Below are 67,076 nucleotides of genomic sequence, written 5' to 3' on the forward strand. Positions count from 1 at the left end.
CAACTGGTAACGCTCTCGTCCGTTTGCTGCTTTGCACTTGGATTTCTGAAGATGGAAATAATTCCCAAACGCATCATTCATACTTTGTTATTCATAAGTTCACTGGCTTTATGCGCGATCCTACCCAGCTTAAGTACAGACCTACGCGTATTTACATTGCAGTCATTTTTAAGACTAGAAAAGACCGACTCGCCTGGTGTGACATCTACTGGCAGTTCTAGGCACTGTGAGGCGTGACGAGCCGCGACTCCAGAAATCTCAGGACTTATCGTCGAGTATGGGGACAGCCCGATCCATAATCATAGCTGGAGGCCTAATGTACCTTGAAAGGTAACTAATGGTTATGAGCTGACAAAACTAACGAATACGTTGTCATGATAGTAACTATAATGTTTCCTACGCTTAGTATTTTACTCATATTAGATTTCGATAAGTGTTTCTTGTCAGAGCAGACGGGTATTATCTGTAGATTCAGTAAGTCCCAACACTGTACAAAATCTGCATACAACAGGCAAAGGAAATGTTTCCAAAACGAACGTCGTACTGTTCTGCCACATCCTCTCTAAAACCAAAACTGTAATTACTGAAAATTTAATTGCTCACCGGCAGCGGCATTTTTCTGTTTGCAGCATAATGGGCGCATGAAAATTTGAATATTTGTAATGTGATGAGCGCCTGATACGCCAGGAATCTGTGATTGCTGAGCAACCTTGAAAGATATGAGTACAAGAGCTGACCTTCGTGTCGTGGTATCAGTGAGATTCCCCGATACGTACGTAAAAACGCCAGTGATACTGACTGCGAGGTCGCTGGGAAGCAGTATCTGATTCCTAGTTGTCGACGTCCTAGTGGTGAGTACAAACCTACGTCTCTGCTGACGGCTGCTTCTGGCAGTCAGTTTAGACTACTTTTGTTGATGTCATAAAAAGCGAAGTTAAGAATTCTCCTGCTTTCCTTCACATGATGCCTATTCTAATCGCTTTACAATATTGTTTACGTCTCATTAACTGTCTGAAATTTTTTGTTAGACTGTCGATGGAGCAGTGGTGAGAGTGAACATCCATTTTCAGACCCAATTATGTTATTCAGTTCGCAGCTCGTGGTCTTGCGGTAGCGTTCTCGCTTCTCGCGCATGGGGTCCTGGGTTCGATTCCCGACGGGGTCAGGGATTTTTCCTGCCTCGAGATGACTGGGTGTTGTGGCGTCTTCATCATCATTCATCCCCATTATGGTCGGAGGAAGGCAATGGCAAACCACCTCTATTAGGACCTTACCTAGTTCGGCGGTGCGGATCTCCCGCATCGTCCCCTACGCTCCTCGGAGTGTGCGACCTCATCACCATCATGTTATTCAAACGATAGGAGAAAATCTACTAATCCTACTGCTTGCATTTCTGCAGAAAAAAATGTTTTGTGAATACTGAAAGTGGGATGTAGGAGGTCTGACAAAAGAGGAACGAACCTCCTCGCATTATTATGGAACTAATTCAAGTGCCGCATTTGTATGCGAAATTTTTTTCGATCATGAACAGTTTCGTTAGGCTGCGGCAAGATTAATCAAAATCGACTAACAGAGAGTTTACTGAATATGATTTGTTGCTCCAGGTACAAAGCGTAGTTGAGCTCATGTAGTGCCTCACGGGAAACGAATGTTCCGAGCAATGGAAGAGACCAAAGCAATCGCGTGAGGACTTAGAGGGCTCCTGCTCTGAAGGCTACAACCAATAGTTGAACATACTCAGTCAGTAAACAGTAGTGACAGCAGAATAGTTCGCTCAGGGGAACTCGGTGACAACGTGAACTGGTAGTCATTGGATGTCACCTGAGCAACAGGTCCATCAGGGATATTTCAACCCTTCTAAAGCTGCCCGTGTCGATTGTAGATGATATGATTATAGAGTGGAATGCTAGGAAACAACCATAGCTAACCCAAGACCAGGCAGACCTGATCACAAAGACCGTCGACCATTGAGGAGGCTGGTTGAGAAAAAAAAATAAATGAAATCAGCAGAAGGAATAAATGTGCGTTCGAAAGTGTTACCGGCAGTCTATTTTCCTGTCACTGTATATAGGGGGTTAAAAAGAATGTGTGCCGGTCGTTGTGGCCGAGCGCTTCAGTCTGAAACCGCGCGGCTGCTATGGTCGCAGGTTCGAAACATGCCTCGGCATGGATTGTGTGATGCCCTTAGGCTAGTTAGGTTTAAGTAGTTCTAAGTTCTAGGGGACTGGTGACCTCAGATGTTAAGTCCCATAGTGCTTCGATCCATTTGATTTGAAAAACAATGTGTACATTTATCGAGCATCTCATGAGCCAGGCGTTTCTGTAGTGAGTGCTAAGCGACGCTTGGGGTGCGTGACTGGACACCACTGATTTAAAGTGAATCACGCTAAAGTTTGCGGGTTCCGATGGAAGGATTTGGGTTTGACGGATGCCCGGAGAACGTTACCCGCCGTTACTCCGAACAGTTCTTTTACTGTTCACAGTTCTGTAAAATACACTGAAGCGCCAAACAATCTGGTGTAGGCATGCGTATTCAAATACAGAGATATGTAAACAGGCAGAGTACGACGCTGCGGTCGGCAATGGCTATATATGACAACAAGCGTCTGGCGCAGTTGCTAGATCGGATACTGCTGCTACAATGGCAGGCTATCAAGATTTGAGTGAGTTTCACGTGGTGTTATAGTCGGCGCGCTAGCGATGGGACACAGCATCTCCGAGGTAGCAATCAAGTGGCGATTCACCTGTACAACAATTTCACGCGTGTGCCGTAAGTATAAGGAATCCGGTAAAACATCAAATTTCCGACATCGCTGCGGCCGGAAATACATCCAACGGGACCAAAGACGACTGAAGAGAATCGTTCAACGTGACAGAAGTGCAACCCTTCCGCAAACTGTTGCAGATTCAGTGCTGGGCATCTAACAAGTGTCAGCGTGCGAAATATTGAACGAGACATCGTCGATATGAGCTTTCGGCGCCGAAGGCCGGTACCCTTGATGACTGCACTACACAAAGCTTTACGCCTGGCCTGAGCCCGTCAACACTGATATTCGACTGTTGATGACTGCAAACATGTTGCCAGTCTCGTTTCAAATTGTATCGAGCGGACGGACGTGTACGAGTATGGTGACAACCTCATGAATCCATGGACCGTGCATATCAGTAGGGGACTGTTCAAGCTGGTGGACGCTCTGTAAAGGTGTGGGGCGTGTGCAGTTGGAGTGACATGGGACGCCTGATACGTCTATGACAGGTGACACGTACGTAAGCACCCTGTCTGATCACATGAATCCATTCATATCGATTGTGCATTCCGACGGACTTGGGAAATTCCAGCAGGACAATGCGACGCCACACACCCAGCAATGCTACAGAGTGGCTTCAGGCACACTCCTCTTCTGAGTTTAAACACTTCCGCTGGCCACCAGACTCCCTAGGCATGAACATTATCGTGCATGTCTACGATGTCTTGCAACGTGCTGTTCAGAAGAGATCTCCACTTCTCGTACTCTTAGGTATTAATGGACAGACCCGCAGGATTCACGGTGTCAGTTCCCTCCAGCACTATTCAGACATTAGTCGAGCCCATGCCACGTCGTGTTGCGGCTCTTCTGCGTGCTCGCGGAGTCCTTACACGGTATTAGCCAGGCGTACCAGTTTCTTTGGCTCTTCGGTGTATGTTTATATCCTTCTGCATCCCTAACCACGAAAAGTGCCTCCCTACGTAACACCACCTCCTCCATACTTTACTGTTGGCACTACACATAAGGCAGCCAACGTTCTCCCGGCATTCGTCAAACCCAATGCGTTTCATCGAAATGCCACAGGGTACAAGGTAATTCAAACTCGAAATTACACATCTACATCTACTGTCGAATGCGTCGCTGTTTACACACATCAAACGTCGCTTAAGATTGACTACAGAAATGTGTGGTTCCTGAGGAGCTGCTCGATTATTGTAACACATTCCTTTTTACTCTCCCATGACGGGCTGACACAAATGAATTGGTTACAAACAGGGATAAATGACATTATTACTGCATGCCTAAAATGTAAGAACTGATTATATCTACATTCAAAATGAACAGTTATCTTCTGTTGTACAACTTCCGCTTTGCTGAGACGTGGTCAGAGCGTGGGAACATTTAAAAGGATAGGGAGAACCGGTCTAACACTTGTGCTGAAACGGACTGTCGTTGGTAGTATAACACAGCACTGTTCGACAACGTAGTTCACAAACACATGTAAGGACTGGCAGATTAACTTGAAGAGTATAACTTATTGTCTTTAACTGTATCGTTGCGAGACATGGTACTCTCCTCACTGCTTGCTGCGGACTAGGCGTTGACTGGAACTTAGTCTGGCGTAGAACTGAGCTCTTGTCCGTGAGTCGGTCAGTTTCAAGACAGGCCGCCGACGATGGCGCGGAAAACTGCTTTTGGATTGGTGCACAAGTTCGGAGCGTTCATCCATAAGTTTAACAAACACAGCAGATACACGTACAAGAGACTTTAGTCATCAGTAATACATTCTTCTTCAGTATTTACAACAGTTTGCGAACGCTGGGGTAACTTTCCGATTCCTCAACTATAGAAATCGCGTACACTACTGGCCATTAAAATTGCTACACCATGAAGATGACGTGCTACAGACGCGAAATTTAACCGACAGGAAGAAGATGCTGCGATATGCAAATCATTAGCTTTTCAGGGCATTCACACGAGGTTAGCGTCGGTGGCGACACCTACAACGTGCTGACATGAGGAAAGTTTACAACCGATTTCTCATACGCAAACAGCAGTTGACCGGCGTTGCCTGGAGAAACGTTGTTGTGATGCCTCGTGTAAGGAGCAGAAATGCGTACCATCACGTTTCCAACTTTGATAAAGGTCGGATAGTAGCCTATTGCGATTGCGGTTGATCGTATCACGATATTGCTGCTCGCGTTGGTCGAGATCCAATGACTGTTAGCAGAATACGGAATCGGTGGGTTCAGGAGGGTAATACGGAACGCCGTGCTGGATCCCAACGGCCTCGTATCACTAGCAGTCGAGATGATAGGCATCTTATCCGCATGGCTGTAACGGATCCTGCAGCCACGTCTCGATCCCTGAGTCAAAAGATGGAGACGTTTGCAAGAGAACAACCATCAGCACGAACAGTTCGACAACTTTTGCAGCAGCATGGACTATCAGCTTGGAGACCATGGCTGCGGTTATCCTTGACGCTGCATCACAGACGGGAGCACTTGCGATGGTGTACTCAACGACGAACCTGGGTGCACGAATGGCAAAAAGTCATTTTTTTCGGATGAATGCAGGTTGTGTTTACAGCATTATGATGGTCGCATCCGTGTTTGCCGACATCGCGGTGAACGCTCATTGGAAGCGTGTATTCGTGATCGTCATACTGGCGTATCTCCCGGCGTGATGGTATGGGGTGCCATTGGTTACACGTCTCGGCCACCTCTCGTTCGCATTGACGGCACTTTGAACAGTGGACGTTACATTTCAGATGTGTTACGACCCGTGGCTCTACCCTTCACTCGATCCCTGCGAAACCCTACATATCAGCAGGATAATGCACGACCGCATGTTTCAGGTCCTGTACGGGCCTTTGTGGATACAGAAAATGTTCGACTGCTGCCCTGGCCAGCACATTCTCCAGATCTCTCACCAATTGAAAACGTCTGGGCAATGGTGGCCGAGCAACTGGCTTGTCACAATACGCCAGTAACTACTCTTGATGAACTGTGGTATCGTGTTGAAGCTGCATGGGCAGCTGTACCTGTACACGCCATACCGTTTGACTCAATTACCAGGCGTATCATGGCCGTTATTACGGCCAGAGATGGTTGTCCTGGGTACTGATTTCTCAGGATCTATGCACCCAAATTGCGTGAAAATGTAATCACATCTGAGTTCCAGTATAATATATTTGTCCAATGAATACCCTTTTATCATCTGCATTTCTTCTTGGTGTAGCAATTTTAATGGCCGGTAGTGTATATTCTCCTTCAGTATTTACAACAGTTGGCCAAAGCTGGCATAACTTTTCGATCCCGCAGTTGTAGAAATCACGTAATTTTGAGGCGAAGAATACGTTGAGCCATGTTCGGAGCGCATTTTAATCCGGAAAGGAAGTTCCTTGAAGGTTGGTGGTCAGAGAGCGAAAAAGGTGAAAATCTGAGGGCGCAAGACCAGGTGAATAAGGTGGGTGCAGAATGACTTTCCAACCCAAATCCTGTATGGTGTTTTTTGTCAGTTTAGCAGAATGCGGGCGGGCGTTATCGTAGAGTAGCCTCACTGCACGCAATCTTCCTGGTCGTTGTTCTTGGGTTGCGTCTGCAAGACGTCTCTGTTGTCGTTAATAAATGTCAGCATTGACGATTATACGTCGGGGAAAGTGTTCATAGTACACCACGAAGTCGCTGTTCCATGAGATACGCAACATTATCTTTTCTGGATGCACGGGGAGTTGCTGCTTTGTTTGTGCTCAACCATTCCTATCTTCTTCCGATGTTAGCATAAAATCACCATTTCAGGTCTCTGTTAACGATACGGGATAAGAATGGACAGTGTCGTTCAGGTGCCAATTGATGACGAAAAAGCAGGGATGCACATGTGCCCACACGCCGATTCTTGTAATTTTGGCTTAGAGTATGCGGCACCCATATATCCGATTTTTGAATCTTCCATATTACATGCAAAAGTCGCACGATGTTGTAATGACAACTGTTCATCACATTGGCCAGTTGTCGACGTGGATCAATGTGGATTCAGTATTCATCAAATCCCGAACGTTTTCCTGAACGTGGAGAGCCACTACTGTCAAAACGATCCTCCTTAAAACGAGAAAACCATTTACTTGCAGTGCTCTGTCCAATGCATTATTCCCATACACGGTGCAAGTGTTTTTGGCTACGTCTGCTGCTGTTCACCGCTCTATTGAATTCAGACAGAAGAATATGTCGGTTCAATTGGTTTAAATGGCTCTTAACACTATGGGACTTAACATCTGAGTTCATCAGTCCCCTAGACTTAGAACTACTTAAACCTAACTAACCTAAGTCTAGTACCTTCCGCCGCGGAAGTCGAACACGCGCCAGAACAAATGGACGTGGTCAGCCCATAGAGGGCTCCGCCTCCGCGGCGGCTATTCCGCGCAGCGGAGCTAAGCCACGTGCAGACAGCGGCCAATAGCCGCTCCCTCCGGTTTCGTATATAGGGACCCGCTCTGCCCTAGTCCAGTAAGTCGGGTACTCGCTCTGGATTTCGTTTCTATCTCGGCAGTATCGCGTTCTGGTCGTTGTTCGTTGTTGACCTTTGCCTGGCTCTGGTTCTGAGTGGATTTACTGTTGGTGTTTGCCGGCCAGAGTGGCCGTGCGGTTCTAGGCGCTGCAGTCTGGAGCCGAGCGACCGCTACGGTCGCAGGTTCGAATCCTGCCTCGGGCATGGACGTGTGTGATGTCCTTAGGTTGGTTACGTTTAATTAGTTCTAAGTTCTAGGCGACTGATGACCTCAGAAGTTAGGTCGCATAGTGCTCAGAGCCATTTGAACCATTTTGAACTGTTGGTGTTTGGTGTTGTGGTTTCCACAAGCCTCCGTTGTTTATCTCTTCCTTGTTGTGTCGGTCATAGTCGGTCGTGGTCGGTTGTTGTCAGTTGTCGTTGGTCTGTCGCCCGACTCGTCCTGTGTTTACCCGGTGGTGCGTGCTCCACCGCCGGCGGCTTCCCCGCCTGGCGGCTCCGATCCGCAGCCCAAGGCGTTCCCGCAGTTGGTTTTGCTTACTACATTGGCGACGAGGTAAGTGGAACATAGGAGTATGGAAGAGAAATTGCTCACTCTCTTAGAGCAACAGCAACAGCTCATGCGACAGCAGCAGCAGATCTTACAGACGTCACTGCCGTTGCTCTCAGACAGGGTCAATAAGCGGGATTCCCTCCCACCTCTTCTCCCAGGTGCCCCGCTTTCAGACACGTTCCCACGTCCGCTGCCGTTCCCACCGTTCAACCACGCAAAAGAGGATTGGGAAACGTACCTGCATCGTCTGAAGCAACATTTCACGGCCTTTCAGGTGTCGGATGACTCTCTGCAGCGGTCGTTATTCTTGTCTTGGGCCTCACCGGACACGTTTTTCTTGCTCCGCAAGTTGGCACCGTTGTCCGACCCTGTGGCTCTTTCCTCTCACGAGATCTGTGTGTTGCTAACTAACTATTATTCCCAGCGATACCACGTGGTTGCGTCTCGCTTGGAATCCCATCAATACCACAAGCAGCCGGGTCAGTCCTACCGTTCCTGGGTGACGGATTTGTAAGGCCTCAGCCGCATATGCAACTTCACGTGCACCAATCAGCAGTGCAAGGCGTCATATGCAGATTCGTTAATTCGGGATGTGGTCGTTCAACTGGCGCCCGATCCAGAGGTCCGCACTGCGGCGTTAAAGTAGGACAACCCCTCGTTGGAAGACATTCTGCATATTGCCGATTCCTTCGAAATTGCTCAGGCGACGAACGAACTTCTCGTGGCGCGGCCCCAGGTGGCAGGGGTCGAGTCCACTTCCCGATCCACTCCTTCCCGCCGTCGACGGGGCGCAGTCTCCAGAGGGCACCGCCGTCGAGATTCCTCGCTGTCTGACGTCTCTATGGCGTCCGAACCGCCGGTCGCCCCTCGACGTCGGCCGCGTGGCCGCCTCCCGTCGTGCCCCCAGTGCTTCTCGGCCCACACTCGAGCTGACTGTCTCCATCGCTGGAAGACCTGTTCGCTCTGCGAGAAAGAGGGCCACCTTCGATCTGTCTGTCGTAGCCGCTCGACCCGCCCCCGTCCCGCCCCTGCGGGCCAACAGGAAGCCGTTTATGCTTTACACGCAGTCGTCCCTCGGACCGACACATTGGCTCAAAAGTTATTCCTCACCCTACGCATCTTTAACGAGGACGTCCGTTTCCAGGTCGATCCGGGGACCACAGTTTCTTTGGTCAATCTGACAACGTATGCACGTCTCGGATCTCCAGAATTGTCCCCACCCTCTCGGAGGTTGGTCGCCTACAGCGACGGTTCCATCCCTCTCCGTGGGCAGTTTTCTGTTATGGCCATCTATAAAAACGTTCCCCGGCCCCTTACCCTATTTGTGGTGGACCACCCGTCGGCTTCGGACATTTTTGGACTAGATGCGTTTACACGGTTTGGCTTTTCCATTCAAGACGAAGTGCAGTTCGTTTCAACTACGGTTCCATTTCAGGACCTAGACGATCTGTGCGCGTCCTTTTCTTCCCTGTTTTCGGCAGACCTGGGTTGCGCTTCCAATTTCCAGGCACACATCACTTTACTGCCGAACGCACGGCCTCGCTTTTGTCGGGCTCGGCCTATTCCGGTAGCTTTGCGTGCGGCCGTCAAGCAGGAACTCGATCGGCTCCAGGCTGCAGGGGTTATCGAGCCAGTGCAATTGAGTGCCTGGGCAACGCCCTTGGTGGTCATCAAGAAACCCAATGGATCGCTTCGTCTTTGTGGGGATTTTGGGGCTATAGTCAACGCTCAGTCTTTGGTCGAAACTTATCCCATTCCTCGACAGGAAGACCTTCTCGCTAAACGAAGCCTATCACCAATTGCCGTTGGATGAGGAATCGCAGGCCATCGTCGTCATCAACACGCCTTTCGGTCTCTATGAATACAAGCGTCTTCCGTTTGGCATTTCCTCTGCCCCTGCGATTTTCCAGCGGTATCTCGAGCGACTTACGCAGCCAATACCGGCTTGTGTCAATTACCTCGATGATATCTTAGTCACTCGGCGCACGCGCCAGGAACATCTGGGCAACCTCAGTACCTTATTTCACGCCCTGCAGGCTGCGGGTTTACGTTGTCGGCTGGAGAAGTGCAGTTCTTTTCAACCGGAAGTGGAGTATTTAGGACATTGGCTCAGTAAAGATGTCATTCGCCCTTCGGACCGCAATGTCGCAGCCATCGATGCCCTTCCACGTCCACAAAACTTATCCGAACTCCAGGTATTTTTGGGGAAAGTCAATTATTACTTAAAGTTCTTACCCCAAGCTGCCCACGTCGCGCATCCCCTAAATCGCCTGCGTCGCAAAGGGGTACCTTACACGTGGACTCCTGCTTGCGATCAGGCCTTCACCCACCTGAAGACAATGCTGAAATCTGCCACTTGCCTTACACCTTTCTCTCCAGATCGTCCCTTGGTGGTGGCGGCCGATGCCTCAGCGTACGGGATTGGGGCAGTCCTGGCACACAGGGATGATGATGCATGCATCCAAGACGTTAACCACTGCGCAAAGGAATTATTCTCAGATCGAAAAGAAGGCTCTTGCCATTATTTTTGCGGTTCAGAAATTTCACATTTACCTGTTTGGAGCGCAGTTCACCCTCCTCACGGATCACAAGCCCTTAGTGTCGCTTTTCGGGCCCCATTCGCACCTCCCCGAACGGACGGTTCAGCGTCTTCAGCGCTGGGCGTTGTTCTTGCGTAATTACACCATCCGCTATAAGCCCACCAGTCAACACACTAATGCAGATGCCTTATCACGTCTCCCAGCAGGACCCGATCCGGCCTTCGACCAGCAGGAAGTCCTGTGCTTCCACATCGACTCTGCCCGCCGAGAGACTCTCGATGGATTTCCTCTGACGGCTACGCAAATCGCCGCTTCCACGCGCAGGGACCCCATTCTGCGGCAAGTCCTCCGCTATGTGACCCATGGTTGGCCTCTCTACCTTACCCGACGTTTGAAAACTGACTTCAGCCCGTGGCGTCACGTCTCACACAGACTTTCGGTGATGGAGGACGTCCTCCTGTTGTCCACGGACTCGGACGCCCATCGGGTGCCCATCCCTCCGGACTTACGCCATCGTGTCCTGTACTTATTACACCGCGGAAACTGGGGGATGTCTCGCATGAAGGCGTTGGCTCGACGACATGTCTATTGGCCAGGGATCGATGGAGACATTGAGCACTTGGTCCCTGGTTGCACAGTGTGTGCGCATCATCAGGCTAGTCCTCCACAATCTTTCGCGCCCTGGCCAACACCCAGCCAACCCTGGGATAGGATCCATCTCGATTTTGCAGGCCCCTTCTTAGGCTCCATGTGGCTCCTCATCATTGATGCCTATTCCAAATACCCATATGTGGTCCACATGGCGTCCACCACCGCTGACGCCACCCTCACCGCCTTGGCCCAGGTGTTGGTCATTGAAGGCCTTCCTCCGACGTTGGTCACAGATAACGGGCAACAATTCACGGTGTCCTCATTCCAGACCTTCTGCTCCGCTAACAGTATCAAACACATTCGCTCTCCCTCTTCCATCCTTCATCCAATGGCGCGGCGGAACGCCTCGTCCGCACTTTCAAACAGCAGCTGATGAAATCAGTGGAGCCGTCGGCCACCACCTCGGCCCTCACCTTGTTTCTCAGCACCTACCGCATTACGCCGGTGGCCGGTCGTAGTCTTGCCGGACCCTCCTCCACCTCTTGACACCATCCACTTCTGGGCCCCGCTCTTGCCCCTCCCGGCGCTACGCCCCGGGCATGGCCGTGTGGGCCCACTCCTATGGCAGCACTCCTGCATGGATGCCCGCTACGGTGACTGCAGCTCATGGGCGGCGAGTGACGACCGTACAGACACACAGAGGGCTCGAGCGTCGCCACCATAACCAACTCCGCCCTCGGGCCCCCGCCTCGATTCCTCCCCCACCGCCTTCCCTGCTTCCTGGTGCAGACACGTCCCTCGAGGTGGAGCCCTTCCATTCAACCTCCATCTCCTCGCCGGCTCTGCAGACACCCCTTCCGCCTCGCCGGGTATAGAGACGCCCTCTGACCCCCTGTCCTCTGGTGACACCTTGATGGATGCCGCAGACAGCCTACCCTACCCTCCCCCAGTGGTCCTTCCGGACGTCTCACAACCCCTGCCCTCGTTCCGCCCGCCTCAGCATCGTCCGGGGCATTTCCGCCCCTATGCACCAATTTCGGGGGGGGGGGGGGGAGGGATCTAGTACCTTCCCCCGCGGAAGTCGAACACGCGCCAGAACAAATGGACGTGGTCAGCCCATAGAGGGCTCCGCCTTCGCGGCGGCTATTCCGCGCAGCAGCTCTCGTGCAGCGAGGGCGCCACCGCTACGCCACGTGCAGACAGCGGCCAATAGCCGCTCCCTCCGGTTTCGTATATAGGGACCCGCTCTGCCCTAGTCCTGTCAGTCTGGTACTCGCTCTGGATTTCGTTTCTATCTCGGCAGTACTGCGTTCTTGTCGTTGCTCGTTGTTGACATTTGCCTGGCTCTGGTTCTGAGTGGATTTACTGTTGGTGTTTGGTGGTGTGGTTTCCACAAACCTCCGTTGTTTATCTCTTCCTTGTTGTGTCAGTCATAGTCGGTCGTAGTCGGCTGTTGTCAGTTGTCGGTGGCCTGTCGTCCGACTCGTCCTGTGTTTACCCGGTGGTGCGTGCTCCACCGCCGGCGGCTTCCCCGCCTGGCGGCTCCGATCCGCAGCCCAAGGCGTTCCCGCAGTTGGTTTTGGTTACTACACTAAGGACATCACACACATCCATGCCCGAGGCATGATGCGAACCTGCGTCCGTAGCAGCAGCGCGGTCCCAGACTGAAGCCCCTAGAACTGCTCGGCCGCAGCGGCAGGCGATTATGTCGCAAATGGTCCAATTTCTCCACTTGGCACTCCATGTTCTAGCGTCCATAGCTCCATTCACTATTTCCAAATGACCAGACGACAACACGTAAACTCACATAGCACAGGTAACTAGAAATAAAAATGACAGTATCTAAATAGATCCATAGCAACCGGTATAGGAACATGCAAAATAAAAACGCTACGAACTTGTGCGCCAACCTAATACTTTCAGATCATCAGAGTGACCCGCGATGCTCAGATAGCAAGGAGCATCTTCGTGGTGTCGATAGCAGGCGCCAGCGCTACGCCTATCGACTACACCAGAGACTCCCTACGCACCGTCATTGTGCTAGCTGAACCGATGGTAGCACTTTGCAACTCACGACTTCCTTTTTCGTGGCTTCATGTAACTTTTTACAACCACCCTCCGCAATGTTCAACGGTCCCTGTCCATCTGTACTTCAGGTATGCCTGCTTTTGCCTTAGCTGTGGTTGTATCTTAGCGTTTCCACTTGATGAACACATTTCGAACCGTCGACTATGGCAGTTTTAGAAGGGTGGAAATGTCGCTGCTGGTTTTGTTACCCAGGTAACTTCCAATGACTAGTCCACGTTCTAAGTGACTGGGCTCACCCTTACGGACCATTGTACTGTTGGTGCTGCCGTACTACCAACATAGCACAATATTCTACGTCTCCTTTTATACCGGAGGGATGAGTACCCAGAACAACCACCTCTGTGCCGTAATAACGGCCCTGATACGCCTGGGCATTGAGTCAAACAGAACTTGCACGACGTGTACAGGTACAGCTGCCCATGCAGCTTCAACACGATACCACAGTTCGTCAAGAGTAGTGACTGGCGTATTGTGACGAGCCAGTTCCTCGGCCACCATTGACCATATGTTTTCAATTGGTGAGAGATCTGGAGAAAGTGCTAGTCAGGGCAGCAGTCAAACATTTTCTGTATCCAGAAAGACCCGTACAGGACCTGCAACATGGGGTCATGCATTATCCTGCACAAATATAGGGTTTCGCAGGGATCGAATGAAGGGTAGAGCCACGGGTCGTAACACATCTGAAATGTAACGTCAACTGTTCAAAGTGCCGTCAATGCCAACAAGAGGTGACCGAGACGTGTAACCAATGGCACCCCATACCATCAAGCCGGGTGATACGCCAGTATGGCGATGACGAATACACGCTTCCAATGTGCGTTCACCGCGATATCGCGAAACACGGATGCGACCGTCATGATGCTGTAAACAGAACCTGGATTCATCCGAAGAAATGACGTTTTGCCATTCGTTCACTCAGGTTCGTCGTTGAGTACACCATCGCAGGCGCTCCTGTCTGTGATGTAGAGTCAAGGGTAACCGCCATGGTCTCCGAGCTGATAGTCCATGCTGTTGCAAACGTCGTCGAACTGTTCGTGCAGATGGTTGTTCTCTTGCAAACATCCACATCTGTTGACTCAGGGATCGAGACGCGGCTGCATGATCCATTACAGCCATGCGAATATGATGCCTGTCATCTCGACTGCTAGTGACACGAGGCCGTTGGGATTCAGCACGGCGTTCCGTATTACCCTCCTGAAGCCACCGATTCCATATTCTGCTAACAGTCATTGGATCTCGACCAACGCGAGCAGCAATGTCGCGATACGATCAACCGCAATCGCGATAGGCTACAATCCGACCTTTATCAAAGTCGGAAACGTGACGGTACGCATTTCTGCTCCTTACACGAGGCATCACAACAACGTTTCACCAGGCAACTCTGGTCAACTGCTGTTTGTGTATGAGAAATCGGTTGTAAACTTTCCTCATGTTAGCACATTGTTGGTGTCGCCACCAGCGCCAGCCTTGTGTGAATGCTCTGAAAAGCTAATGATTTGCATATCACAGCATCTTCTTCCTGTCGGTTAAATTTCGCGTCTGTAGCACGTCATCTTCGGGGGTGTAGCAATTTTAATGGCCAGTAGTGTACTTATTTACAGATCGTACAAAATAGATACGTATTTCAAAGTTTTACTGACCTCCAAAGTAGTCACCAGCATTGTGTATAACCCGTTGCCAGCGATGTGGAACTCGGCATTCGCTTCAGAACTGCTACAAATTCGTCGGGCAATGGACCGCGACGCTCGAACTGTCAACACAACTGGCACTGCTAATGGTATCCTACGACTTCCACATCGCTGGCAACGGGTTATACACAATGCGGGTGACTACTTTGAAGGTCAGTAAAGCTTTGAAACACGTATTTTGTACGAGCTGTAAATAAATAATTGCCGCTAGTAAAGTTCTAACCCTCGTATAACGAGGTACTGAATGCTAACCATTTAGAGATTTGGATTACTATAAAAAATTTGGACAAATGAGTACAATTAGACGAACAGGTTGTGACACCTGAAGAGAAGGAAGAAACAAATGTGTAAAGAATGAAATGACAATTCCTTCACTTCATCAACAAGTGCTGGACAAAGAAAGAAATGCCGAACAGATGGAAATAAGCCATAGTAACGGCTATACATAAGAAAGAAGACAGAAACGCTGTGAGAATTACATGGGCACTTCTGTACTCAACACTGGCTGTTCAACATTTTCTAGGATAATATCACAGATTCGCAGTAAGTTTCGAAAATATCCTGTTGGAAGAACAAACTGGGTTCAGGAAGAATAGGTCCTGCTCAGAAAACACACTTGTCATCAGATAAATAATCACAGAGTATGTACACTCCTGGAAATGGAAAAAAGAACACATTGACACCGGTGTGTCAGACCCACCACACTTGCTCCGGACACTGCGAGAGGGCTGTACAAGCAATGATCACACGTACGGCACAGCGGACACACCAGGAACCGCGGTGTTGGCCGTCGAATGGCGCTAGCTGCGCAGCATTTGTGCACCGCCGCCGTCAGTGTCAGCCAGTTTGCCGTGGCATACGGAGCTCCATCACAGTCTTTAACACTGGTAGCATGCCGCGACAGCGTGGACGTGAACCGTATGTGCAATTGACGGACTTTGAGCGAGGGCGTATAGTGAGCATGCGGGAGGCCGGGTGGACGTACCGCCGAATTGCTCAACACGTGGGGCGTGAGGTCTCCACAGTACATCGATGTTGTCGCCAGTGGTCGGCGGAAGGTGCACGTGCCCATCGACCTGGGACCGGACCGCAGCGACGCACGGATGGACGCCAAGACCGTAGGATCCTACGCAGTGCCGTAGGGGACCGCACCGCCACTTCCCGGCAAATTAGGGACACTGTTGCTCCTGGGGTATCGGCGAGGACCATTCGCAACCGTCTCCATGAAGCTGGGCTACGGTCCCGCACACCGTTAGGCCGTCTTCTGCTCACGCCCCAACATCGTGCAGCCCGCCTCCAGTGGTGTCGCGACAGGCGTGAATGGAGGGACGAATGGAGACGTGTCGTTTTCAGCGATGAGAGTCGCTTCTGCCTTGGTGCCAATGATGGTCGTATGCGTGTTTGGCGCCGTGCAGGTGAGCACCACAATCAGGACTGCATACGACTGAGGCACACAGGGCCAACACCCGGCATCATGGTGTGGGGAGCGATCTCCTACACTGGCCGTACACCACTGGTGATCGTCGAGGGGACACTGAATAGTGCACGGTACATCCAAACCGTCATCGAACCCATCGTTCTACCATTCCTAGACCGGCAAGGGAACTTGCTGTTCCAACAGGACAATGCACGTCCGCATGTATCCCGTGCCACCCAACGTGCTCTAGAAGGTGTAAGTCTACTACCCTGGCCAGCAAGATCTCCGGATCTGTCCCCCATTGAGCATGTTTGGGACTGGATGAAGCGTCGTCTCACGCGGTCTGCACGTCCAGCACGAACGCTGGTCCAACTGAGGCGCCAGGTGGAAATGGCATGGCAAGCCGTTCCACAGGACTACATCCAGCATCTCTACGATCGTCTCCATGGGAGAATAGCAGTCTGCATTGCTGCGAAAGGTGGATATACACTGTACTAGTGCCGACATTGTGCATGCTCTGTTGCCTGTGTCTATGTGCCTGTGGGTCTGTCAGTGTGATCATGTGATGTATCTAACCCCAGGAATGTGTCAATAAAGTTTCCCCTTCCTGGGACAATGAATTCACGGTGTTCTTATTTCAATTTCCAGTAGTGTAGAATTTAACAGAGAAACACACTTACAGTTCACTGACTACATGAAAGCCTTTAATAATGTAGAGAGCACAATGTTTTGGGAAATCCTAGGTATTTAAAAAGAGCAATCACACAAATGTAGCAAAACTCAACAATTGCCATTGCCGGAAAGGAGCATGTTATAATAATGACAAATCTAGGCTTACGACAAGGATTCAGTTTGTCTCCGATACTTTGTCTTGATGATGTAACGAAACAATGGCCAAAAAATAGTTTTCCACATTTATAACAGTAACCGATGAAATTAGATAACAACACTCTTTGCCGGAGACCAAACTTGTAGCTGACAGTGAGGGCAGCCTTCCAGAAGCGATTTATATATTAAATATAACTGGCAAGAACTATAATTAACTCATTTCGATTCAAGAAACAAAAATCACAGCTTTTAAAGGCCGATACCCGGCCCCAAAGAAAATTGTAATAAACAGCTAGAAGGCAGAGTGGAAGAACTCGACTTCTTCGGAAATGGCATCTCCTCAGCAAACGAAAAAGAAATACCAAGAAAATTGAAAGATTTAGTTACATTACCGGGACCACATAGAGAACACTGGACTATAACAGCTGGAAATGAACCAAGAATACAAACTACGGCAATAAGTTTTCTGAGAAGAGAAGCTGGCTATAGATTATTTGATAATATAAAGAATACATCAAACAGACAGGACTTAAAAGTATTAACTGAACAGATCAAGGAATATAGAAATAAATGAAGTGATCATGTCAAATGAGTAAGTGAAAGTAAAATGCACAAAATAGTAGTAGATTGTCGACCAATGGGGAAGAAATCAACAGATACATCTAGAAAGAGGTGGAGAAATCGATTAGAAACTAACAGCAGCCAATACTGGCTCACGAAAAGAGGACATAACACGCAAATGCCTTACACTTGAAGAAATATGAAGTAGAGCAAGTTTAAGATTTCACAGATGTGCAAAGATATGCAATTTTCAAACAGACTGCCTTTACACTAAGGTAATAAGACAGCGATATGTATACACACAGATGGTGGTAATATCGCCTACATAAGCTATAAAAGGTCAGTGCTTTGGCGGAGCTGTCATTTGTACTTAGGTGATTCATATGAACACACTTACGAAGTGATTATGGCCGCATGACACGATTTAACAGACTTTGAATGCGGAATGGCAGTGGGAGCTACAAATATGAGACATTCCGCTTCGGAATTCGTTACGGAATTCAGTATTCCAAGATGAACAGTGTAACGAGTGTGCGGAGAATACCAGATTTCAGGCATTATCTCCCACCAAGGACAACGCATTGACCAACGGCCTTCACTTAACGACCGAGAGCAGCAGCGTTTGGGTAGAACTGTCAGTGCTAACATACAAGCAACACTGCGTGAAATAACCGCAGCAATCAATGTGGAACGTACGACAGTAATGCAAAATTTGGCACTAATGGGCTGTGACAGCAGACGACCGACGCGAGTGCCTTTGCTAACAGCACGACATCACCTGCATCACCTCTCCTTGGCTTGTGACTACATCCTTCAGACCCTAGACGATTGAACAACCGTGGCCTCGTCAGATGAGTTCAGATTTCAGTTGGTAAAAGGTGATTGCAGGGTCGAGTGTAGCCCCGATCCCATGAGGCCATGGATATAAGTTATTAACAAGGCATGGTGCAAGGTGCTTGTGGCTCCGTAGTGGTGCGAGCTGTGTTGCCATGAAATGGACGGATCCTCTGATCCAACTGAACAGATCATTGACTGGAAATGGTTATGTTCGGTTACTGGGAAACCATGTGCAGTCATTCATGGACTTCATGTTCCCAAACAACGGTGGAATGACTATGCTCCATCTCACTGGGCCACAATTGTTCACTAGCGGTTTGAAGAACATTCCGGACAATTCGACTGAATGATTTGGCCATCCAGATCGCCCGACATGAATCCTGTCGAACATTTATGAGACATAATCGAGAGGTAATTTTCTGCACAAACTCGTGCATCAGCAACAGTTTCGCAGTTATGGACGGCTGTAGAGGCAGCATGGCGCAGTCTTTCTGTACGGGACTTCCAACGACTTGTTGAGCCCATTCCACGTCAAGCTGCTGCACTTCGCCGGGCAAAAGGAGGTCCGAAACGAGATTAGGCGGTGTCCCATCATTTTTGTCATCTCAGTGTATTTTCACTATTGTTTTGTTTTTATTTCAGAGTCAATTTTTTTCCTACTTTGTGAGGCCAATCTTTCATGTGCTACACCCATTCAGACTAAACTTAACCATGTCAGCATATGAAGGGGATATTTCAATAGTGGTACAAGTCCATTTTTGTTCATTTTGAGATACAGAGTCCTAAAGTTAAATGAGCGCTGAACAATCTGCAGTTGAGACACCAGAAATATTCAAGCATATGGCTTCTTGCTAGAGATGAACCTTTCTTTCTGTTTGTTTGGATCATTAATTTTAGAAGAATTATAGACATAAAAGTGGAGGTAATGGACTTGCACCACTATTGAAATAAGCCCTTCATATACGCTGGTGGTAATGCAGATCTTTTTTCCTTTTTTGCCGTTCACAGTTTCTTTTCGAAACTGAACCTGCTGTGCGCTTCCCATACAGTAGGGTTCATCATGTGTCAGTGAGTGGTATCTACGTTTTCTACCATTCGCGAAACACCGTTTTCCCCCATTGGTCGTCAGCCAAATTTTGCTGCTATCTGCTACATTATTCGTCTGTGCGATCCTGTAACGTTCCACATGTTTTGTGAGAGGTGAATTTCTAATTTTATTCTGTTCGTGTTTGAAATGACTATGATGAATGAGATGAAGATTAATGTGTTGGGAGTGATGAAATCTCTTACGAAACAATATATAAGACGATCGGATTCAATGCGTTTCCTGTTCACGATGGTCACATTGTGTCTGGCACTCTCAGGCCGTGGTCTCCAGGGTGATTTGAACTGTGGCCGCCGCTGCTAGCGCCGTCGCCATGGCAATGCTGCTGGAGTCGTGGTGGAGCGAGGCAGTGCTCGCGGTTTTCGTGCTGTTCGCCGCGTTCTACCTCTGGTTCCTCTACTGGTACGCCTACTGGAGACAGAGGGGCGTGCCGTACGCCGAGGCCGTCTTCCCATACGGGAGTATCGGGAAGGAGACCATTCTGGGAAAGATGCGAGTAGAGTTTAAAATACACGAAATCTACGAACGATATCGAGGTATGTAATAAACTTTTGTACTATTTTCCCTTACATATGGTTACGATCACCTCTCGCTTTGTAATACAGTAATTCAGTGTCACTTAAGTGTTACATAAGTTTTTCAATTTTCATAATAAACTTTTCAAATGAATGTTTATCTAAATGAATTGTAACTGTCGTGTGCGTATACGAGAGCACATCAAGACTATCTGCGGAACATTTTTCTAGTTCATTACAATAACAGTGAAAAATTTACAATAACATCATTTATAAACATGTTAACCCTGCTTTGCAGCGCAGCTTGTCCCAAGTTGTGTAAGTTCTCCAATACATTCAATTAAAATCTTCGGTAGCATAGCGAGCCACGTATCCCATCAGTCCAAAAAAATTCGACACTGGGTTAGTAAAAACTAGAGAAAAGTTAAGATGACAGTTTTAATGCTTCAGGTGTTCTATGTAGTCTCCCCTGCATCTTATTTAATACAACCACCTGAAACAGTTGAAGTTCTTCTTTGGGATGTTGTTCAACTTTCGTCACATTTGCACCTTCCTCGGTTTTGGCCAACCATCGGGGACTCATTATGCACTTTGTCGTTTTGTGGTAGGTTCGTATTGGTAACACCAAGTTTCCTCACCCGTGATGAAATTTTCCAGAAAAAACTGTCCGCGTTTTTCAAAAATGGTTCAAATGACTCTGAGCACTATGGGACTTAACTTTTGAGGTAATCAGTCCCCTAGAACTCACAACTACTTGAACCTAACTAACCTAAGGACATCACACACATCCATTCCCGAGGCAGGATTCGAACCTGCGACCGTAGCGGTCGCGCGGTTCCAGAATGTAGCGCCTATAACCGCCGTTTTTCATTTCAATGACGTTGCAGCAGATTTCGCGTTGTCGTTTTTGTTTGGGAGTCACTGTCTGTGTGCAAACTTTGCACACGCTTTTTTTTCTTTTTCAGAACGTTCTGGAGGATGTCTCGAACACTTAATTTAGAGATGTCGTTCTGCAGCGATTTGTAATGCAACAACGTTGGCACACTATGGCCGCACATCACATCCTGTGCTTAACACTGCTTGCCCACAACTGACTGGTCGAATGCGTATCTATTGTTTACATCTGTTAATTCCAGAAGCCACCGTAGTTACTGCGCTGATGTCGCTTATACACACACCGAGAATGAAATCAATTTTGAAACACTTCTTCATCACAGGTGAATCGATGGTCTCTTAAAACATCTTTAATTGGACCAAATAAATGAAAAAAATGCCGTTAGACTACAGACCTCGGTGCGTTTTTCGATTTTCAGGTCGGGTGTTTTCTCCTGACACTTTTTCCTAATAAGTGTTCCCAAAATTGTTCGGTGGACATCCCAAAAAACTGTTAGCACCATTTTTCCCGCAGAGGGTTGACTCGTGCATTTTATTTTGGCTGGCATTCCGAGACATTTCCATTCCATGCTCTAGCGTTTTTCCTCTGATTCAGAATGATGAACCCATGTTTCATCTACAGTGGTTTATTTACTTACTTGCCCGTTCGGTATTTAGAAAGCCATTCATCACATAATGTATTAATTAAATATTCTGTTAGCTCTGTACGAAGTTAAAATATTCTTTACATACATTCTTATAATGCTGTACAATATTACAAATATTCTTGTGACACTCTGTGGCTGAGTCCGAGAGTCTGTGTATGTTCTTCAGATCACCCTCATAGCTATGCACTTCACACAGAAGTAAATGGTCCTCTGACTGGATTTCTGCGCACTCATATTCTGGATTGTCTGATAGGCCCCATTTGTTCATTAGTTGCTTGCGCCTACCAACACTCGTCCTGACAAGATTCAGAGTTGTCCACAATTTCCTCGGGTGGCTATATCCATCGATCTTCTAGTTGGGGTCGTTCACCAATTTTCGGTTCCTGTGTCCACTTACAGCCCATAGTTCTTTCCAAGCCGTTTTCGAGTGCAGCATTGCAGTTCTTCGACGATTTTCCATAAAGATGACTTGGATTTCTATAGGTGCTAGGTATATGGGGAGTTCTGTGTTGTCTAGGATTTTGCTGTATGATCTTGTGGCTATCTGTGATTGCACAGTTTCAGGAGGCTCAATATTTGCTAGGACGGGGAGCCAGGCACAGGAGGTGGCCCTGAATGTTCCGAGATCATCAGCATTGTCTTCTTCAATTCGACGTCCACTATAGCCACGTGTGCACTTCTCATCCAGACTGGTGACACAGTATTCAGACACTCTGTGGACAAGCGCTAGTGCCGAATTCCTCCACGTGCTCGCTCCACAACCCCATGCCGTTCCAGATAGTTTCGTCAAAATAGCATTGTAGGATTTTAGTTTCTGTTTTGTATATTCTGGATATGAGTTACATGTTAGAAATTTTGAAATTTGTGTTAAGATTTTATTGGACCAAACTGCTGAGATCATCGGTCCCTAAGCTTACACAATTCTTAACCTAACTTAAACTAACTTACACTAAGGACAACACACACACACACACACACACACACACACACACACACACACACACACACGCACACAGGCCCGAGGGAGGGATCGAACCTCCGACGGGGGAGCCGCGCGAACCGTGACAAGGCGCCCCTGACCGCGCGGCTACCCCGCGCGGCCAGTTACATGTTAAGAGTGCGACCTACAGTGATCAAACTAAATGTCACATATTTCTTTATTGTTAATACTGGACGTAGTAGGAAACAAAACTTGTTTCGTTCTGTCAGATACAATCGCAACAAGACACAAATAAAGAAGATAAAAACATTTCCCCCTTCATAAATCCTTACCAAAGGTTCCTCTGCAAACACTGCAGCTTCTCCTCACTGTCATCTTGCATAACACATTGTTTTGTGAATAATTTGGCACTACTCGTAACTGGAGACACTTAAGAATGCTGTGAGCTATACTCTTTACCAAGTTGTCTAGATTAGCCTATGGGCTATTGCTAATCCCTCCACAGCGGCCTCTGTGTAGTCTCTGGTGTGACAGGACGATAGCCATTCGCTCGTTTTAGTATGGTCCACGCATTTTCAATGCAGTTAAGGTCGGGAGAATACGGGGGCCATTCCATCCGACTGTTTGTGTGCTCCACTAGGAAGGTCTTCACTTCACAAGTTTGTGACGATGGGGGTCATGCACTGTCGCACATCGGCGTGAATCCTTCACCAATATGTTCACCAAATGAAGCCATAATGCGTACAAGGATGTCATCCCAATACTTCACGACAGTGATCTTCTATTATATTGGCACAAGGAGTGTCATGCGACCATACACGATTGTATGCCAAAACATGATTGGATCACCTTGATGAGGGTGGTGGTCTACAGTACAGTTGGTTTGTAAACATTGTCCTCATTGCCTCCACACACGAATACCAGTATTGGTAGGGTGGAGGCTGATACAGGTCTTATCAGATAAGAGCGTTGTGTCTCATTGCTACCCAGCCTACAAAGAGTGGTTTCATGCCCATGCGATATGAACCACTCTCCAAACCCGATTTAGAGGAGGAGCCTTGACTTGTCTTCTGGCACGTAGTACCTGTTCATGGAGCGTTATACACAGATATCGGTCCTGCACACCTTTTCTATTTTCTTCCGCGGCCATTACTGTTGTGATCCTCAATGGAACCTGTCGCTAGAAACTTGTTACAGATTCAAGAGACATTCAGTGCGACGTCCGCCTGCCTGTCTCATCCACTGTTCCATTGACGTGACTATACGGAGACTCTGATCGTACGTTATTGTTGTACAAACCATCCTGAAGCAACACAGCTCTAGTGATGATACACAGCACAAGGACTGCAGTGTTTACAGGTGACACGGTTGCCATAGACTACTTATACTGCCCTCTCTCGGTACAAACATGGATTGCTTCCTATAGATTTGCGTTACAAACAAATCAGTGTATTGATATCACATCGTGTTTCTGGATCACGACGTTCAGTTTTAAAGTTTCGGCAGTGTGCAATATTTATTTCGACCACTGTAGCCTATACACCCACAAAATGATGAAAAGAGAAAAATGTAAACCTACTAAATTTTCTTTGTTCATGCAGTGAAACTGTCACAACAGGCATGTTGTCTTGACGTTCAAATTTATTACTTCTTTGCTACTGACTCTATTCATAACACATTTGCCAGGCAGTATCCAGATATTCCGTTGAATGTACATAACGAAGTTGCATCACTGTAAGACACAGAGAGACGGGTAGGGGGACATGGCCAGAGAAAGGGAAGACGAGGACATGGACAGGGGGAGGAGAAGAGGTTATGGACATACGAAGGAAAGAGGAGATGGAAAAGAGGGAGAGGAGCAGATGCACAAAAAGAGGAGGGGAGGGAGTAGCAGAGAAGAGAGAGAGGGGGGGGGGAGGAGTTGGACAGAGACTGGGGGCTGGAGGAGGTGGACAGAGAGAAGGGGGAGAAGAGGATGGATCGACAGGGGGCTGAGGAGATAGAGAGGGGGAAGGAGGAGATGGTCTACTAGAATTGAAATACACATATCAAGAAAAGTTTTGCACCACCTCGGTTCCGAGAGTTCCGGAACCTGTGCAGAAAATTGGAATAGAGATCAACATAAACACCATTTCCGCCCTTTTTATTGCTCATGAAAACCACATTGCATATTGTACCACCATGCAGCGAGACCTTTAGGGGTTGTGGTCCAGATTGCTGTACACACCGGTACCTCTAATACCCAGTAGCACATCCTCTTGCATTGATGCATGCCCGTATTTATTGTGGCAAACTATTCACAAGTTCATCAAGATTGTCCTACTCCTCATCGGCGATTCGGCGTAGATCCCTCAGAGTGGTTGGTGGGTCACGTCGTCCATAAACAGCCATTTTCAACCTCTCCCAGGCATGTTCGATATGGTTCATGTCTGGAGAACATGCTGGCCACTCTAGTCGAGCGATGTTGTTATCCTGAAGGAAGTCATTCACAAGATGTGCACGGATGTGGGGGGTGGGGGGGCGGCGGCGAACGGTCGTCCATGAAGACGAATGCCTCGCCAACATGCTGCCGATATGGTTGCACTATCGATCGGAGGAAGGCATTCACGTATCGTGCAGCCGTTACGGCGCCTTCCATGACCACCAGCGGCGTACGTCAGCCGCACATAATGACACCCCAAAACAGCAGGGAACCTCCACCTTGCTGCACTCGCTGGACAGTGTGTTTAAGCCGTTCAGCCTGACTGGGTTGCCTCCGAACACGTCTCCGACGATTGTCTGGTTGAAGGCATATGCGACACTCATCGGTGAAGAGAATGTGATGCAAGTCCTGAGCCGTCCGTTCGGCGTGTTGTTCGGCCTATCTGTAACGCGCTGCGTGGTGTCGTGGTTGCAAAGATGGACCTCGCCATGGACGTGGGGAGTGAAGTTGCGCATCGTGCAGCCTATTGCGCACAGTTTGAGTCGTAACACGACGTCCTGTGGGTGCATGAAAAGCAATATTCGACATGGTGGTGTTGCTGTTAGGGTTCCTCCGAGCCATAATCCGTAGGTAGCGGTCATCGACTGCAGTAGTAGCCCTTGGGCGCTCTGAGCGAGGCATGTCATCGACAGTTCCTGTCTCTCAGTATCTCCTCCATGTCCGAACAACATCGCTTTGGTTCACTCCAAGACGCCTGGACACTTCCCTTGATGAGAGCCCTTTCTGGCACAAAGTAACAATGAGGACGCGATCGAACGCGGTATTGACCGTCTAGGCATGGTTGAACTATAGACAACACGGGCCATGTACCTCCTTCCTGGTGGAATGATTGGAACTGATCGGCTGTCGAACCCCCTCCGTCTAATGGGCGCTGCTCATGCATAATTGTTTATATCTTTGGGCGGCTTTACTGACATCTCTGAATAGTCAAAGGGACTGTGTCTGTGATACAATATCCACAGTCAACGCCTATCTTCATGAGTTCTGATGCAAAACCTTTTCTGATGTGTGAAAATACTTACCCAGGCAACACCAGGTTATCAGCCAGTAAACAATAAGATACAGATTATGTGCTACTTCAATTTTTTAGACAGTTTGTAAAATGTGTAATTTGTTTCCCACAACGTAGTTTAAGTAACAGTTGCACTATTGCTTCATTTTTCTTAAACTCGCTTATAAAATTATAAAATTTTCTAAATCTACGGAGAAAAAATTGGAAACAGGAACGGTGGTGATAGTGTTAGGACGGGGGGGGGGGGGGGGGGGGTTCGCTATTCTGCCAGGGACGCAGATTCACTTTGGTACTGAGCTGCCCCTGGGACAAGACTGTTTAAAATAATATCAAGAAGTGTTACAGCTTGCCTGCAGCGTCTAATCACCACGGTACAGGGAACTACAACTCAACGTTTTCTCAATACTGTTTTGTGTTGCCACAGACGAGCGCTTCCTTGGCATTTACGCGCTGCATACGCCGGCGCTTCTGGTGATGGACCCCGATCTCATTCGCGACATTCTGGTCAAGGACTTCGACGCATTCCAGGACAGGTGCATACCGTTCGATGACAGCGAGCCGCTGAACCAGCACCTGCTGTTTCTCAACGGCAGCAAGTGGAAGAGGCTGCGCTCCAAGCTCACCCCGGCGTTCACCTCTGGAAAGCTAAAAATGATGTTCGAGGTGAGCGGATTCAAGTGATTAAACGGTGAATGTAGAATGTGAGTGCTTCGCAGTGACAAATTTCTGTGCAACGTAACTAATTTGTAAAACTATGTAAGACTGAATGACAAACAAACGATCTAGCTAATTTCCATTTCTCCTGAGGGTGAAGTTTCTTAGTACGAATGATTCCGGGTAGATTTGAACCATACAATCCACAGGCATATTTATTTTAATTTTCTCAAATTTTGTGCACTTTCCTTTTCGCAAGCTTTTGGGGAATGTAAATACCTTCACTGCCTCTCGTATTACACTGTCAACTGACATCAATGTGACCACCTGTCAGATGCTTGAGTAATCACTTTTTGCAGGCCTGGCCGTTGCGAGACGTGCAGGAAGAGACTTACTGAGGTTCTGGAAGGTACCGTTAGGGATGTGGAACCAAGCCGATTCCAGTGCAGTGATCAGCTGCACTAGGTGCCTCGGTTGAGGATCCATGGTGTAAATAGCCCGATCGAGGTGGTTCCACAGATTCTCAATTGGGTTTAAATGCGGAGGGTTTGGTAGCCAGGGAAGCACTGTAAACTCATTCTGGTGGTGAAACTTCCTGGCAGATTAAAACTGTGTGCAAGACCGAGACTCGAACTCGGAACCTTTGCCTTTCGCGAGCAAGTGCCCTACCAACTGAGCTACCCAAGCACGACTCACGCCCCGTCTTCACAGCTTTACTTCTGCCAGTACCTCGTCTCCTACCTTCCAGACTTTACAGAACCTCTCCTGCGAACCTTGCAGAACTAGCACTCCTGAAAGAAAGGATATAAGTAAAGCTGTGAGGACGGGGCGTGAGTCGTGCTTGGGTAGCTCAGTTGGTAAAGCACTTGCCCGAGAAAAGCAAAGGTCCAGAGTTCGAGTCTCGGTCCGGCACACAGTTTTAATCTGCCAGAAAGTTTCATATCAGCGCAAACTCCGCTACAGAGTGAACATCTCATTCATTCTGGTGGTCTTCGAGCCACGCACATGCACTGCAAGCTATGTGACGAGTTGCATTGTCCTGCTAGTAGATGTTTTGTGCCGAGGAATAACAATCTACATGTATGGGTGGACATGATCTCCAAGGATATATATATACTTGCGTTGACCCACTGTACCTTCTAGAATGACAAGATCACTCAAGGAATGCCACAAAAACATCCCCCAGATCATTACGCCACTTGTTCCAGCATGGATCCTTCAGACGGTTGTTGCAGACTGTTTGCTTTCAGACGTTTCACACCGTACACGCCAACTTCCATCTGTCCTGTGGAGTAGAAAACGTGATTCAATCGACGTCCAGTTGCGGTACTGGCGTGCAAATTCCAGCCTCCTTTGCCGAAGGACGTCAGTCAGCATAGGTGCATGAACCAGGTGCCTGTTACAGGGGCCCATATGCAACGAAGTTCGCTGAACGGTCTTTGAGGAGACACTGTGGGTAGTCCATTTGCACGTCTATTCGCGCCTACACATCTCTGCAGCCGTCGTTCTCCCCTGTCATCTATGGCCTGAGGTGCACCACAGTTGCCTCGACCCCAATTTTGGATAGAGCCATTTTGCCATGCAAGTTATACTTAAATCATGGCGGCATGCGAACAGTTCATAGACGTAACCGGTTTGGAATTGCTTCCATCCTTGTCCCAAAGCCAACGATTATGCCCTTTTGGACGTCAGATAATTCGCTCCGTTCCCGAATTACGACAACTGCATTGTTTCCCCCCCACCTCCCCCCGACACGCTTTCCACTGTTGGTGGTGCCAACACTGTGAGTAGTTATTGCACGTTGACGTCGAACATACGCGGTGGTCACTTTAATGTGACAGAACCGTATATATTACATTGCTTATGGTGTTCAATCTCCATGGCCCAGCTGATTGACAATCACATTACTAAAGTTTAGCCGTTTAGCTCCAATTAGTTCTGGTATGGAGAAAATGATCGTATGGCATTGTTGACCTGGAGGCCCCATTTCTCTTTAGTTGACGCCACATCGGCGACTTGCCAATCAATGAGGATGAAAATGATGAAGAAGGACACAAAACACACAGTACCTGCTGGGAATTTTTTTCCCCACAAAAACAGTAACGGAAATGGATAGCTTACAATAAAATGATATAAATAAGGTGACAGATAATTGCAGTCATAAATTACAGCAATCGAAGAATGAGGAATGATGTGCAGTCTTTAGCAGTAGCACACATTTAGCACCTTCACTGTCACCTCCAACTGGTGGCAGCTCAGCGTGCACATTTTCTTCTTCTGCAGCCTGAGGTCCGTCATCATCATTTCCCATACCCAAATTAATCATTCAGTAAATCCTTGATGTGTGTTCCTTCCAGGGTAAATTACGTGGAGAGAAGAGCAGTCCTGAACTGAGACATCACAAACTACTTCACTGCCTTGTTATTTTTGTCAGTTCCAGCCTTCCAAACGCATCCATAGGGAGTTCAAGAGCTTCCTTTATAACAGACCCCAGATGTTCGCCGTGATATTATTGTATTCTGCTGTACTATTGATTTATTTTTCATGTGTGACTTGCAGGTGAGGTTAGGGTCAGGAACGAGGCACAACCCATCCCCTCTCCACGAGCAATCTACGTGTTTCTAGCCTATACCGATTCTGTTGAAGACAATTCGGAGCATGCTACCATATTTCTTATTGTGATTCTGATACTTAAGTGTTTTATCGAATTCATTTTCCATATACATCGTGTATTCAATATGTTCATCGCTCCCAATATTGTTAAAAATGTTACTTGCATATTTGCCCATTAACCAAATCACTGCGTTATTTTTTGCCTGAGGGTAGTAACTTTCTTCTGGTCTGAAGAAAATGTTAGTCGGTACATTGTTAGCTGAAGTTCTTGTTATTTGAGCAGTTTTCTCTCTGGTCCACCTCCAGTTGATAATCCGATCTCCAAATGTGTGACGATGAGGCTCACTATCAACGAGGTTGCATTTGCTGCAGAGGTTAGTGTCACTTAAACCGATGGCAAAGAGACGCTCATTAGTGCTGATGATGTTATTGACTACCTTGCATCACGCTCTTCTCACGTCAGACGAAAGAACATCACTACTGATGTTTTTCCAGACTACATTCCATGCTATTCCAGCATATTTTGTTTCTATGCTATTTTTCCTTTCGTGTTTCCGTCTGTCAGCTAAAATCACCTTCGCTGTTACATTTTTGGAGTTTAAAAGCTTTTTGCTGAGATAGCTTAGTTCAAGATAATATATCCCTAATATGTTTTAGTTTAAAACGTATTTTACTTTCTGTCCTGACAATGTCGTATAGTTTTGCTGTAATGCATCCTGAATCGTTACACATTGTGCTCCATGTTCGTTTGACATACAATGCCATTGCTTTGGACTTGATGTCGGTTAGTCCCATTCCTTCATTGCTTGGATCCAAAACTGCTGTCTTCAGAATCGAACCCGGGCCCCTGCGTGGTAGGCGGTAACGCCACCGCTACGCTACAGAGGTGGACGGTTCTGGTGATATACCGACACTTACTATGAATGTTCCACCTGCTAATTAATCCTGCTTATGATAAATGCCATGTTTCATTCATTGCAGATTCCTGATTGATTTACACGTCACCCCACAATTGAAGGGATGTCGTCGTTCTTAGTTTCAGAATCGAAATCAGTTCCTAAACATATATTCCACACTCTGTACACTGTGTAGCGGGCCAAATTTCGCAGCAGCCATTAGCAGCTTTTTTGCTTTCAAGTTTCATTCTACGGAAAAATGACTACATGCCCCTTTAGGAGCCCTGTTCTCTCTTCTCTCATTCTCTGGATGTATGTGAGGTATACGATAGCGGCAGCATAACTGTCGTACAGTCTTCTTAAAATTTGCCCAATAAGGTATCACGTGAACAACATAGCGTCTCTTAGACCGCCATCTAAGTTATGCGAGCGCCTCCCTTGCGCTATCCTGTGGACCATACCGTCCAGATACGAACCCAGCGGCGTGTCTGAATTCATTCGACTTCTTCTTCTATCGTGTCTGTTTGACGAGGACTGTGAATTTGCCACGTCAGCGTCTTGTAAGCGATTTATTTTAAGCATCAACTGTCCTTTCCCACAGACCTTCTATTTGGCATACCTGTTACTAATTTTACGTGCTCCTCCCGTTTCATCTCGCTTCTTAGCATTAGCAATACATACACTTGTAAGTATGTTAAAAGAACTGTGTTAGGAGCTGGTATACTAACACGAGTAGATAGGCTACGTGCTAATTTACTGTAGCTATGGCTTGTTTTGGGGTCCAATAATGAATTTTGTAAATGTTATCTGACTACGAAGTAAGCAAAAGAACTAATCACTGCAGTATACACTTACAGAAAAAACGCACAACGTGAAACTGATATCAAATGTGGTACGCAGGTGGCTATGCACAGTGCCATGGACTGATGCCCTTGAACGTAATCACAAAAATTTTATCTGAAAAGGGTCTAGCGGAGATAACACCTCACCAGCAATTGAATAATAATGTAGTTCAAGAACAAAATAATTGTGCACGCACTATTGTGAAAGCTGTAGCCCTCCTGAACAAATCGTTGCATGGAAATATCAATTTATACATTATATAAATCTGCCCAGCAAATTTTCATCCCTGCGTCATCGACGAAACTTATCTTTCGCAATCTGTACATTGTACATGCAGACAGCGGGATATTTATCAGTAAACCTTGAGAGAGACTGTATATGAAATATTTTATGATCTGTATCGTAAATGATCACTGAGTTGACAAAGGGAATGTTGCTAACAGCCGTGTCCAAGATGGCATCGCGTAACATGTGTATCAACATTACGAGAGCATAAACGAGTAACAACAATAATGAACTGATACTCTGTATTAACGTCAAAATAATCAAGCAGTAAATATACACCAAGTGGGCCTTACAATGCACTTGAACATGAATTTCCAGCAATCATAGTAACACAAGCTTTCTGTACATGTTTTCCAATAATGCATTCAACAATCTGAAGTGCGAGAGACAATGACGGAACTAAGTCCACCTTGCATTAGACTGAATAATTATGACACGGTTCTGTAATTAGCTTCCAACTGACTAATAGTGATCGATCTCGAAGCCTCTGTAGTACCACGCGACTAATTGCAAGACCACACTCGCAACTCATCACCAAGTCAGCATGCGAAATGATAGCAATTTAAATGTGAAATACTAATATCACCCAAGTTAAATATCTTAGACGATACGTTCCGTGTTTTACGGATTATGAGACGCACGGGTTTATTCGAAAAATTTCCTCCAAAATTTAGGTCCGTCTTAAGCTCGAGATTAATATAAAAATGTCCAGAGTTCTATTTAAAATCCCGCCAGTCTTAATAATGGCCATATATTCGATGCCGTGGGAAAGTTATCTCTATCTCTCTGGCAACATAGGATTCAAATGGCAGCTGCGGTGCATCGATGCGACGAACATGAGTTGTGGGGATCCACAAGCTAGCTAACACTCTTTCTCCGGCCCCGCCATAACAAACCCAGAATACTGTCTAGCGCATGATGCGTTATTGCAGTCTACGGTGGCAGCGAACTTGAACTGAAAGTGATTTGTGTTATCGGTAACATTACAATAATTTTTTGGTAGCTAGTCTCGTAATGAAAAAAAAACCAGCTATTCATATGATGCGGACTATAAATTGGAAGTAATAGCATACGCAGAATGACATGGAAACAGAGCAGCTGAACAGCATTTCGGCCCTACGCCAACAGAAAAAACCATTCCCGACTGGCGAGCTAGTAAAGACGAACTGAAAAAAAACGAGGGAGACTAAGTGTGCAAATAGAGAACAGAATGCAAAATGGCCAAAACTAGAACATGACATATTGAAATGGATTGGATTCAAGGACACTGTCAAAATGGCATAGGAATCAATACAAAAATGATTCGAATACGCACTCGCAAGCTAGTGCTACAGTAGAACTGAACAGACTGTAAAGGTGGTTCTGGTTGGTGCTACTGGTTTATGAAGCGTCATGGACTTAGCATGCGAACCAAAACCTAATATCTCAGAAAATGCGACGAGAATATGAAGAGAGATTATTATCTTTACATCGCTTTATTTTTCAAAATCGAAACAAAACCAATATGGAACTAAGCCAAATAGCGAACATGGACAAAACTCCTCTGACATTTGATGTGCCGAGTAACACAACTGTTGCCCTGTAGTTGCTAAAACTGTAACTATAAAAACAAGTGGACATGGAAAAAATGCACTACTTTGTTGTCCTTTCATGCTGTGTTGACGGTATGATCATTTTCAATCGCAAAACAATGCCAAGACCTCTTGCAGTACAACCAGGTGTTGTTGTTCACGTAAATGGACGAGGATGGTATGAAATTATGAATTAACATAGAGTGGGAGAGAAGTAAAGGTGCTTTATTGAAGATGAAGTCTCTTCTTGTGCTAGATTACTTTAGCGGTCATTTGAAAAATTCTGCGAAAGAGAAACTGAGACATGGAAATACAGAGCTTGCTGTTCTTCCGGGAGAACGTAATCCACAATTGCAACTTCTTGATGTCTCGATAAATAAACCATTTAAAGTGTATATGAGAGAGGTATGGAACAAATGGATGATGGATGAAACCCAACGTGAATTCAGGCCGAAGTGAACTTTAAAACGACATAAGATCAATCAGGTGTATCAGTGGATAAAACAGTCGTGGTCTAGAGTGAGAGAAGACATTATTTTTAAATCTTTCGAGAAGTGCTGCATAAGTAACGCTCTCGATGGCAGGGAAGACCGTCCTATATATGACGATGACGATGAAGATAAAGAAGAAAGTTCAGATGACAATTTTCAAGGATTTTAAAGATCAGTTCGTTTTTATAAACGAAAATTTTTTGGCTTCGCAATCTATTGATAAGAATGGAAAAAATTTATTTTCTCAAAAATTTCTTAAAATTTAAGGTGCATCTTTTAGTCCGAGCCGTCTCATTACCCGTAAAATTCGGTATTAATAACCACTGCAAAAACTGTAATACAGGAACCGCCGCCTCTGAACAGCTTCCAACTCATGTACTCTACGTCCATAACAAAAGAGTAATTTTAATGTCTGCTGCATGGTCCAAGATAACCGCCTAACGGCTGACCGGCGGACCCACCAAAGGTGAAACGCTCTACTGCCGCTGCCTCACAAAGAGATAACTTAAAGACTTTTGCACGACCTGTCGATACCGATTACGAGATATCTCTGAGAAAAGAATTCAAAAGTTATTTTGCGATCTAAAGAAAACAAGACGGTGAATGAAAAGGAAGTGCTGTTTAATGTAACATCTTTCACATCACAGAGTCAAAACATTATGAGTACCTGCTTAATAGCGTTTTTAACGCAATACAGTGTGTCTCAGAACTCTTTCCCTGATTGCAAATATGCACAAAACAGAAAATATGACACGCACACACAAATCTTTTATTGGCGATTTATCAGGGGATGATAATATAACGACTTAGTTTTGTGCTATTAACTAATTTTCGTGGCAGTGCAGACTCATCATCAGATGGAGGTGTTGCAGGCATGTTATATCGTGGACCAAGCGTAGTTAGACGCTGTGGTGATAGCGTTTGGTAAAAGTGAGGGAAATTTAGTAATCTGTAACGAAACGTTTATGAAACGGAAATGATGTTACGTTCTTGGGTAGTTACAGTGCGCTGCATTGTGGTATCCATAGAAGATCCGTTCACATAATGTACGTTATCATGTATACACACAAATATACACAGTATTTAGCTGCACCTGGTTTCACACTTATTCACAGAATGTAAACAATGGCTGCAAATATAAAGAATATCTATACAATAGATCCATGTTACTTGTATATTGCCAAAATAAGAACACACCTGCAGCAAACAATATCCACTTAAATATATTATCTGTACTTATAAACATTTATTTTGTAATACAATGCATCTCAGGCCGAAGATCATGATGTAGCGAAGTTTTATGTCTGTTGGATACATGTTCTTTATATTTACATGCAGTGTTTCCATTCTGTAAATAAGTGTGAAACCAAATTGAGCTAAATACTGTGTATATTTGCGTGTACGCTCTAATAATATACATTATGGAAATGGATTTGCTGTGGATACCACAATACAGTGAACTGTAAGTAGCCAAAAAGTAACATCATTTCATAAACCTTTCGTTACCGATTACTAAATTTCCATCGTTTTTGCCAACCACAATCGCCAGAGCTTCTAGCTACACACGGTCCACGGTATAATGCCCCTGTAACACCTCCATCTGATGATGAGCCTTCAGTGCCATGAAAACTAATTAATTGTACAAAAATAAATCGCATCTAAAATCCAAAAAAGCGACACATTGTATATTCATACCCAGATAAATTACGAGTTTCAACAGCTGCAGTTCGTCATCCATAATGGATATACTGAAACATATCTATTATCTTGAAGTGCAGGTAACATACTCAGGTTTTTATATACACATACACCATAAATAAATGTTGACGTGCGTGTTTTTCGTTACGCTAAGGATATCCGTGTGGCATTCCAATTCCATCCATGTGATGGCCAACATTTCGTGAGGAGTGGGTGCTATGATGTTAGTAATACTGCGCTGTAATGGTGCGATGTCGTTCGCTGGAGTTTGGTAAACCTGGTTCAAATGGTTAAAATGGCTCTGAGCATTATGCGACTTAACTTCTGAGGTCATCATTCACCTATAACTTAGAACTAATTAAACCTAACTAACCTAAGGACATAACATACATCCATGCCCGAGGCAGGATTCGAACCTGCGACCGTAGCGGTCGCTCGGTTCCAGACTGCAGCGCCTAGAACCGCACGGCCACTCCGGCCGGCGGTAAACCTGGTTCTTGACGTAACCCCAAAAGAAGAAATCCGATGATGTCATATCCGGTGATCGTGGAGACCAGATGATGGGATCACAACGCCCGATTCATCTTCCCGGAAATGCTGCATCGAAATAGACACGAACATCTAACCAGCAATTAGGTGCCGCACCATCTTGTTGGAAAATTAAGTCCGGGATGTCCTGAATCAGTGAATCAAATGACCGGAAAATATCAAGATAGGTATTGGCTGTGATTGTCATTTCACTGAGGGAAAGAGGTCCTATGACTTTACTGTGCATAAGAGCGCACCAAACTTCGGGCTTCGGGCTGACTCTGACGATCTGGAAGACAGCTTGGGGATTCTTGGACCCCCAGATCCTAGCAATGTGAGGGCTGACAGCACCATTCAAGTAAAATGTGGCCTCGTGTGAGAAGAAGACACGTTGTCGATAGTCATCATCTTCTTCAGTCTCAGCCAGCATGGCAACAGCAATTTCATAACGAGCACTGTAATCCGTTCGTTTGGGAGACTACACGGTCTGGACTTCGCACTCACGGAAAAGAAATTGTTTATGTAAGGTGCGGTGCACTGGTGTCTTCGGAATCTGCAGCTGACATGAGCATTTACCCACTCGCGACGACATCTGTCACCGTGTGAATAGGTTGCACACTATGTCGAGACGTGCCTGTTCCAGAGAGATCTTAGACGCTCCCTCTTTCCTTAAGCCTCGCACACCACGTCTTGATGCTTTTAACAACAAATGGCTATCTGTAATATGTCGCCCGGAATTTTCTCTGGACTGTTTTTGCTGACTGTGTCTCGTGGTACCGGAGGACTTACTGGGCTTTCTCCTTGTTTGAGTACATGTTGTTTCCAAATCGTGTCCGATTCCGCTGTTGTTACATCACTGGGCCTCGTAACAAACAAAGTAACTGTAAGTACGTATGTACACAGAAACTTGTATACGTCACATGCAATTCAAGGTAAAAAGTATTTATCTGTGTGTCATATTTTATGCCTTATGAATGTTTGTAATCAGGAAAAGACTTCTGGGACATCCGGTACAGCAGCTATTTTCAGTGGCAGAGGTTCAGCAAGTCAGTGGTAGGTTTCCGGAGGTATGTGGCACCAGAAGTCTACGGATAGGTCACTTAATTTCCATAAATTACTGGTCAGTGGTTTGTATGCGCGAAACTGGCGCCCTATGGCATCTCAGATGTGCTCCATCAGGTAGAGATAAGGCAAATTTGATGGCCAAGAGGCCAACGTGAGCTCCCGATCAAGCTCCTCAACGCACTGTAACTCGATTCTGGCCTTCTGATACGGACTTGCTGAAAGTTTCCATCGCCGTTGGGGAAAACCTCATGCATGAAGGTACGCAGGTGGTCCGCAATAATGTTGACGCAGTCAACAGCTGTCACGGTGCCTCCAGTTGCCACCACAGCTCCCACAGAACGCCAGGGGAATGACACCCAACGCATAATACTGCGTCCACGCACGTATCGAGCAGCCGCTTGTTTGGATGACGGCTTATCCGGACACGACCATCGCCCTTGTGTAACAAGAAACGTTATTCATCCGACCAGGCGGTACATGACAGATAAATGTATCTATTACGTTTTCGTTGTGAAGAAATAAATATTCCTTAATTTGTTTTCAAAAAGTTCGATTTTCAGACTCTTACGAGGTACGCCGAATCAGAGGTGCTTCCCTCTGTAGCCTTGGGGAACTGTTGCAATCGGCTCACTTGTGTTAGTTCCATCACAAACTTCACAGATCATACGTCCATCGATCAGGGTACATTTTTTTCCGGCTCTCGCTCAAGTACTGTCGTATGAACAAACAAAAAAGAGATTTCGGTTGTATTTTAAACATTCTCCCAGTCGTATTTAAAAAAAAGTATTCTATATTCTCTGAATACTTTCGTTTATGACGTTTCAATAACTGGTAACAAAATGTAGTGGAAAATTAATATTATGTACGTCTACCGACAAAGGTACACTAACCAGCTGCTGACACCTATGATACAATGATTTCTATCAGACCAGAAGCTTACAATGCACAGACTCAAATGCATGTTACTCCAGCAGCTGCAGCTATAGACACTGTGCAATGGCACTTTAATTGTTAAATAGCCATTACAGTATGTTAAAGATAGTGCAGATATTGGTACGTGTAGCATATGACCCTCCATGTGCAATAAATTGATGGTCATAGTATGATAATCGGTACAAGTCCTGATCATTTCATATGCGGTACCTTAATATCTACACTCCGGTCTCGTAAACTGACATACGGCCGGGAGAGCGGTGTGCTGACCACATGCCTCTCCGTATCTGCGTCCAGTGACGCCTATGAGCTGAGGATGACATTGCGGCCGGTCAGTACCGTTGGGCCTTCATGGCCTCTTCGGGAGGAATTTAGTATTTTTTGTTTTCTAAATAACTACACACATCATTATGTCGGTTGTTTCTTCTCTGTGTGATACAGTTCCCTGTAAACACAATATAAATTTTGCGACCTGATGCTTTCTGCACAAATATATTGCACCACTAAGTGGACTATGCCTGTCAGTATAGACTATATGTATTGTGTCTACACACCCACACATCAACGCCTGACCTGGTTCCTAGGGGAAAATAAGCATTAAGGGCTTACTCTTGCCACATGTACTTTGATGTAGTAATCAACCCAAAAACATAAGACTTTTAATGGCCATAACTATTGGCCAGAAAAATGACTTAAATACTTGTGTAGTGTTGCTCAGTACACCGTCTTGTCACCAACTGAAATATCAACACTTATATCCATTACACCCTGTATAACAATGAATAAGGTATACTGTCTTCATAAATTGAGCAGGAAGAACAGAATGTATCTCCAAATAAAAAGCAGAAGGGTAAAGGCGAAATTGTTTTAGGGTCTTAACGAAAAGTCTACATAGATTTCGTAGGATTCTTTTTTTTTAATTTTTCAGGTATATCCTATGCAGTCTATATCGATTTACAGGCATCATGAAGTTCCTTAGATTCGTGCGCGCTGCAATTCACTGATGGAATAATAACGTTGTAGCAATTTATGTTGTTGCCTGCAGACGATGGACAGATGTGGGCGCGAGATGGTGGAAGTCCTGGACGATGCAGCGCTGAGCGGACAAGTATTAGAGGTTCGCGACGTTTCGGCCAGGTTCACGACTGACGTCATCGGGAGCGTCGCCTTCGGCGTCGAGTGCAACTGCCAGCGCAACCCGGACGCTGAATTCCGACAGTGGGGACGCCAGATCTTCGAATTCTACCCGTCAGACAGGGTGGAACATCTGCTACTCGCCATCCATATCCCTACGGCAAAGCTCTACAGGTAAGTCTTAGTAGCTCCATCTCAAGACATTCCGTAACCAGTCTGTGCTGGATATTCCCAATGATGCTTTGAAATTTAAAATACTACTTCAGTTTAGGCTCGCAGCTTCTAGCTTGACGGTTTATAGTTGTTTTACAGTTTAGGTCTCGTTGTGGTGTATAGCAGAATTATGCATGTGCCCTACATGGCAGGTAAACTAGGTTCAGCTTTCAGAAAGTTCCCTTTCAAAACCGTCCAGATTTGCCATAGTTTCCCTGAATCACTTAAAGCGAACAACTGGGTTGTTCCTTTGAAAAGACGATAGTCGATTTCATGCCCTGCCCTTTCCAATTCTATCTTGTAATCCGTCGCCATCGAATTCGTGGATCGTGAACCATAATCTTCCTTCCTTCCTCCAATTTGAATTGCTTGCAAATTCCCATATGAGGGACCCACCATCAGGAAGAGCTATTTTGAATTTAATCCAGGACTTTGGCACGAGATGTTTACGCCACCACTTCTTGTCCCATTGCAGACCACATACTGAAGATGAAAATGTATCACACCACCAGCAATCCAACAGGCTTCCTGCTGATCGAACGTCATCTAGCAAGCGTGCGTTAGCGAACTCGAGTACGGAACAATGTTAACTCATCAGCAATATTATTACCCTACGAGGTACGTTCAAGAAGTAATGCAACATTTTTTTTCTAATAGCGGGTTTGTTTTATTTGGGATTCCACCACTACGTATTATTCCCCAGTCTTTTGGCTACAAAGCCCTATTTTTCAACATAATCTCCGTTCAGTGTGATGGCCTTACGCCACCTTATTTGGAGGGCCTGTGTGCCCGCATGATATTACTGTACTGATCGACGTTGGAGCCAACGACTTACTGAATCAATAATCCCCCCATCATCCAAGTACTGCTTCCCGCGGAGTGCATACTTCAATGGGCCAAAAACAAAGAGAAGTCACAAGGTGCGAGATCCGGGCTGTAGGGTGGATGAGGAAAAACAGTCCAATTAAGTTTCGTGAGCTCGTCTAGGGAGCTCACTTGTGTGAGGCCCTGCGTTGTCATGGAGGAGGATGTTGTAGTGTTGGCAGAAGAGCCAACACCGTGCCCCCAGAGGAGGCCGAAATGCACGCGTTTAATTACACGCTGACTGGCGTGAGGTCTGGAACAGGACAATGTCTTGAGAATTTCAATTAAAGTACGTAGATGATGTAATACTTAACTTTAATCCACAATTGTAGAACATCTCTCTTGATGATACATGCTTCACATAATAAATATCAATTGAATACGGCGCCTTGCTAGGTCGTAGCAAATGACGTAGCTGAAGGCTATGCTAACTATCGTCTCGGCAAATGAAAGCGTAGTTGTCAGTGAACCTTTCCTAGCAAAGTCGGCTGTACAACTGGGGCGAGTGCTAGTACGTCTCTCTAGACCTGCCGTGTGGTGGCGCTCGGTCTGCGATCACTGACGGTGGCGACAAGCGGGTCCGACGTATACTAACGGACCGCGGCCGATTTAAAGGCTACCACCTAGCAAGTGTGGTGTCTGGCGGTGACACCACAGATGTTAAGTCCCATAGTGCTCAGAGCCATTTGTCATGGAGGAGGAGAAGTTCGTTTCCATTTTTGAGCGACGATCACGCTGAAGTCGTTTCATAAAGTTCCTGAGGATAGCAAAATACACTTCACAGTTGATAGTTGCACCATGAGGGAGGACATCAAACAGAATAACCCCTTCAGAGTCTCAGGAGGCTGTGGGTGCAGCTTAGAAATTTTATCCGGAGGAGAGGCGCTGTGGCGCCACTCTATAGACTGCTGTTTCGTTTCCGATTGGAAGTGATGAACCCATTTGACAAAGAATTATCACGATCAGCCTCGTAACAAGCAGACAACTTCGCAGAGATGGTCATTCATTGCCCTATATGATAATGTGTTATGTGGTGAGGAAACCAGCAGGCTCACACCTTTGAGTGCACCAACTGCTGGACGAGTGTGTCAGTATTAACAATAGAGGCCTCCACTTATGCAGAGAGGTGTTTGATTGTGATTTGTCTGTCACCTCGAATGAGAGTGTCCGCATGTTCCAATATTGCAGGAGTCTCAGTTGTGTGCGACCGACACGAGAGAGACTGGACTGGTTTGCGCGACCTTGTTGCGATAATGACAGACGGCTCGCCCAACGACTCACCGTGCTTTTGTCCACTGCCAGATCTCCGTAGACATTCTGCAAGCGCCTACGAATATCTGCGATGCTCTGGTTTTCCACCAAAAGAAACTCAAAGACAGCCCTCTGTTTGGAACACACCTCCTCTATAGACGCCATTTTGTAGGATACATTTAGCGCCACTACCTATCAGAACTTCATGAAACTATAGGGGCTGGAGCGTAAATATTCCACAATGTTCGACAACAAATTCCGCATTTTTTCAACCGAAATTGACCGAGAAAAAGAAATGTGTTGCATTACTTATTGAACACTCCTCGTATTATTAACCTAAGACTTAACCATAAACACTCTTTAGCCTCGTGTGTCGAAAACGAATAGCTTCAGTGTCTAACGAAATACATACTTAAAATGGAAACGCTTTTTTTCTACAATTTCTTTCTTTCTTTTGCTTGTGCCGTTTTTCCCACAGATACGCAGGGTCGCCATGATTAATCGGATGTGGCAATGTTAGTTGAAGGGGTGGCCGGATGTCCTACCTGCCGCCACCCCGTACCCCCCGGGAAGGAATCAGTGTACCCCAACTGTCTGCGATTAGTGTAATCCATGGAATAGTGTGAAAGTGTTCAGATGTCTGCGAGCCGTGTAACTGAGGCGGGACGTGGGGACCAGCCTGGTATTCACCTAGGGGGATGTGGAAAACCGCCTAAAAACCACATCCAGGCTGGCCGGCGCACCGGCCCTCTTCGTTAATCCGCCGGGCGGATTCGATCCGGGGCCGGCGCGCCTACCCGAGTCCAGGAAGCAGCGCGTTAGCGCTCTCGGCTAACCTGGCGGGTCGCTTTTTCTACAATTTCTTCAGCATAAATGAATGTTCAGATTTGACCAAGTTATGAACTCCCCCACAGTCGGCTTATGAGACCACACGCCTTGCTGAATTTAGTTATTCTTCAGTGGTGTAACAAGTGTGCAACACAGTTTTATGGTCACTGATAACAACGTCTTCATTGTAACGACGTTATTTACTAAAATTTCCATAACTGTATCAAGTCTTGTGGGGTATGTAATTATGTAACACAGTAACAAGTTTCGAACGCCTTCAGGCTGATCTTTCGTTCGTCATAAGAAGGTAACCAAGTAATTCTCGTTGTAAACAGCTACAAACTGAAATCCCATTTTTTTTTTACCGCACAATGATCAAGAAACCCAGGCGCAATATTTCCGATTGATGAACTCTTGCGGCCATAGAGTGTAGTTACCACGAAACGATGTTTGCATTAAATTGCTAATGTGTTTAGGGGTGCAGCCTTGCTGGAATACGTGTGATGTTCCCATGGCTATCTTTTCCATCCAGCACATTATCGCAGACGATAACTCATTTATTATAACTGTATTTTTGACATTTTACTTATGCTGAAAAAAAAAATTAGGCTTATGGTTTCAGCGTCACTGTAAATGCAACCCGGGTTCCCGGGTTCGATTCCGGGCGGGGTCAGGGATTTTCTCTGCCTCGTGATGACTGGGTGTTGTGTGCTGTCCTTAGGTTAGTTAGGTTTAAGTAGTTCTAATTTCTAGGGGACTGATGGCCATAGATGTTAAGTCCAATAGTGCTCAGAGCCATTTGCACCATTTTTTGTAAATGCAATCAATCACAAGGAAACTGACAATAAATAGAAGTAGTGTCAAATCGTCATGAGGTTCTATACAAACATGTATCAACGAGAGTAGCACCAGCGAAATGTTTGAGAGTGCTGCTAACCCTATCTGATGATTTGTATGCCCCTTCGCGTCTGCTGAACATTCACAGAAGGTCGCTGTGGATCACCTATGGAGTTACACGGGGGGAATGTTAAATAAGGGAAGACACTTTAGTAGTTGATTCATGACAGGGAAATTAATAAAGGAGTTCATAATAACATATGTTCGGATTTGGAAAGTGAGTTTGCCATAAAGAGGTATTTGACAGAATTAAGTTAATGAATGTGACCGATAACAACTGCGCCAGAAATTTTAGATTTTCTAACATTCTTGTCTGATTAATGTTGTCAGTGTGATTTGCGTATGTTCCAGGAGGATTATAGGCCGGAAAGAGGTTCTCCATTATTTTGAGCGCATGGTGAAGGATACAGTGAGCTACCGAGAGAGATACAACGTTGTGCGCAACGACTTCATGCACCTGCTGATACAGCTCAAGAACAGAGGCTTCGTAGACGATGACAAGTCTTCCAGCGCAAAGGCTCAAGATGACGACATCAGTAACTGGAGTAAGTTTTCACGTCTTTTTTAACGAATAATGCGAGTTACTTTACTTCAGTGTTACGTTCTTTCAGTCCTACTAGGAATTTAATTCAGTAAATCCGTATAATAAAACTGATCCTATTCCTGATCCCCCGTGTGCTTAAACCACGGAACTCCCACCATACATGTGCTGGCTCATGTCTTGTTCACGCAGTTCACTTTCAAAGAAAAGAATCAAGAGTCGTGCATAGCGATGTAAGATTTTCTGGAGCACTTATCAGAAAGCAAGGAAGACCGTCACGGCAGTTTAAACAGGTTATAGAGTTCAGCAACTGATCATATGTAGTAGCCAACTAATGGAAAGAGACGTAATAAACTACTGCAAGTGCTGCACAGTATCCGTCCAGTAAGAAAGTTTCAGCCGATTCCTCTAGACGCAGTTAACTGTGCGCCAGACTTTCCCTTCTGAAACAACGTTCCAAGACTTTAAACTGTCCAAGTTTGAAGTTTATAAAGGCAATTCGTCTTAACGTGTATAACTAGCGTCGCTGCAAGATTGGACATGGCGTAGAGCGGCTTATTTACACAGCTGGGCGTTGTTTAATAACATAGGCTAATGAAAAAAAGTTTTTGAAAAACTGTTTTTACTTTGATAGCTCATCTTTATAGATTTTTATGAGCTTTTTTTGCATCATCCATAGTTTTCGAGCAGTATGCTTTTTATTATATAGTATAAAAATCCTATGCTATACAGTAAACGGGGAAATTAATGAAACGCTTTGTTACAACATAAGCATGGTTTGTATTTACAGTAAGCTACTTAAAACAATGATCTGTGTTAATATAGGATTCAGTTGTCAGCTGGAATTGGTTTGTATTTTCTTTCTCTTTTTTCTTTGAAGCTTCTTGTGTAGCTTTTTCTACAGTGAGTCGCTTGCTGAACTTCTCGGTGAAGTGACCAACCGTAATCCCCCATCATATTGGTGTTCCAGCGGCCTTCGTAGCGTTTTTCCATCACTAGTTTTAGATGAATTAATAAACAGTTCCTTTTTGTATTCAATACCAAACTCATTCATCAGACTCGGAATATCTGAGTAGTACTCTAAATCACCTTCTTGTTGAAAAAACTTGGAAAATTCCAGCTATGTCCTTCTATACATATACATGCTGGTCCCAACTGCCAATAAGTTCAGTTCTTTTAATCTAGAGCCAGTAATTCAGCTTTTTCTTTCGTTAAGCCCAGATTCCTAACCAAATCGTTAAGCTCGGTCTGAGTAAACAATTTGGGCTCTAGACTTTTTGTATTACAATGGAATTCATCATCTGGTTCATCTAAATCACACTGTACATCTGAAAATACTTCTGTTGGAATAGAAATTAAATCATCTGGTGGTTCAGGAACCGGCAAATCTACACCATGCCCTACTGGTCGGATGGCGGACGGAAGGTTAGGGTGGCTTATTACGTTCTTGTTTTTCGAATTATTACCAGTAACGTCAACACTGAAAAAGTAGCAATCATTGGAATGGTTTCTTTCCTCCCTCCATATCATAGCAACAGCAAATCTAAAGACATTTTTCTCCTTTATGGACCATTTTCTCAGATCTTCAGCACACACATAACATACCTCATACGGCGCCCAAGATTTATCTTGATCACCACGTTTAGATCCAAAGTAAGATAGATAAACCGTTTTCACAAAGTCTGTAATGTTTCTTTGGGGTTTTTTAATCACCAATTCATCACAAATATAACAAAAACTGTCAGAAGAGCTTTTACAACCACGATTAGACATTATACTGAGCACACGTTCAGGAAATGGGAAAGTGAGGTTAGGTTGACAGTAAACAAAACATGATCTGTTAACACAAAAATAGAATCGACCTTTTTTTTTGCCAGCAAATGTTTTTCAGCTCTGCTACCGACGTCATCTACATTCATTACACCTCCTTTTTAAATTATTTTAACTATATAAAATCTGTTAAATTCTTTAAAAAATCGCTGTATTTAATAAAGTTAACTGTAGAATGTGAAGAAATCGTGGGTAATATAGTATTTTAAGTATCATATCTGGATTTCCCACTCCAAAAAACGTAAGAATAAGGTATTTTCAGCAAAAAAGTTTTTCCATCGTTGGCCTGTGTAATGAACGGTTAAAGTAGTTCAATTTCAGATCTGAAAACTTGTTGAGGAACGATAAACGGCATACTATTTCCAGCCTGGAGCTGCAGAAGGATAAATATTCATACATTACTTTTAGGGTGATTAGTGAAGAAGCTGTAGGATTTCTTGCACTCCTTCTTGTTCTAATGTTGATACTTGCTCTTTTCTAGATTTTATGGACATTATTTCACATACAGTAAATAAATTTTGTGGTCTTACACTCCTTGTACTATAAACTGAATACATGAACTAATCAGCCAGAACATTACGGCCACCTACCTAATACCTGGTCTGTCCACCTTTGGTACGGATACCGGCAGCGACGCGTCATGCCATGGTCTTGGTAGGTCAGTGGAGGAAGTGGGCACCACATTTGCACACACAAGTCACCTAATTCCCATAAATTCCGGGGAGGGGGGCGATGATCGCCATGTTCAGTCACATCCCAGATGTGTTCGACGGGGTTCAGATCTGGCAATTATTTTGGGGGTGGGGTGGGGGGGAGGAGGGCAGCACATTAATTGAAACTCGCCACTGCGTTCCTCGAACGACTCCATCACACTCCTGGCGTTCTGACAAGCATTGTCTTGATGAAAAATGTCACTGCCGGGAAACATGATCGTCATGAAGGGGTGTACGTGGTTTGCAACCAGTATACGACACTCCTCGGCCGCATTGGCGCCTTGCACGAGCTCCACTAGATCCGTGGATGTCCACTCGAATGTTCTCCAGAGCCGGCCGCGGTGGTCTCGCGGTTCTAGGCGCGCAGTCCGGAGCCGTGCGACTGCTACGGTCGCAGGTTCGAATCCTGCCTCGGGCATGGATGTGATGTCCTTCGGTTAGTTAGGTTTAAGTAGTTCTAAGTTCTAGGGGACCGATAACCACAGCAGTTGAGTCCCATAGTGCTCAGAGCCATTTGAACCATTTGTTCTCCAGAGCAAAGTGCGCCGCCGCCAGGGCAGGTGGTACGCAGATGTTCTCCTGGAAGACGACGGTTTCGCGCCCTCCCATCGGCATGAAAAAGAAGGTATCGGGATTTTTCAGGCCATGCAACGCTCTGCCACTAGGCCAATGTTCCAGTGCCGATGGTCACGTACCCATGTCAGTAGTAGTTTCCTATGTCGTGGTATTAAAATTGGCACATGCATGGGTCGCTAGTTGCGTCGTTAGACATGTTCGGTGCACTGCGTGTTCAAACACATTTGTACTCTACTCAGCATTAATGTCTGGTGTTAGTTCCGCAACACTTCGCCGCCCATCCTGTTTTACCAGTCTGCACAGCCAACGACGTCCAACGTCTGTAATGAGGGATGACCACCAAACCCCACGATGTCTGGACGTGACCGAGCGAGGTGGTGCAGTGGTTAGCACACTGGACTCGTATTAGGGAGGACGACGGTTCAATCCCGCGTCCGGCCATCCTGATTTAGGTTTTCAGTGATTTCCCAAAATCGCTTCAGGCAAATGCCGGGATGGTTCCTTTGATAGGACACGGCCGCCTTCCTTCCCCGTCCTTCCCTATTCCGATGAGACCGATGACCTCGCAGTTTGGTCTCTTTCCCCCAAACAGCCTAAGCCCAACGTCTGGACGTGATTTCACCTTGGTTTCGCCACGTGTTGAAGACACTCACCACAGCATTCCTCGAGCAGCCGACAAGTCCTGAAGTCTCCGAAGTGCTTGTGCCGTCGACCTCCGGGCCACCACAATCTGCCCTCGGACAGACTAAGGTAGATCGCGCCCCTGGCACATATTACACACGGACACAACGCTTCCTGATACTACGTGCACCGTACGTGCGTCTGACTAGCAGCCATTCCTTGCAAGGTGACTCTGCTATCGCCTGGACGTGTTTTAATCGACAGTAAGTCGGTGGTCATAATGTTCTGGCTGTTCAGTGTATGTTCCTTATATTGTAACATAGTGTCTACACATCCTTAGAACAGATACGTATTGTGTATGCGTACATGATACTAGTTAGGTGTTTTTCGTACTATGACTTATCTAAAGCTTGAAATTGGAGCTCCTGTGAATTTTGCTTAGATACTGTGGAGAGTTTAACCCTCTGACACTGTGTCCATCGTGCAAGGAGTGATGGGTAGAATTTTACAACACTGCATCTATGAGGCCAATTCGCGTAATATCTGCAGTGTGGGCTGCTGTACTACATCAAAACTCAGGACCATATGCTGACGCAAGGTGCAGCTTTTTGAGATGATCTTCATTACGTCGTCTTCTGGACACATCAGTAGTTCTCGTGTAGCACGAAAATACTTTCCGAAGGAAGAAAAATAGGAATGAAGAACGATGAAAGTTTTTGCGTCTCGTCGACGAACGGGTCACTAGAGATAGAAAACAAGATCGGGGTAGGGTACAAAGTGGAAAGAAATTGTCTGTGTTCTTTTCAGAGAATGTAATAACCACATAGCAAAATAATCTGCTCTTTGCTTGCAATCATTTGACAAAATTTTATTTGAATACCTCAAACTGTTTATGAAACGTGTGGAATGTTGTGGATATTTCACTCTGGCTTTATCGCTCTGGCAGTGCGATCGCAAATGATCACGCTACGTCAGATCAATTTTCTCGAGACTGGTGATAGATAGAGACGTCCAGCCAAGTCTAACGAAAAATTCGATATGTTAAACATTTCATACGCAGCAACATGTTACCGGTTTGTTATATGCATTGAACGCAAAATCATAGCGACCCCAATTATTCATTGCAAACTTTTTTTCTAATTTCAAAAATTTTCAAATGTGTGTGAATTCCTAAGGGGCCAAACTGCTGAGGTCATCGGTCCCTAGACTTACACGCTAGTTAAATTAACCTGAACTAACTTATGCTCAGAACAACACACACACACATGCCCGAGGGAGGACTCGAAAATCTGGCGGGAGGGGCCGCGTAGTCCGTGTCACGGTGCCTCAAACCACGCGGCCACTCCGCGCGGCTTTTCGAATGGTTCAAATGGATCTAAGCACTATGGGACTTAACATCTGAGGTCATCAGTCCCCTAGACTTAGAACTATGTAAACCTAACTAACCTAAGGACATCGCACACATCCATACCCGAGGCAGGATTCGAACCTGCGACCGTAGCAGCCCCGTGGTACCGGACTGAAGCGCCTAGAACCGCTCGGCCACAACGGCCGGGGCGGCTTTTCGAATTTAGAGCAGTGCCTTATTTACACGCAAATATCACAATGACAGTGACCACTAACGAAACGATGAACACATCATCATGAAGCTGACACAATAAAGCAATGAGTAATGTACAAATAACTTTTTTACCGAATCGTTTCTGTAAAATCGTTTGAGAAAGATTGCAGGGCCTGCGCCTCGATTCTGTCATCGCTGACCGGCGAAAGTTGGCGAACACTGTCGGCCCGCCCTTCTGAACAAACGAGTGAACTCGCTCAGCGCTTTGGACGAAAACTGATCACTGTGCATCAGCCATCTTATCCTGTGCTGACTAATGATGGGGGCTCCCTCCATCCGTAACGGCCACCGTGTCAGAGGGAAGGTGCAGTTCGACAGCTGAAGCCTATGCACAGATGCGTTATGTCCCTTTATTAAGAATCTGTAAACGATCGTATTGACATATTATATCAGTATGAGGCTTAATTCGACAGATATAGACCCTGAAAGGCAATAGTTTCTTATTTATTTATTTACACGTCAAGTTCCGTAGGACCAAATTGAGGGTCAAATCTCCAACGTCATGGAACGTGTCAGTGCATGAAATTACAACATAAAAGTAATAACAGATAAAAATAAATTGTTTATGAACCCGAAAAAAGTCAAGCCATTAGTTTAAGTAAACGCAATCAACAGTACAACAAGAATCAGCTTAATTTTTCAAGGAACTCCTCGAGAGAATAGAAGCATAGTATCGAAAATAGTCACATAAACAAAGGACAGACCAAAGCGAAACAATTCAAACCAAGAGCTACTGAAGGAAAGTCTCATAAAACACAAGAAGCGATAAAAATGCAGCTCTGACGTCAACATCGTTTACTACAATATTGACAGTCTAAATAAATAAAAATGTAAGTATTTATTTGAACAAAATCTTTAATCTCCGTAAGATCTGCATCGATTGCTTTGAAATTTTGACGCAAGGGAGCGCTATCTCATAATTTATAAATACATATTTAATATAGAAAAGAGAATCGTTGTTACCAAAATTCTCGAAATGTACTTGTCCAATTTGCTTCAGATTTTTGCTAGATATTCTAATGGGCATTCTGACGGACCTAGGCCATATATATTACATGTAAGTACATATGTAACGTATAAAGAAGAAACGTTGTTTCCAAAATCACTCAAAGTTCTTGACTGGCTTACTTCAGATTTTTACATGTTACTCGATCGGTCATAGGGAAACATAGTTAACGAAAAATGAAAAGCTATTGACCAATTTACTTTAAATTTTGTTCGACAGATACTACCGTGAGAAAGAAAATACTGCGCTTTGCCCTGCTATTAATATGTGCGGTTTCGATTTCTTTCTCGCAGTCGGTTTTCACAGTAAACAGAAAAGTTGTATTTATGCTTTATCTCCCCGTAGACGCACAAGTCACCGAAGTGGCGTCAAATCGAAAGACTTGCACCCGGCGAACGGTCTACCCGACGGGAGGCCCTAGTCACACGACATTTTTACAATTATGAACAGGATACTACTGCGGAATATGATTTGGCAATAACAATTAACAAGGCTCAAGATCAGGAAGAGGTGAAGGAGCAGATGGACAGAGAAGGGGTGGAAGGCAATGGACATAGAGAGGGTGAGGAGGAGAGGGAGAGAGAGAGGGGCGAGAAGGATATTAGGACAAACGTATGCCCTATTCCCGTTGATATTTAGCTGTTGTGAAGCATTTCCAGGTTCGCTAGTGTAAAATAAAAATACGATGGTGACGTGGAAATCATGTGGGAGTGCCCTGTTCGTTAATATTTCCTTAGAAGAAAATTTTCTTCTTTCTTTCACATCTTTCAGAGGTAATGAAGCCTTGGCAGATACTCCAAGATTTGTTTTTTCCCCTTCCTTCTTTATTCTCTTTGTTGTGTAATTGGAATAACTATCGCCCATGCAAACCCTCTCGGGCACAATTTTCAGTGAGATTTTTGATTTCTCGTTCTCCTCTTCCGATATAAGTTTTGATCGCTTCGTTCACAATCACAAGTGCCTGATTATGAAGAACATTCCATCCACCTATGGTGCGTGGAGGCTGCAGTGCCTTGCTACACACTGAACGGATATCAAGCAGAACACTCGAAGTGCGAAGGCAAATGAGGTGACCGCCTCTTTGTACAACGAGATGGAGTCGACCAGCGCTCACTACAGAAATACGTTTCTGCGCAAAAGTCACCTTATTTTGTGCGGGGTCTGACTGATTGAAGGGTGAACTGAGAAAACAGGTACGAGCAGCACGGATGCATGAAGGTGGAGATTCATGGATGGAGGAATCTTGGGGAGGCCTCCGTGGAGCATATGATTACGAATAAGTTACGCTGCTGCTGCTGCTGCTGCTGCTGCTGTTGATGATGATGATGATCATCATCATCAACATCATTATTGTCGTCGTCGGACCTTGTTTGAAGATGGTTCCCCTCCAAGTCTTCCTACTATTATTCCAGCTCTATCAGTCGTTCCTATCGAACGACCTGGCGCAGTGGTTAGCATAATGGACTTGCGTTCGGGAGGGCGACGGTTCAAATTCGCGTTTGCTCCCCTCCTCTCAAATCAATCAGCCTAGCAACCAATCAAACGTTCCCTTGTCACTATGACTACTGTTAGAGATTAGATGGTTCGCCTCCAAGTCGCCAGCCGGCTGTTGTGGCCGAGCGATTCTAGGCGCTTCAGTCCGTAACCACGAGGCTGCGACGCTCGATGACTACTGTTAGAGATTAGATGGTTCGCCTCGCCGGCCGTTGTGGCCGAGCGATTCTAGGCGCTTCAGTCCGTAACCACGAGGCTGCGACGCTCGCCGGTTCGAATCCTGCCTCGGGCATGGATGTGTGTGATGTCCTCAGGTTAGTTAGGTTTACTTAGGTCTAAGTCTAGGGGACTGATGACCTCAGATGTTAAGTCTCATAGCGCTTAGAGCCATTTTTTTCCAAGTCGCCCTACTATTATTACAGCTCTATCAATCGTTCCGTTGTCAGTATAACTACAATTATATATCTTGTTGCCATCAAGCTCGACTATGCTGCAGACTTTCTTTTTTAGCTGTCGGTTAATCCCTTCACAACTTCTTATTTTCAATATCTGCCTGTGGCTTTGCAGAGCTATCCGACGGAGACTTGGCGGCCCAAGCTATGCTGTTCTTCTCGGCGGGCTTCGAGACGTCGTCGACGACGATGAGCTACGCGCTGTACGAGCTGGCCCTCAACCCCGAGGTGCAGCGGCGGCTCCACCAGGAGGTGGACGAAACCCTACAGAGGACGGGCGGCCGCTTCACGTACGACGCCGTCATGGGGATGCCCTACCTCGACAAGGTCATCTCAGGTGAGTGCTGGCGGCTGGGAGCACGTTTGTCTCTACTCCTGAGACGCCACCGCAGAACGATCGTCATCACGTATTGTTCAACTGCTAACAAGGGTCAGTCTGCACTTTCGCTGTAATAGTCTTCACGTTGGCAGTGTGACTTAGTGTCGTCGCTAGTCGTTAGATTAGGGTAGCCAGGTTTTTTCTAAGCAAAATCAGCATTTTTTTACGAAACCTAGACAAAACGCAAGAGGCTGAAATACAACGTAAGAAAGCACTGCATTTTGCCTTACTGATATTGCTGCTCGCTTTTCAACCTCCTCAATATGATCTTTCCTTCTTCTCCGTTGAGAAAACAACGAAACTACAGCCACGAAAATGAGTAATTAATATTCACTGCTAGTTACATTTCTAATGTAGCCACTGACAAACGGTTTGTCTGAGCTCACCAAGTTTTACTCATAAGGTTGAAATTTCTTCTAGAGCAGCAGTGGAATACTGGGTAGAAAACACGGAACAGACAACCGCGAATAGGTTTTCACAGTTTTCATAGCTACGAAAAAGTTTTATCCACCTATCATCTGACTTCAGCTTAAAAAAGTTCTCTTCTTCCTTGAGAGAGCTGTTTAATTGCACACATTCTTCGAACGTCGAATCCTCGTCTACACGAAGTTCATACCGAGAAATCACTTCTATGAATTCTGAAACTGGGCACTGTTTCCCTGATAGTGGAAATGGTTTGAAAGCTTTATGCACGCTCTCTTCAAAGTCAAATCGTTTGTCGAGATAGTCGGTATCACGCTGCAAGTAATCGGCCGCTTCTCTTCTGAATGTTTTGACACAGTCAGCATTTATTGACTACAAGACAACAGAGGATACCACCGACCCATAAAACTGATTTTCCTTTATTTGTTTCAGAGATTTTCTAAAGTGACTCTTAAGGTCAAATAAGTCCTACGGCCAGATGACACCTTTCTCCTCACCTGGTTTTAGGCGTAGCCACATCAGTTGGCTTTGCGCTCTTCTGAAGTAAACACTGCCACTTCAGTCTACGTTTGCACTAATGAAGAACACCATTCGATAACCGGTTTTTTTTGCGGTCTGAAGGTGCAATAGGAGCTGAGGTCCATAGAAGACTATCAGCACAATATGGAGGCAATGTTTTACCTGGGCGAAGTGTTTCGCAAGCCTGCGAAGAAGCGTGAAGGACGAGGAAGGAGCACGACGTCAAGTCACATCCGCCACTGATGCCAACATTAAGCAAGTCCGTGACCTGATTTTGAGTAATCGAGGAGTGACTGCTGATGAAGTGCAAACCAAATGCGTGGTTCGTTCCGCATATGACATCATCCATTTGCGAAGAATGGGTCCCATAACAGCTCAACAAAGAAAGCCAGCGCAGTGTTGTGAGAATCTGTTGGCAGCTACTTCACCATCGCGCTAATGGAGGTGAAATCTTTTCGAAAGAAAGCCTTGGTGGAAACAGAGAGTAAACCCCAGGAAAAGCGATGATCACAGTTTTTTGGGAATCACAACGGTCAGTTATGGAACATTACCTATAAAAGGAGTCAACAGTAGGCAGCCAACGCTCCGTGGTGCATTTAGCAACTAGTACAAACCCAACTTCGAGATCTATTGTCAATCAGCCTTATTTTATTTTTTTCTTACATGGCAGCGCGTGTCTGCATATCGCAGGTCGCCCAAGTCAAAACTCTTCACGATATGCATGCATAGAGTACTGATCTCGAACCGTCGGTTTTTCTATTTGTTTGATCCACTTAAAGATTGTTTCGAAGCCCATTGAATCAGGTGAATAGTAACCGAAATATGGATTTACTGACTGCATGTGAATAAAAGTGTTCTTTATTACAGCTCTTTGGTCACTTTTCTCGTTGTTGAGAACAACACCCTATGTTACATAACCAGCAAAGATTTTACTAGGGAGATACACATTCTATTGGCAAACACATCAATGAACTAACGCGATGAGTTGGTGTAACTAACACATGAAACGCGCAGCAACAGACTCTAAAAACATCATATTGCCTTACACTACAGTGTTAGACTTAAAAGCAAATTTTTATGTGAATCTACAGCAGTTGAAACCTTCCTACGGGATACATTAATGCGGTGTCTGTGATTGACAGCGTAAAGATGGGTGCTTACCTCTGCTGCTGGCGATTGATAGCCATATTAAAGCATGAAATGTATTCGCAAATTGCGAATACGGTGACACCACAGCTATATAATTTACTGGAACAAATGAAAATTTGTACTGAACTGGGACTCGAACCCGGATTTCCCGTTTATTCGAGCGGTCCCCTTAACTGCTTCGGCTATCCGAGTACACTTCACGGAGAGTCCTAAACTTCGATATGTCCCACTGTCGCTGTCCACAGTGCTGTCGCAGTGATGTGATTCCTGAACAGGGAGAGACTAGCAACACAAATTTTCATTTGTTTCCAGCAAATTGTGTAGATATGGTGGTACGGTGCTCGTATCTTGCGAGTACATTCTGTGCTTCTTCCGGGAAACGTTATTTCCTCACCACGAGCGCTGCTGCTCTTCAGTTTACAGACAGCATTTCTATTAATATAACGTCGTCGCCATTAAAATTCCAATGCCAGAAACCATAGGAAATAAGAAAGATTTCCTTAGGAAGAACACACTATCAAATTAAGAGGTGACGTAAGGATACACAGGGAGAATAATTAGTACACACGGCTTTCACCGCTGGCAACAACAATGGTCATAACACTGGTTGGGCATAGAGCCCAACTGAGCTTGAATGATCGATATAGGTATGTCACTCCATGCTGTTTCAGCTCTATGAGAGTACATCAATTGTAGTGGCTGACGATGGTGGCGAGTCAGTCACTGGGCAAACCACAACAAGATGTTTCTAGTGGGTGAGAGATGTGAAGAACATGCTTGCCGGGGCAAATCTCGAACACCTTCTTCATTATCGTGGGTCAGGAAGCACGGGCAACATGCAGTCATACATTACATTGTTGAAAGATTAACACCAGTGTGACCTCGAAGACAGGGCTCAGCCACCAGGCTTAACACGTCATAAATGTACAGCATGCTGTCTAAATTACTGGCTATGTCCAGCGGAGGTGTGATCATGTTGTTTGCCCAATGCCAGTCCATACCATTACACTAGATAATGGGTCGCTATGACTATGATCAACCCAATCTCGCAGCGTTCGTTCTTCTCGAAGCCTCGGCACATGACTACGTCCATAGTCATGCTGTGCAGAAATGTAGGGAAAAGACGACGTGGTGCTACTCTTGCGTTCAGTGTTGTCGTTGGGCTCACAACTTTCTTCTCTGCTGTCACGTGAACAGAAACTGCAAAAATGACTCTCATGCTGACAGTGTATGTAGTTCCGTTCCTCGTCGCACTGTCCATGTAGATACCTATCTTGCTGCACAAAAAAAAAAATAAAAAAAAAATCCATTCCTTGACTGAATCTAAGCAATGTGGTTGGACGATCCTGCACAACCCAGCGAACGAAAGTCGTGTGGGGCGATTGAGATCCTGCACAGCCCTTCTAAGCCATTGGATTCCATGTTCAGATGACAGTCGTGTGGGACCACTAAGATCCTGCATGGCACTAAGTATGAACCTCCTGAACCCACCAATTCCGTATTCACATGACCATTGTGTGGGGCCACTGAAGGCATTGTTTCCCGCATTTACATGACAGTCGTCTGGGGCCATTGAGGTCATTGGGATACGGCAGGGTACTGGATGCGGCCCTCCTGAATGAGTCGATTCCATATTCATATGACAGTCATCTGGGGCCATTGAGATCCAGCATTACATTGTCTATGACCCTCTTGAACTCATCGATCCCATATTCACATGACAATTCTGTGGGTTCACTGAGATCCGGCATGGTATTGAGTATGATTCTCTTGAAATCATCGATTCCATTCTCACATGATAGTCATGTGGTGCTATTGGGATCCTGCTTGCTTTATACCAAAACCCTCACCCAGTAGATGACGAACGCCAAGGCCTCGCCCCAAGAATCTTACCCCAGATTATTGGGTGTCACATTCAACATTCGTCCCAATAGGCCATCCCGGTAATTTGTTCATAGTTGGAATAAAAACAGTTAGTTTTTAGAGCTCTAGAACAGAAAAACAACTGTGTTACAACTCGTCGAATTGCGATTCATTTAAGATAAGGAATTAGCCTTGACTCTTTGTCATCGATTAATCACATGAATAAATTTGCCAGTCAATAATAGGTTATTATATACCTTCTTTTATCAAACAGCACGCCTTTAAGCGAATACTAATTTGAGAGGTTTCAAACAGACGCCATTTACGACAAAATACCTCTCGGGTAGTGCAACACTTTGACATAGTTAAATCAACCAAAACACACACAAGTTAGCGCTGATACTCCCTTAGAAAAATAAAATTACTCACCAGTGATGGGGCGATGGAACACCCACGAGGGCCACTAAGTTCAGTCGCGTTTGACAACTCAGTTATTATCCAATAAGCGGACAGGAGCTCACCATTAACTCGTTGTCTGACTATCGTAACGGCCACTCGGTCCCCTAGCAACGCCTCCGTGGCAAATAACGTTGCTTTGTCGGACTGAATTTTCCACACGAGCAGTGGAGATGCCACGGAGGAAACGAAAACATTGGCTCTGTCTATCCTTCACGTATCCACCTCTAAAGAGGAAAACCTTTTTCATTTGCACATTGTTGCTCTCCACTGTCCAGGGCAACCGTCGCGTTTTCGAGCCGCTAGTGAACTGACCACCACTGTCCGCCCGAGCCCCACATTTTACTTTGCGCTGACGCGGCGTCTCCAGAGCACCCATCCAGAAGACGTTCGCTCTCGTAGGGCGCCAAAGAACTCAGTCAGGGCACCGCTGCTAGTTTACCCAGAATACAGGTTGGGGCAAATTAAAATGCCTCGGAGGAGTGGACACGTTTGGCCGTGAACGTATGCATATAATCAGAAGGAAAACACCAACAGGATGGAGCAACTGCCCATATAGCCGGCCGAACCTTAAAGCACATTTACACTGTCGTCACGCCTGAAGAGCTGTTGGCAGAGGACAGTCTGGTCGTGGCCCTAGGTGGGCATCCAGATCACCTGATCTGTCATATGCGATTACTTTGTGCGGGGAGCCCTCAAGTCTAAGGTGTATCGCAAAAACCCACATAGCCTTCAAGAAATGCAGCAGAACATTTCGGATGCGATTGCAGCAATTCCAGCAGTCCAGCTTCGATCCGCCTCCAGAAACTTGCTGACCAGGGCCCAACATCTGTTATAGTCAAGTTAGTACTGTATTTCCTTTCGTCTGCAGTGTTTCTTTGTACACTAGACCTCTGTTCTCCGGGCCACCTTTATTTGTCCCACCTTGTTAGTCGATAAGGAGGTATCATTTAGCACAATTCCTGTTTGTAGGGAAGTCTTGATGCTAAGTTTCAGTGACTGCTATCTTTGTTCTTTCTATTATCTTCTTTTTCAGATTGTACCTAAGGCACTAGTGAACATTGTTTTGTGGACTTGGGCACCAATGTAGCGTGTGTGTTGATGGTGAATTCCAACATATTGGTCCCTACTTCTCTGTTCCAAGTTGTAATGTCGCTCATACAAAGAGCGTGCTGCATCCCACTAACCTGCGACCTACTGTACACTTGTACTGCGTACCACTGTACGTCTTGGACGTTTTCCTGCTTTAGTTGTAGCACTATCACAGAGAATAATGTAGGAATTTGTCACACATCTCGAATTTATTCCAGAAACCTTGAGGAAATACCCACCGATAACTATACTACCACGGAAGACGACCCGCTCGTATCAGATACCAGGCAGTAAAGCCGTGGTCGACAAGGACATCGCAGTGGCCGTTCCGATCTACGCGCTGCACCACGACCCCAGGTACTTCCCTGACCCGGAGCGGTTTGACCCCGAGCGCTTCTCGGAGGAGGAGAAGACCAAGAGGCACCCGTATGTGTACCTCCCGTTTGGTGAGGGGCCACGCAATTGCGTCGGTAAGTATCAGCATTTCCTGTGCTCCCTTCCATTACTTGGTATTACTTGTGGCAGTTATAATGTACATACTGAGCAGGTGAATAACGCCTTACAGAATATCTCTTTTAATGTGCAGTAATGAAATGTAAGAATGTGAACATGTTTAAATACAAAGCATCAACGAGTATAAACTGACAATCTGGCTGTCAAAAGTGCTTCATGGAAAAAATTCTACACAAATAGAAATTACGTTACTTTTAACAATCTAGCAACAAACAGAGAGTCAACAGTTATTCACTGATGCCGTATGGCCGTCTATTCCAATTAGACGTTGATTGAGAATAGGGCTATAGGCGAAACAAGCTGGTAGTAAGCAAGAAGCACAGGAAATTGAACTATGTGCTGCTTATTCTTGGCGATAATGGCTGTTTGTGAGCCGTGACTGTGCGGGATAATCATTTCTTTCTAATTTCTGCTGCCAGTCACTTTTTTATTTTATGGTTAATCTAACATAATACAACGCGTTTCGAACATGTTCTGTTCATCTTCAGGCGTTTGTACATACAGAGAAATGTTACTTAAAAATAACCAGCCTTAAACTAGATAGTGGAGAAAGAGTTCTAGATTAATCTAGTTAAAGACTGTTTATTTTTAAGTAACATTTCTCTGTATATATGTATGTATGTATATATAAACGCCTGAAGATAAACAGAACATGTTCGAAACGCGTTGTATTATGTTGGATTAAACATAAAATAAAAAATTGACTGGTAGCAGAAATTAGAAATAAATAATTATGTGCTGCTTGCCTAGAATCATTCTTTATAAATAACATATTGTGACGTATTCTACGTTGCGGGCCCGGCCGAAACGAAAAAAATAAAGAAAAATTAACCAGTGATAGGACCTCTCACACATCTCATAACTTGTGCACACATTGCAGAATGAAATACTTAAACACATCTATTTTGTTCACAGGCATGCGACTTGGTCTCTTGCAGGCGAAAATCGGTCTTGCACACCTCATGTCAAAGATCGAATTCCAGAAATGTGATGAGACTGAAATTCCTATCGAATACGATCCGCTATCCATAGTGTTAATGCCGGCGACCGGTCTTCATCTCAGAGCGAAGAGGAGATCTGTGTGAAAATTAATTCTCAGTGTAAAAAGGTTTAGGAGAAGACCACATATTCCACTTCAGTGTACAATGTATAGCCTTAATAAATCTCTAAACATCAATATCCTGCTTGTTTTTCACGGTTTTAAACGCCAATGCTTAAATTGTTAACTATATAGCTATCGTCGATAATGTATGCCTACAACAATGTGTATAATCAACATCACAGTTATCTTCATCACAACATAAAAATTTTGTGACTGATTTGTAGGATGAAATATGGCTGCAAGTGTAAACTTGATGTTATGCACACTGTGACCAATTTTATTTTCAGCCAACGACGTACAAACATCTTCAATGGGTGATTTTAAATTTTCTGGATGGACTATTTTTATAGTAATGTAAAAGTATGTAAACGTATGTTCTTCAGCGCATCAAATACAATGTAACCCTGTTACACCAAATTGCGAACAGTGCTCTTACTTGTTAGATGATGAATAACGTATAAACCAGTATGGAATAGAAAACAGAAGTAACTTATTTCAGAATCACCACAAAGAAAGGTTGTTGATTGACGAAGCAGTAGAAGTAACAATTACCGCCAAGAAAATGTGTATTAAAGTCTAAGATTTAAATTAAGTGAGTGGAGGTAATCATTCCAGGTCCCACAGAGGAACTTGAACTCGTAAGTCAACTAAGAAACATGTAGAGCCTTGCTGATCAACCTATGAGAAAATTTAATACAGTAATATCATTCACAGTGACATAGATATAGCCTGGAACACCAGTTACAATCAACTTCATCGTCAGCGTAGCAATTATATACATTTTTAGTGTCGCACAGCAGATATACACTTGGGTCTTGTATAAGTAAATTTGATAATTTTTCTTTTTTTCAGTCGACAGTTACAGAGAGTTTCTCTTTCTTTCTTCAGAGAAAATAAGTAAAATGAAATTACACTTCACGTAAACCATGGCTTTTTTATGTTGCCCATTATCACCAGATTACCTCAGGATCGCCTTGCCACGTACATTAATTATCTCTATATTTTAGACATTGTTTTAGAAGGTAGCACTTTAATTCATTCACATGTGCTGGTAAAATTTACCAGAAGACGAGAGGGTTGGCGACAACCAAAAAGAAAGTGTCATGGAAGACGGCTCTTCTGGTGGCAGGTCGAAAGGACCCACCTGCACCAAAAGACTTCATTATAATATCTAGAATGGAAGTCTCGAATAGAGGCTCTCCATCAGACAAGCCTAATGGACTGCTAAAATTGTTGTAATTCACAACAGGCGTGGTCTTCTCTCACTTCTCCATCAACATCTAGCAATAGTACAATGCTGTCCGATTAGTCAGCTTCTGTATGTTCTTTTGCCAGTCCTAATATCTGTTGTAATGTATCCTTGAACCATGCAACTTCTACTTCCAACTCCATAAAAATGTGCACCATTTTTCCCTGATGTCTCTTTTTAATACTTAAAACCAGAGTTCATTCTCATTTGATGGCAAATCTTTCAATCAGCAGCGAAATGTTCAATACGTTTGCTACTTCAGCGGCTTACCCAGGAGAGCTTCCGTGAAGTTTAGAAGTCATCAGAGAGATACAGGCATAACTAAAGCAGTTAAGGATTGTCGTAAGAGTTTATATCTGCTCCTGTGAACGCCTTACAAACCGATATCTGATTTGGGAATCTCTGTCTGACATAGATGCAAACCAGCTGGTATATTCACGTGTCCTAACGCTTTTCCCACTTACATCCTCTTCTCTGGCGACTTTGCTGCTAGATGAAGTTTACTACAGAACTCAAGGAGTCTTTCTACTCTCTTATTCCTACTGCCAACCCCATATTCTTCCATATCCTTGTCTTTTATCCGTTTCCTACTATAACACTTCGATCTTCTATGATTATTAGATTTACGTCATCTTTTACACAGTAAGTTACCTGTTCAGTGCCGTCATAAACTCTATCTGTTGACCTTCCGTTCGTGACGTTGCCATGTGAATCTCTATAATCTTTAATTATTTAGCTAGGGACCGTACGTACTTTTCTAGACCATGGTCAACTATTTGTTCGAACATATATGACGATTCCCCTACATGTTTATAACCTGAATCAAATAATTTTACCTCCTATGTGATCAATGGATATCAACAGGTCATGTGTTTTGCAGGCATGTCAGTCATGAACTAAATGATTCTAGTATTCAGTCCCTGCCGATCTTGTGATTTTTCCGGAACATGGACTTCACCTTTGGAAATGCTTTCTGGATGTGAAAGACATATTGGTTACACCTTAGTTTATATTCTGTACGGCAGCTTATCTCTTTGCTTATAATCACGGCAAAAACGAATAGAGCTTATGACAGGCAAGCTGCGATTTATGGTCATTAAGCTCTGACACGAACACTATGAAAGTGTGTGTCTGACACACTGACGGAAATGAAAGTGTTACACCATTCCGGTATTTATCAAAACTTTATTCAGATGCTCATCACGTAACGGGCATTAAATGATTATTCTTTCAATCAATTCCGAACTGGTGTCCAATAGCCGGCCGCGGTGGTCTAGCGGTTCTGGCGCTGCAGTCCGGAACCGCGGGACTGCTACGGTCGCAGGTTCGAATCCTGCCTCGGGCATGGGTGTGTGTGATGTTCTTCGGTTGGTTAGGTTTAAGTAGTTCTAAGTTCTAGGGGACTTATGACCTAAGATGTTGAGTCCCATAGTGCTCAGAGCCATGTTTTTGGTGTCCAATAAATATCATGTATTGGTTGTGGCATTAAAGCAGCCAACCTCTGGGCGTCACCTTTTCTTAATATGCTGTGTCAGTTCTTCATGATTACTGGTTGGAGGCTATTTTTTAAGTATGCGTCTTCCCATTGCATCAAAAGCATGCCCCGTGGGTGACAAAAGAGGGGATCTAAGATTAGTCAATGGCCCGTACATTCCGCAAGGCGTTTGTGCTGTGATCAGCAGAGTGCGTTTTTCTTAACCTTTCTGGAATATCCACTTTGTTCGATAGTCATAAAGGGTATAACAACTGTGATTACTCTCTTGCCACATACTAATTAGCATTTGCCTCCCGTCAACAATTACGAAATCAGTCCTGCTGTCATGTCCCACGCCGTGACTTCAGGAGTGGATTAGGTATCGATCTCAAAACTTGCTGTTCCCCATAGCCTTTCACCATGTCGTTTATGAACATGTTGTCGTTGATCTGACCGACAATAGAAGGAAGCAAGACACATCGCTGAACACCAAAGAATGCCACTCCATGTTGCAGCTGACTAGTTTTAGACCACGCACGCCTCTGTTGTCTGCAATTTGGTACAAGCCGCAAACAACGCAAGACAACTCTACAAATCGAGATCTCAACCCAGCTTTCTGTGACTGTTCCAAATGGTTCGTGTTGAGACTCTACTCTGCCTGTAACTTGTTCCCTGATTTGAGCTGTTGTCATCCGTCCATTCGTCAGAAGCAATCGAACAATTGTGCGATCTTCTTGTGGTGTGGCTCTTCTTAAAGAGCCCAGTCTACAGGTCTCGCCACACTGTCGCCCTGGGTTCATTACGTCACCATTTGTCCTGCAGTCATTGCGCTTAGCCAACTGTCTGTGCGTTCTGACACTATGATGTTCCTACACTACCGACCATTAAAATTGCTACACCAAGAAGAAATGCAGATGATAAACGGGTATTCATTGGACAAATATATTATACTAAAACTGACATGTGATTACATTTTCACGCAATTTGGGTGCATAGATCCTGAGAAATCAGTACCCAGAACAACAACCTCTGGCCGTAATAACGGACTTGATACGTCTGGACATTGTGTCAAACAGAGCTTGGATGGCGTGTACAGGTACAGCTGCCCATGCAGCTTCAACACGATACAACAGTTAATAAAGAGTAGTGACTGGCGTATTGTGACGAGCCACTTACTCGGCCACCATTGACCAGACGTTTGCAATTGGTGAGAGATCTGGAGAATGTGCTGGCCAGGGCAGCAGTTGAACGTTTTCTGTATCCAGAAAGGCACGTACAGGACCTGCAACATGCGGTCGTGCATTATCCTGCTGAAATGTAGGGTTTCGCAGGGATCGAATGAAGGGTAGAGCCACGGGTCGTAACACATATGAAATGTAACGTCACTGTTCAAAGTGCCGTCAATGCGAACAAGAGGTGACCGAGACATGTAACCAGTGGCACTCCATACCATCACGCCGTTGATACGCCAGTATGGCGATGACGAATACACGCTTCCAATGTGCGTTCACCGCGATGTCGCCAAACACTGATGCGACCATCATGATGCTGTAAACAGAACCGGGATTTATCCGAAAAAATGACGTTTTGCCATTCGTGCGCCCAGGTTCGTCTTGAGTACACCATTGCAGGCGCTCCTGTCTGTGATGCAGCGTCAAGGGTAACCGCAGCTATGATCTCCGAGCTGATAGTCCATGCTGCTGCAAACGTCGTCGAACTGTTCGTGCAGATGGTTCTTGTCTTGCAATCGTCCCCATCTGTTGACTCAGGGATCGAGACGTGGCTGCACGATCCGTTACATCCATGCGGATAAGATGCCTGTCATTTCGACTGCTAGTGATACGAGGCCGTTTGGATCCAGTACGGCGTTCCCTATTACCCTCCTGAACCCACCGATTCCGTATTCTGCTAACAGTCATTGGATCTCGACCAATGCGAGCAGCAATGTCGCGATACGATAAACCGCAATCGCGATAGGCTACAATCCGACTTTTATCAAAGTGGGAAACGTGATGGTACGCATTTCTCCGCCTTACACGAGGCATCACAACAACGTTTGATCCGGCAACGCCGGTCAACTGCTGTTTGTGTATGAGAAATCGGTTGGAAACTTTCCTTGTGTCAGCACGTTGTAGGCGTCGCCACCAGCGCCAACTTTGTGTGAATGCTCTGAAAAGCTAATCATTTGCATATCACAGCATCTCCTTCGTGTCGGTTAAATTTCGCGTCTGTAGCACGTCATCTTCGTGGTGTAGCAATTTTAATGGCAGTAGTGTATGTCCGTCACATCAAAGATTCGACGTTTCTCAAAGTCCTAACTAAGACGACAAACAACACTTGGACGTCCTCTGGGTATACCATATTGTGATCTCCACCTGCTAAAGTTCAGTAACAATCACGTAATCACGCCATTCTTCATCTGTAAGACTGGATTTTTTCTGTACTACGAGGACGAACCAGAATACCTTTGCCCCTATTTTTTATTAGCCGAAATAAGGTATATACAGGTAAGTGCCAACATATGTACTCTTCTACACGTCTTACGCTATTTTTCCACATAGTCCTCACACTTTTTCAGATATTTATCCCATTGCAACAATAAATGTATGTGGCTTCTTCCATGTGTGGAACCACCGTCGGACTGCTGTCTTGGCTACATCGTTGCTCGTGAATCGCTGTCCTGCCAGTAACTTCTTCAGTGAGCCGAAAACTTGGGAATCACTAGGAACGAGATTCGGACTGTATGGTCGGTGGCCCGGAATCTCCCAGTGAAATGATCGGAGCTTGTCGGCGGTTCTGATTGCCACATGTGGCCTCGCATTGTCGTGTGGGATAACCACGTTATCCACATCGGGAATGTCTCGGCGCTTCTCCATTAAGGTAGCCCACAGACGTGACAATGTGGAACAGTAACTGTCGGCATTGGCAGTTGCATCTACTGTCATGAAATTCAACGGGAGCGGTCCACGGCGATCCCAGAAGACGGTTAAGCATCACTTTCCCAACATATGGCACCGTTAGGAATTTTTTTGTCACAGGCGAACTCAGACGTTTCCACACTGTGCTCTGTTTCTTCGTTTCCGGCCTGAAATGCAGTAGCCGCGTTTCATTGCCAGTAACAATGCGGTTCTGGAGACCGTCACCCTCTACGGCATACCGTTGCAGATGATTCAGTCAACAAATCATCTGCTTGCCTTTCATTATGTCATCCAACTGCTTAGGCACATACCGACGTGAAACCTTCCGGAAATCTAACGGTTCGTCAGCGATGTCGTAGTCACACCCATACGAAATGCCAAGCTCGCGGGAAATGTCAGTGACGTGCACTCGTTAGTGAGCTCTCACCATTACATCCAGGCAGGAAATGTCCTTAGTCTGTAACGAAAACGGCCTTCCCCAACCCTCAGTGTCATTGAAATCTTGATGGCCTTTTGCAAACTCACACCACCACTACCACCACCACCTCCACCTCCACCTCCATCTCCTCCTTCTCCTCCTCCTCCTTCTTCTTCTTCTTACACTTATCAATGGTCCAAATGGTAAGCACTATGGGACTTAACATCTGAGGTCATCGGTCCCCTGGACTTAGAACTACTTAAACCTAACTAACGTAAGGACATCACACACAGCCATATCCGAGGCAGGATTCGACCCTGCGACCGTAGGAGCAGCGCGGTTCCGGACTGAAGCGCCTAGAACCGCTCGACCGCTGCGACCGGCTTACACTTATCAGAACGAGACATTTTTCCCCATGCACGAGTTGCATTTCTCTGTGGATTTCGATGGGGGTTCGTTGCTCGGCCCATAAAAAACTAATCACGCTTGGTTGCTCTTACGCCGTGGACGTGTGAAGCACAACCTCCATCTTCAACATTGACAGCAGCGGTTTGTCGCAGAACTACCGGCGGATAAGTCCTGGCCGGTTCAAGAAAGGACCCCCACTGGAAATGGATATGATGGATTTGCATTTACAGACGTAATTTGGCTAAGAAATAGGGACAAAGAGTTTCTGATTAGCCCTCGTAAAAAGAAGCTCTGATTACGACAAAATGTTTATCAGCACATGTAAAATCCATGGAAGTATTGGAGTCACCGTTTGGTAGCGTTCGGTCAATTTGTTCATGTTGTAGCATTTCCTATTTCCATTAGTGTAATTAATTAGCATAGGAACGACACGTGTTATGAACAATCTCTCAGCTTATTGGGCTAATTAAAATATTCGTATACTTCGCCTATCGCACTGGACACGGTAAAGATTGCTATGATGTTTGTTCATAATGGCTCTGAGCATTATGGGACTTAACATCTGAGGTCATCAGTCCCCTAGAACTCAGAACTACTTAAACCTAACTAACCTAAGGACATCACACACATCCAAGCCCGAGGCAGGATTCGAACCTGCGACCGTAGCGGTCACGCGGTTCCAGACTGTAGCGCCTAGAACCGCTCGGCCACAACGGCCGGCATGATGTTTGTTGGGAGAGTGTTATCTTGCAACTGGATACCAGTTCTGGTCCGAGTCGAAGAGCGTAAATGCAGTGGTCATTATGAAACAAATCTTCGAGCGTAATAGACGAGCGTGTTCAATGCTGCTTCTTCTCAAAAAATGGTTCAAATGGCTGTGAGCAGGACGGGACTTAACATCTGAGGTCATCAGTCCCCTGGAACTTAGAACTACTTAAATCTAACTAACCTAAGGATATCACACACATCCATATCCGAGGCAGGATTCGAACCTGCGACCGTAGCAGCAGCGCGGTTCCGGACTGAAGCGCCTAGAACCGCTCGGCCACCGCGGCCGGAACTTCTTCTCTCTGCATTATTACTATAACTGATGGTTGAATTTGACCACTGTGCACTACGATAACGCCACCACAGAGAGAACAACGAAGTTAGATGGGCACCAGGTTACATATTTATTGTTAGTGGGTCGCCTCACCATGGAAAAGTAGTAGGACAATGTAAAGGATCTTGGAATCTACGTCAAAACTGAGAGTAACAGATATTTATTTGCTCTAATGGCTGACAGAATTTACAGTTAGAATTAACAGAGAATAAAGTTCTCTAAAACTGAAATCAAATTACAAAATGACTCTAACACATAGGGCGCCACTAAAATGTGTGGAGAACTCTATGGAGAAAGCGCAACAAGTTCTGCTCTTAAGGGCAGTTCGCGAAATCAAAGTTAAGGATACAACAAGACGCCAGAAACTCTAACCAAATTAAGCAAGAGTTGCGTGGCCAAGTAAGCAAGTAACGAGATGCTCACAACGTAGCTCATGCTATCA

General features: G+C 45.5%; 1 protein-coding gene across 1 annotated transcript; it reads left to right on the forward strand.

The window, feature by feature from the left end:
- Positions 1 to 810: 810 nt before the first annotated feature.
- On the forward strand, positions 811 to 59,071 carry LOC124616195 (probable cytochrome P450 6a13). Its single transcript, XM_047144495.1, has 8 exons — positions 811 to 851; positions 19,721 to 19,997; positions 26,376 to 26,614; positions 38,574 to 38,836; positions 43,067 to 43,260; positions 51,685 to 51,906; positions 57,669 to 57,920; positions 58,879 to 59,071. The coding sequence occupies exons 2-8, from the start codon at positions 19,775 to 19,777 to the stop codon at positions 59,046 to 59,048; spliced, it is 1,563 nt and encodes a 520-aa protein (XP_047000451.1). The 5' UTR covers positions 811 to 851; positions 19,721 to 19,774; the 3' UTR covers positions 59,049 to 59,071.
- The last annotated feature ends 8,005 nt before the right edge of the window (positions 59,072 to 67,076 follow it).

Source organism: Schistocerca americana, chromosome 5 (genome assembly GCF_021461395.2).
Source record: "Schistocerca americana isolate TAMUIC-IGC-003095 chromosome 5, iqSchAmer2.1, whole genome shotgun sequence".
In the NCBI taxonomy this organism is placed as follows: Eukaryota; Metazoa; Arthropoda; class Insecta; order Orthoptera; family Acrididae; genus Schistocerca; species Schistocerca americana.

Excerpts from the sequence above, each read along its gene's own strand:
- LOC124616195 (XM_047144495.1), top strand. The coding sequence starts at position 19,775 with ATGGCAATGCTGCTGGAGTCGTGGTGGAGCGAGGCAGTGCTCGCGGTT. Across the intron at positions 26,615-38,573 it reads AGCTAAAAATGATGTTCGAG|ACGATGGACAGATGTGGGCG; the intron begins GTGAGCGGATTC and ends TGTTGCCTGCAG. Across the intron at positions 57,921-58,878 it reads GGGGCCACGCAATTGCGTCG|GCATGCGACTTGGTCTCTTG; the intron begins GTAAGTATCAGC and ends TTTTGTTCACAG.